This window comes from Hakea prostrata, chromosome 2 (genome assembly GCF_041222555.1).
Source record: "Hakea prostrata isolate BN-2017 chromosome 2, UWA_Hpros_2, whole genome shotgun sequence".
Classification (NCBI taxonomy): Eukaryota; Viridiplantae; Streptophyta; class Magnoliopsida; order Proteales; family Proteaceae; genus Hakea; species Hakea prostrata.
Genome location: NC_142601.1, coordinates 48532127 through 48594531, shown reverse-complemented (window position 1 = coordinate 48594531; position 62405 = coordinate 48532127). Strand labels below are relative to the sequence as shown.

Below are 62405 nucleotides of genomic sequence, written 5' to 3'. Positions count from 1 at the left end.
TCAAGAGAGAAACCAAGATCTTTATGCAACGTTAAAGCATTCATGTTCAATACTATTGAATGAATCCAAATTCTCTCCACCCAAACTCTCCGTTCCCCTATCCTCCAAAACTCAAATAAGGTTTTGACACTGGGCCTATCTGTGTCGAATGTGGATCATCTTCCCAAACAGGGAGCACTCTGTATTTCTCTAACGGCTTTACGACCACAAATTATGTGGAGCCCACAGGTAAAAAAAATCTCATCAACTAAACTCTGTGAATCCCTTGTAATTTGTGGTTAACAACCATCAAAAGAGATGATCCAGACTCGTCCGTATCAACAAGGCTTGCCTGTGTCAAACCTGTGTGAATGTGAGAGGATGGGGGCATGGGTAAGTGAGTCGGGGTCATCTCCACGTAAATTACAGGCCCGTCCCCCCTGACGATCAGGGTGATAGTTTTTTATTTTTTTAATATTTTATTAATTACTTGTGGTTGTAAAGCTGTTGGAGGAGATGATCCACACTGTGGGTAGGCTAGGTGAAGCGGATTTTCACACTATGGCAAAAGCATGGTGAATTCATTTACTAGGCTAGTGTTGCTGATATGGTGGTGGCTGTTATGCCCAACCTTGAATGGATACTGCAGGAATTCTATTAAATCTCAGCCCCCAAAAACAGGGCCGGTTCATTTCAGAGGAAACCCGGTTTTAATATGGTGTGTTAGTCTCTTTTTTTCCAACAAAGCTGCTGATTTCTGAAGGATGCTATGCAAAAACAACTATTTTCTCTACGAAGATTTTTTTTATGGAGAAAAAAAAAAAAAAACTATTTTCTCTACTAGGATTCTCCCCAACAGTGACTTTCTCAACCCACATTTTTATTAGGCTTTCTTTGCTATAATTTATATTAATAATCTATTTATAAATAATCAATTATGATAATAAGTTATGTATACTGAATAATAATCATTCGATTATGTTTAGATATAATGTATTTATATAACAAGAAACAGGTTTGGAATAGTTAGGTACATAATATTCTATATTTTTCTTTTCCTGGGGTTGTTATTAGTTTCTTTTTTATCTTTAGTTTCAGACAAGTTCATTTCTTTTTTCATTTTTTTCTAGTGATTTAGAACTACTTTATTCATACACTATGCATGAAATTTTGGTTGGAAAATTTTAGGAACACTTCAATATAATTGGCAAAAAAACATAAAACCCTAAATCTATGCCAAATTGACAATCACCCCCCCCCCTTCCCATTAGACATGTTAATTAGTTAAAAGGAAATGACTAATGGATCGATGGGAAGATTAGTTGCTGAAATTAGAAGCCTATATGCTTCTCGAGGCCATGTTAGATTTAGTAATGTGAGGTGTCAAAATAACAAGGCTGCTGATTGGTTGTCTAAGAAGCGGCTAATTGGAAGAGATAATCTGGTTTTTTTCAATGATCCCCGCAGGAAATGACAGACATCCTTAGAGAGGATTATCTCAAGAGTTGTGCTTTAGTTTGATTTGTTTTGCTTTTTTTTTTTATCTTTTGACCCGTTTTGTAACCAAAAAAAAAACCAAAAAAGAATAAGGAATTCATGGAAGAAGAAATAAAATAAAATTTAGGAATTTTTTTGGGGTATTGTAAATTCACAAGAGAGTTATAGGAATTATGAAATTATCTAACCATAGCATAACATAATTTGCTAACAGAATATACTATTGTGAAAATTTAAGAAACATTTTAAGGTGTATATCAATTTGATATATTTTGTGAGTGTCTATGTTATTTGCCAATTGTCTTGAAGTGCCTCTAAAATTTTCTTTTTTTTATTTTGAAACACTTTATGCATGATTGAGAATAATAAATAAGCATACAAAATTCACAGGGACAATTAGAATATTTGTAGCTATCATCTCTAGTTATTCTATGCATTTAGTTATATTTTAACGCAATGATTTTCTATCTTTTTTTTAAGAATAAATTCGATATATGGAAGCGATTGAAATGCTATTATAAGAAGAAGGAATTCAAGGAAGAAGATCTTAAGTAAAATTTTATTTCTATTTTCATAACAATATGAACTAATATTAGACTATTTATAATGAGTTGAATGATTATCCAAATACTTCAACTACAAAATTTCATATATTTCAATATACATATTAGGTGATTCATGACATGTTTTTTTTTTATTATGAATTATAATTTTGAAGTATTATTATATTAGAATTAGCTGAATAAAGTTTCACTTTTACAATTGTTGAGTAAAATCGTATCGAATTGCTGTGGTATTAGGTTAATTTGATAAAAGAATTTTTTTTGTGTTTATTGATATTATTATGTTGGTTTTAAATTAGATTTTTTTTTTCTTTTTCTCTACCATAGTAGTGTTCAAGTAACTTATCTCCTATAATTGAGAGCAAATGATAGAATAACTAATTAGTTAAATTAAACAAAATGATAATAAATAAAAAAATAAGTAATACAAAAATTAATTAACATAAAAGAAATATAATAATTAACAAGTAATTATGTATTAATGAAACTGCGGTTGCAATTAATATTGATTATTGTTCTACTATGAAATAAAGTTATAGTTCTATATATTATTTATTATTATAGACAAATCAAATGATTAAACACTCAAGGGAATAGAACGTAGCCATTTCTCTTGAGTACACATGCTTCTATAAGTGTGATAATATAATAATGGCTATGATTTTGATTTGGAGGTGTAAGCTTCTATAGAGATTGGAAATCGAGGAAAATAATATTTTGTTCTAATTTTTTTAACTTTACCATTTGAATCTAACTTAATTAGTAATTCTACACACGTTCATTAATGATACCCATACAAATACAAATAAAAATAAATAATTTATAACAATAAATCATAAACAAGTCTTGATCTATTTAAAATTTTTTGTTTAAATCAATTTATTTTAATAAAAAATAAGTTTCATAAATCAAACAAAAAACATTTATTTCGGGTCATGATTCATACCAAATACATCTATTTATGTTTATATGTTGAATAATCATAAATTTAAACTATATCAAAGAAATCCTTAAAGACCAGGTAAAAATCTGCAAGAGAAATTATTTTATCCAAAAATCTAATCATAAAACCAATTAACTGTTTCAGCTTGCAAATGCTGATTTTGACAATTAATCTGAAAATTAATATGTACTAAATTTTTCTTTCGCTGAGCTCCATCCACATTTGACTTTTCCATGTTCAGGAAGTCCTTGCAACCTCTGAACACAATCATATAAATCAGGCAGTGTATAATAGAGCTGTATCAAACACCTCACACTGGCGTAGTTGCTTCCTTTTCTGGCTGCTGCTTATCCTTGTCATCATCACTTTTTGGACTGTCCTGAAAACCATTCATAAGTTTATCCTCTGAGGGCAAATTTTTCATGGCTTTTCTGCTCCCTTCAATTTTCCATGCATCCCATACACGGGTTTTGGGAGGCGGCGTTCCATCAGCAATTGGTGCAACCAACCCAGGTTTACCATCATCAATGACTGCATCCACCAGTCCATATTCCATTGCCTCCCAAGGGTTCATGAAGTTGTCACGGTCAGTATCCATTTCAACCTGAAAGCAGGGGAAAAGACGACGAGAGACAGGTGGCAAGGGGTGTTGATGGATTAAGTGGAAGAGTAAATACTATATACTCTATGAAAATTGAAGTTCATCAACCATTGATATGGAACAGAAGAAATGTTTTCCACTATTCGAACCTGATCCTCAGGTTTCCCTGTGATTCTTGACAATATTTTGTTCAGTTTAATTTTGTGGTAGGCCATTTCTCTTATTCGTATCCCCATCTCCGTAGCCTGGAATCAATAAATTCACAGGAGTAAAGTTTCAGAAAGCGTGCAATGACAAAAATCAGTTTCTGCTTGGCAGCAAAACAGAAAAAAACTCAAGCAAAACATCCTCCAAAAGAATTTGCATCCTGAACCATAAGATTCTACATTTTGTGAAGCTGTAATTTATCAACCTCCTATTTCTATAACAAATTAGATAATATCCAATTAACCAAAATATGCTGATATCCAATCAATCATCAATCTATTGGAAATAAAAAGCAGTCTTGCTAACTAGAAGTCTCCTCTACATATTAATGTCTTTGCTACCTCCCTCACTGCCTACAAATATTCTCTTTAACCCAATGATTTCTTGCTCTATCAAAGAGTTTTTCTTTAAGAATGCTGAGTACACTGTACACGTATGCAGCAATGTCTTTTTCACTAAAATTTGAAGCCAAAAATGTTGAGGGAAAGCCATTCTTCTTTGCCATTCTCTTGCGTTTAGTCAAGGCAGGTGGAATTAATGTTTGATCCAATCAACTTAAGGTGTGCAGTTGGGATAGTTTCTTGGTGGGACAGGTATTTGATTTAATTGGTGCTCTATGGTATGAAACCCAGGTGGCTCATTTGATTCTTTTTAATTGTTTTCTGCAATATTCAATGTTTACTCAAGTTTCCACATTCAAACAGGCAGCTGCCAAGGATTTCCTCAATAATGGTAATCATGATCCATCCCAACCCCTGGTCCCCAACAATTCCTTTTCTAACCTTCTAAACAACCAAACCTTAGAACTCTCCTAATCTCTGAACTTAATCCTCAAATCCTTTACTCATTCCAGACCAAATTAGCCATCAAAAGAGGCCCAAATACTACCATCCCTCCCTCATCTGACCATTAAAAACCCTAGATTCCCTCATCTGACTCTTTTCACTAGGTTGCTGCCAAACCCTGTTAAAACTAAGCAAGACCTTCACTGATAGACCCCTACATCGACTTGACATAAGCAAACCATCAAACTCAACCCAATTTTGACCAAAATCACCTATTTTGACCTCAAACTACCATCTTCATAGTTAGATCCTGATTGTTAGCATCTAGTTGGTTTCCTACCAATCTAGAAGTACATTATGGATCATAAAGTCAAACCAACTAATTATGAGAGAAGCAAACCTGTGGTTGGTTTTTCCTTCTCAGAGATGAAAAAACTTTAGAAGCTGCAATTATTTCAGTCTGAGGTATCCTATTCCTAAATCTATACCGTAACTTGTTTATATTTCTGATGGCCTGTGAAATTAATTAAATATGATAACATTTACAATCCAGAGTTGTTTTTTTCACATTCTTGTCAAAAGGATTCCACATATAAGCATGACGACCGGCTGAAGGAAGTAGGACATGATATGAGGGTAAAAGCTCTGGGAGCCGACTCTGGCAACATTATGAGTGAAGCAGTACCTCTCTTCAGTTACTTTTTTTTTTTCTTTGTTACTAGTTCTTTTCATTCTTCATTTGTCTGGATTCATTCTAGTACTTCTAACTGCAATTAGTAACTAGAGGACAATTACAAGCCACTAGTTCTCCAGGAACTCACTGCCTAATTCATTGATCAGTAGTCAGTATGTCCCCCCCCCCCCCCACCAAAAAAAATCCTCTCCCTAGCTTCCTCAAAATTCCACAGAAGTTAAGTGCACACTTATCACAACACTGATGGCACCAGCAGATACCTTTTTTTGCAGCTAAATTAATTATGCAACAAAAGTAGTACCACCTACACAGTAAATGTAAAAACAGTACTGGCTAAAAGATGAAAAACTAAGAATTCTTCCCTTCGTATTGTATGTGAAAGAAGATAAAGAAAAGAATTTTTTACATGAGCTGCCTCTGTTTCTATTGGCAGGGTGAACCTCCCCCAAAATCAAAACCTTACAAAGAACCCTCTCCACGTCATTGAACATGCACCTGTGGCCATTAAAATTCAAATTGATCTTTTAACATTATGATATTACCCCTCAAATGAGGTGAAATGACCATGATGCCTACACCAATAGTTTCTATTTTCAAAGCTGTACCACCATCAATATTCAATACCCACCCCTCATCCCAAAATGCAGGGTTCATATCAGTATGTGGTTGCTGATTTGAATCTCCAAGTGACCTTACACCATGATAGAGATGATGCTGCTAATGTAAAAATAATGAGGGAGAGAAAACACGGATAATTCTTCTGTTATTGCGGATATGGAGGGGAAGAAACTAAGTAGAGGAAGTAAAGATGAGAGCCTCTCCATCTCCAACTCATTCAGAATTCATATGATGGGTAATCCTTCTTATTCTCTTAATGCCAGCAAGCCAATTCTAGAAAGAACTCAAGACTTGACTATTTTATTATTACCACAACTCTTATAGGACCAAGTCTCTATATAATAACAGTATTCTCGCTTAATGCTTAGCATACCGACCTTCTATGTCATTCTGATACTAAATCCTCTGCAACCCCTACTAATCATCTAAGCTCACAGAGAGAAAAAATGGAAGAACAAAGACTCATGCAAAAAATTCAAAAAAAGAAAAAAAGAAACTCACTTTTCCCCCAGCAGTACCAAGAGGCTGGTGGATCATCACTCTTGAATTTGGCATGCAATACCTCTTTCCTTTTGTCCCTGAAGCAAGAAGAAATGCACCCATAGATGCTGCAAGACCCAAGCAAACAGTGGAGACATCTGCCTTGCACATCTTCATTGCATCATATATTCCCATTCCTGCAAGAATCAGAAAAGACAACAAATTCATCCAAGAAAAAATGAACATGGTAACAATGTCAACATCTTAATTATCAAGGCACCACCTTGTAACATTGTCAACATCTTGATTATCAAGGCACCACTTTGTAACATTGTCAACATCTTAATTATCAAGGCACAAACTTGGTGATGCCTGAGCATCAACAATCAACAGACTGTAAAGAGGGCTTCAATCACAGGGTATTAAAAAGCCAGTTACAGATTTTACTCCTTTGATGATACTGGATAGACAGAAAGCAAAATTAAACTTCCCTTTCTAGTAGTTAAGATTACTAAACGGAAAAACAGAGTTGATAAAAATGTCCGATTATGGGTAAACCAAAATATAAAGCACAATCTGATCGTATTATCCTGAAAACTCGGATAATGATTCAAACAGCAGGAAGCCTTTCTCTTTCTTTCTTTTCTTCCTGGGAAGCCAATGACCTGCCTCTTCCACAGTTCCTTCCATATATGCATGGCCTCAAGGCTGGGACTCCCATCCTCTTGCGTTTCTCTTTGTGCCCTGCCTCCTCCCGTGCTTGTTCCCCGTGCTCATTCTCGGTCCAGCGTCTCCCCTCCCCGCCTCCGGCCTTCTTCCAATCTGCCATTTTGTTTGCCTTCTGCCATCTCGTGACTCACAAGCCTCGGGGTTAAGCTCAGATTTCTGCTTACCTCGTTGCTCCCAGCCTTGCTTCTTGCCGGCCTTTTTTCTTTCCTTGCGGCTGTTCGTTTTAGGATGCTCTTGAGGTCATGCTTCAGATAATCGCGGATACTGTGAAGGAGCATGATACTGTTTTGGAGGGTGCTTGGTATCATTTGCTCATCTTCTGGTTTTATACTGACTGGTTGAAATGAATTATCCATATAATGACAAACCAATTGCCCAATTGCACCTAATGTTAATATGTAAGTATTAACACTTCCGATATCTTAGCAACTCTATCTAGATCAAACATTGTGTTCAGGGATCTCATTTGGGATGATTATGTTAGGGGTTCAAAGAGATTACGTTAGGCTTTGTTAGAATACAAACTAGGAGCAAAATGGAGAGAAAAAAGGCTTTGGGGAACTAGCGTCAGGTAGCTTATTGAGTCCTTGTTGGACTCTGATTCTTCATTTATGTTTCCCATTAGTACTCTATGATGTATCCAGCCCCAGGCAGCCCCAAAAGAGCCCAGAAGAGAACCAATTCAGCAAGGGGTCAAAACTAGAGGGGACACGAAACTGACCAAGAGGCAAAATTGTCATTTTTCACCCCTTGGTTCATTTGCCCATCAAGTAAAATCGAGTGCAGCATTAGTTGATGTTTGAATCTGCTTAAATTTCCTATTTTAGAGTCCTAATTTAAGTAGTTTGTTTGTTTCCTTTTCGGTTTGAAATTCTACATTGGCAAGAGTCTTGGTGGGTTGTTTAAATTAGGAAAAGATTCATTTCCTTTTAAGGAGTCCTATTTTGGTTGTTAGGAGTTATTTCCTTTTAGAGTCATATTTGGTTTGTTTAAATTAGGAGATATTTGGGTCTACTAGGTTAGGAGGCTACAATGGCCTGTCTTTCATGTTTTGCATATCCAATTTGTGTTGAGTTTGAGAATTGAGAAGTCATGGGATCCTAAGGGAGACCCTATGGCTGGGTATTGAGAACTATTCTTCATCCTTCAAGCTCCATTCACTGATTCAAGCATTCAACACAAAATTTTCTGCAAGTCTTCAATCACAAGTGAGTAGAAACCCCAACCCCATCCTTCTCTACTTTTGTCCACAACCCCCCCCCCCGTTTCAGACCTTCAGAGCAGCCCTAATCTGATGAGGACATCAGTGGGCAGTTCCGAGTTCACCAGTGACGCCGGCATAGAGATCATCCCACGACAGCATCTATGTGGATGGACAACAATTTTGGAGGTTATCGGATTGCAAAGGTCCTATCGTTTGATGAGGAGCACCACTCATAAGTAGTTTGTCATGTCATTTTCCTTAGTCGTAGTGGGTTGATTACTTGGGTAGTAGTTTGCTACTGAATTTTTTTAATTTTACGTTTGAGTCTTTGTGGGCTGGGCCTAGAGTGTATTTTGGCCCAATTTTGAATTAGTTTGGGTTTGGGTAATTTGCTACTTAAGTTGGGGTTATTTTGGGAATCAAGCATGTAGGGTTGGGGGGATTAATTCTATTATTAAATCTTGTATGGGGCTCGTTTTTGGCAGCATGAATAAGTGAAAATATTAAAAGATTTCTCTCTTGCGCAAGTCTCTTTCTTGGCGTGGATTCTTCTCTTTCTCGGGTAAGTTCCTCTTCTCTTCTTTTACTTCCTCTCTTGCTTCCTCTCTTGCGTGAATCAGCTTTCTCTCCTCTTCTTTTCACCTGCATTTTTGCTTTCTTCTCTCCTTTTCTTTTCTTTCTATCGATTCTTTCTATTCTTCTTCTCTCAGTTTTCTTTTCTTTCTTTCTTTTCTTTTTCCTCTCTTTCTTCCTCTTTCCTTGCTGTTCTATCCATCAGAATTTTCTTCCTTCTCTGTCAAACCTTTTTTTATTTCTTCTTTTCTTTCTCTCCTTCTCTATTATCACTTCTAGTACAACAATCTTGTTGTGGTTCTCCATTCTAAACCTACTGTCCATTCTTGGGTTTCATTATTGCTGAGAAATATTTTCTTTCTATTATTTATGTTTCTAGATGTTTTCTAACCCCCTGTTTTGCAGCCAGGACCAGCAGATTACTTTATCAAGTCTCTCTTTGAATATTTTTTTAATTTTATCTTTCTTCCTTTGCAATAGTTTCTTTAAAACTAAACTTCCACAGATTCCTTTGCATTGCTAATTGCTGAATTCATTGTTAGAAACCTTATTTTGAGTAGGACAGTACTATTTCTTTAGATTTCTTGATATTCTTGCATTCAACCACTTTGACGACTAAGGTCAGGAGAGCTACAAGAGGGGTTGTTGTCTCTTCTTCTTCTTCTTCTTCTTCTTCTTCTTCTTCTTCTTTTTTTGGGGGGGGGGGGGGGGGCGTGGTGGTTTGAATTGGAGGTGGGGTTGAAAATGAATTTGTACACATCAGTAACTTAGCTAAACTTCTGTAGAAGAATAAATAGATACAGGAATTGACCATGAACCTAGTGTCGAAGGCTTAGGGTAGTTTTCCCACGCAGCCTTACCTCAATAATTTTGTTGAGAGGCTGTTTCAATAGGAACACATCAGCTCTATTTTTACCTTAGCAGCACCCCAACTGGGGAGCTGCCCCTTGTCAGCCTCCAGAAGGAAAAATTAGATGCTACCCTTTCTCTCTACCGTTGTCAATGTGTAACAAATTCCCAGATAGTGTCGAGATACTTTCCCACTCCTCACCTGCTGACAATGTGGGTCCTATATTGCTGCATACGATTTTCCACATCATGATTGGTACCAAGTGGGAGATCCCCCCCCCCATGTAACCAAATTCTAAGGTTTGAGATTTGCGATAAAACCCTAAAATTGGGTCACTCCAGGATCCCTCTCTAAAAACCAGCAATCTTATGGGATTCTATTGGAAGAACTTAGGGTTTTATTACCCAAACAATGACAAAGATGGGATGGGGAATACTAGGCTAAATAATATCACTCACAGCAGTATTTCTAGGGTTAGGAAAGGTCTAGGTCAGGAATGTAGGGGATATGGGGTTCCTTAGTGATGAGGATTGAGAAATCGGTTAAGTTAATGTTTTATGGTCAAGAGGATATGTAAATCCATCCCTCGAAGATATGAGATAAATTCCTTGAGATGGAAAACTTTGGTATAGGTGTTAGAATGGGCTGAAACTAGGAGGGAATGTAGGCAATAATATAGGAAGACGATTCCCCAGTTTGGAGGGATTTGGATGACTAAATTGAGAGATATTATGGTAATTGTTTTAAGGGTGACAAACGAAAATTAAAGAAAATAATTATACCTTGAAGTCAGTTAGTTAGAATGGGGTCAAATTAGGAACTAAGGTCACTAAGGTTGGGGAGGATAACGCTCCTAAAGTTTGGGATAGACCTAACAGTTAGCTTGGTGTAGATCTGACCTTGAAATTTGGTTCTCAAGAAAAGTCCAAAATTTTAAGAAAATAAAAAGGAAGGGTGGGACGGATGGGGGAAGAAGAGGGAAGGTTAGGCTTGGGAATAATGTTCACTTACTTGGAGATGGTTAAGAGCTGCTGTTATTGCTGAATTCTTGCCGGAATTGAAGAACACTTGCTGATATTGAAATAGTTCTCACAGAACCACCGTGGCATTCCCAAGAAGCCATGGGCCCATGACATGACTTGCCTTCAAGCTTACATTTAATTTCATTCAATTCAACTTGAAGATTGCATGGCTGGAAGGCTTTATTTATAGCCTCAAATAAAGAAATATAAAAGGACTCTAAGATGGAAAACCAACTAGAACTCTAATTGGCTTATCCATAACTAACTCAACTACTCTTGACTAAGACTTTGACTCAAACAAGAAAACTCAATGACTAACTTTAGAGGACTCCAATCCAAATTCTAAGAGTAGAAATAGGAGTCCTAAAAATAAGGAGATTAAAAGGGACTCAACTTGTGGGACCCCAACATCTTAGGAAATCTCACCTAGACTAGGACTTTTCAATAAATGGCAGAATACTAATCAGAAAAATAAAATAAAATTATACCCAATGTCCAGACAACACCCTGGACTCAATGGGACCTAGTCCTAAGACACCAAATTACCAAAATACCCCTGGTATTGGCCAAATTTCTTTAGGATGCTAGTGGGGCTGTCAAACACTGACAAGCCCTTTGGGCCAGTATTGTAGGGTTTTGGAGGGGGTTGGCCTGCTTACATACCCCCCCAAAGTCAAATTAACAATTGCAGCAGATGACTTATGGCTTCTCTAGGCCCAGCTGAATCAATTCACAACATGAAAATTGTGGAAGCAACTATATGGAAACTATGTATATGATGCCGAAGATAGACCGATTTGATATCACCCTTCAATTCGAATTAGCAAAAACAATGTCTCCTTTCATAATATGGATTCCAAACATTCATGATATGTATGTGAATGAGTCGAATTACTTATCCCTCGGTCTATTAGTGAACTATCTCTCCAAGGATTGTGAAAGATGTTCCACTATAAATATTCTTGTTATTGCTTCAACTCCTATTCCCAAAAAAGTGGATCCCGCCCTAATAGCTCCGATTAAATCAAATACATGCATTAGCCGGGCTCTTTCCCCCGGTAGCTAAGGATCCTGCTCCTGGTATTGGCTTCTCTCTTGCAGCACATCTGAAAACAAAAAAAAAAAAGAAAAGAAAAGAGAGAAGAGAGGAAAGAAAGATTACCCAAGAAATTTTCCCAAACTTTTCCCATATCAAGCCATTTAGTTTTGTTAAACCAAATCTTATCCAAACCTTTCCAAGATCCCCAAGAAACCTACTAGAAGGTCACTAAACCCTTCCATACCCAACCGCAGGATTCCCTGGATCATCCCGGGTAAGTTTAGGTATCGAAAGTTCACTCCCATCTTGATTTGTTAAAGCCCTCCTTTTCCCAAACCAACCCATACAGATTACGGTAGCTCTTGACTTGTCCCTAGAGTCTTCCTTAGACCTAAGATTTATCTTCTTTTCCATATCTCCAACCCAAAATGATCCTAGCCATATTAAACAATTTTATCCACATCCCATTAGCAACTTCATTACCCTAGGTTTGGGTATCCAACTGCTAGTTCACAAGAAAGATTCTAGGCTAACCCTAAATTTTACGGAATTATTTGAAAGAATACTTAACCTTAGAATTGGGTTACATCTAATGGTCCTTCTCAATCACTCAACCACCAAAAGAGTCTTGGGATGAGGACAAACTCCCCCCCCCCCCCCCCCCAAAAAAAATCCAAACCCACCCAAAATCACTTATTTATATTTATAATAGTTAAGTAGTGTGGAGCAATAATAGGGTCTCCTTCAAGGAACTTAAAAAGTGAAGCAGCTGTATTTAATCTCGTTGATGAACAGCATAATTAGAAAGAGAAGTCTAAAGTTTATTTTAGAATCCAGAAAAATCAAAACCAGAAGGAAAGAAAAATGATGCAGAAATACCTAAATAATAAGTAATGTTGATTCACAGGCCACCACAATGCTAAAAGCATAATCTTAAGGAACCATGGCTGCACACTGAGAGACAGTAACTTAAAATTCTCCCAATTCCCCATGATTATTCTTATAATATTATATTTTTCTGCTAAAAGATAGATCTAATATTTAGTTATACAAAAAGAAGCACATCAAGTAATAAATTTACAGAAAGACAACAAAGTAAATAGAGTATTGAATCCTTGAACTAGGCCTATGCTTTAGTAAACCATCTGCTATAGTATCAACTTCCTATTCTCATTAAAATCATGATTTGTCAACCTCAAGGAAATGCATAATACGCCCATAGGTTCTTTGATTGTTTACCATGCTCCAACGATTACAGTAATAAAATTATAGAAGGAAATTTATGTTTCTACTTGATCACTGTGAAAGGAATCCTAGAATAACTCAATCTGTTTCAAATTTGGATAGTATAATGCAGCCACATTCTCAAGCATCTATTCAGACTAGCAGACTAAGCCACCAAACATGGTGCAGTCCATCCATAATCAGCGCTACAACTCTCATACTTTCACTGATTAACGGACTGCAGCAGAGGTCATCTAAACAACAGTTATGCTTGCTGCAGGACAGATAAGTGTCCTAGGGAAGTAGGGAGAATTGACAAGGGAACCAAGCAAACTGACAATGCTTTTGAATTGAATCAACAAAAGGAGCACATGCGTTTTTAAAAACCCATAACAAGTGAGAGAAAATCTCCGCAATAATATTAAAGATAGAAAAAACTCTACTTAGCTTTGGGCCAGATGCTGGTTGTTTAAAAAAAAAAAAAACTCTAACGAGAATAAATTTTTATATGTGTAATTTAATCTAATCTAATGCTAACATTGATCATTACCCACAACTCAGCCTCATCCCAACAAAACGGTGTAGGCTATATGGATCTTTTTTTTAACCAATAAGCTGTATTCAAAACCATACTTGTTACTATCTGAAGCTATGCACGTCCTTCCTCACCATTGTTCTTAGAGTCATTTTAGACATACATTTGGGTATTTTAGCTCCTTCAGTCTGAATTAAATCAACTCTCCATACTGGAATATTCAAACACCTCTGTTGCACATGTACACCTCAAAGGACTTCAACAAAACTTATCATGCATTGGAGCTACTAGTAGATTAGTTCTAAGATGTTCATTCCTAATTTTACTTTTTTTTAGATTTAGCACTCATCCATCTCAATATCCCCAGTTCAGCTAAAATCATTTTTTCACTGCCTCAGTACTCAGCTCCATACTAAAATAAGTAAGATATAAAACCAAAACACCTTTTCTACAACTCTAAAAGGAACTTAACTTCTCAAAGTAAAATCCCCTCGTTGAACACCCCATCAACAAATTGGACAAGTTTTGACAACCCACAATTAATAGAAGTGACAGAGTTCCCTGATGCTGAGATGAAATTCTATTACTTGGAGTTTCATTTGAGTAAACTTCCATCAATGTGCTAGAAGTCTTCAACTGAGTTTCTTCTATTGATCCAACCTATAAATCTACAAAGTTTGGTTGCATTTTGCCCTGCATCAGATTTCCGTTGCATTCACATGCATTTATTGGAACCACCAAACAATATAGTCTCCTTATGCAATTTGGTTTGAAGTTTACTATTACAGGAAGCCCAAAGAAGTAAAAGGGGTTACTGAAAATCAAATGAGAAAGGAAATAAAGATGACATATTTCAGAGCAGTCAACACGCTGTCATATTTCAGAGCAGTCAACAGAATCTGTCACTACAGAATTGTGATGCCAACGTATGTTTCTTTCTTCTCCCAATCCCCATCAGAAAGAAAACAGAAAGGGGGAAATATCAATAAATGGGCAGACTTACCAGCAGTTACAGAACCACCAGGTGAATTTATGAACAACTTAATGTCGGTCTTGTCATCTTCAGCATCTAGAAACAGAAGTTGGCTTATAATCAAATCTGCAGTCATGTCATCCACCTGGCAATGGTCAAATTGTTAGATTGAGAACCTCAATTGATCAGGCATACATTTAAACTCGGAGTAGGTGTGGATGGAGGAAGGTAATAACTAAGCGCTTCATTATTCCTCAACTTTCCAACTAAGAATTACGGAAGAAAGCATAAATACCAGAATGGAAAAAGAATTGGTGAAAGAAGCATGAATCTGAAAATCGAACACCCCTCCTTAATTCTAAAATCAAATAGTGTCCATCTAATCAATAAAAAAGTTCCTTTTAAAACTCAAGCCTCGATACAGAAAGAAAACTATAAGTGAAGAGGGAGACGTAAATAATGAGAGAATCAAACCTGAGAGCCTAAAAAGACGATTCTCTGGCGGAGAAGCATGTTGGTCGTATCAAGCTCTTCAAATCTGGGCATCAAAGGACCAGCAGAGTTAGATACATTCCAGTCTGAAGAAAGTGTCTTTCCGTAGCTGTTAGCTGCGGCTTTAATGGATATGGGTTTTCTTCTGAAAGTGGGTGAAGAGGTCGAAGTGAGACGGAATTGACTGAAGATGCCATGTGCAACGCAAGAAGGCCTGGCCGTGGAGGAAGCGAACATCAAAGAACCCTCCATGGTTTCTGTTACCTTCCCTTGGTTAGATAATCTGACTACCCTTCCCTCCTTTTATGGGAACACGAACACGGAGGGAACTAGGAATCATAAGCCGTGCAATCGTCAAACTCTTCAGTGATCCTAAAAATGGATTTTAAGGATCAACGGTCCGAATTTCGCCACGTGTATAGAATAAATCGAAAACTGTCAATTAAAATAGTGGGTTTAATTATAATATAACTTTCTCGTTTTACATCCAAGCGTTCAATACAAATTTACAAAATGAATCCCTTGGCTCTACCCCCTCTAATCTCCTATTTCACAAGCCCTAGTTGGTGATTTGCATTTGTGAGTTTGATTCTCCCATACTCTAGCCACTAGCCAGAGGCTAGAGTATGGCGACTCACTTTCTTCAATAATCAATGGATACCTCATGTCCCAGGTTTGAATCCCACCGGGGGTGGTGGTCTATTGGTCCCAAGCTCACTCCCAAATGGTTTGGTAAACCTTATGTCCCAGGTTCGAATCCCCTTTGCTTCTCTATTTCTTGCATTGGAAAGTTGTGTGCTCTTTGGCCTGGTCATGAGTGCTACCGACTTCTGTCGACTATACTAGGCCTCCGGTGGGGCTCCGCTGACGGGGCGATAAAAAGTCAGAACATTGCGTAGCGACGGGGGCACTAGGTCGCCGCTACTGCATCCCCTTTTTTTTTCTACAAAAAAAAAATGGATACGGTTTTAACTCATTTATGCTAATTTATGTTGAATCGCTAGTCTGTATCGAATCATCACAGCCCATAAGAACATCGGCCATTGATTGGTTCCATTACCCAAGCCCCTCAACCTCTGCCTAACTGAAACCAACAACCTTCGTGAAATGCAAGTTTGCAGATATTAAATTGAATGAAGAAGGAAATTATCATTTGAGAGATTGACATTTTACCCAAAAACACTAATGAGTTGATTAGGGTTTCTTAACAACCTATAAAAAATGTTTGTATTCATAAAAAATTTGGGTCTCATCTGAGCTAAAACATGACTATGTTGTTATTGCCATGTTGTAGGTGGTGAAGATGATTGTTAAAATGAAGGATTCCACCATGTTGTACCCTACAACAAAGGATACACCAAAATGGAAGAGCATATTGATCTTTAACTTGGGCTAGGTAGCTCGTAGGACAAGTGGCCCTTAAGTACACTTCAACCGGGCAAATTGTTCTCACAACTTTTTTGAATCTGCAATCCTCAAGGATGCATTAAGTAAAGTTTTTGTGACATTCTATCCATTGACTGGAGAGGTTGAAGAAGGATAACGAGATTGGGAGGTTCATGGGTGATTGTAATAATTAGTGTCCTATTTGTTGCGCCCAAAACCAAATATTTTCTCTATGATCTCAAAGACTTCGCCATTGTTTGGCAACGCTCTTTTGGAGTTGTTTCTGGTTCTCAAGGCTATTTCTGGCACATAATCAATGAATTTTTCTTTGGTAAAGTGTGCTTAAAATGGTGTGTTGATTCACTAAAATAGGCAAAATCGGATGTTTTGGCACACTTTAGGTTGTGCCCGAGAAGCTCCAAATTGAAGCTTTTTGGGCACAAACACACTATGGGGCAAAAATGGGGTGCACAGTTGAACTAAAATGCTGGCCAACACAGTATTTGAGGATATCGATGTAAATGCACTTCATAACCACAGATGCCTTCAAAACAACGAACCACTCTCGTTGAGCACTTCACTCTCTCTCTCTCTCTCTCTCTCTCTCTCAACAGAAGCCCTAAAAACGAACCAAAAAAAAAAAAAAAACTCTCTCATTTCAGTGATGAAGATGAAGCATAAGCTCTACCTTCTTTAAGGCATCGTTCGTCTGTTTCAGATGTAGAGCAACATAAGAAAAATAAAGTTCAGCTTGAAGAAGAAGAAGAATCTGAGAGCAGTGAAAGCGAAGATGAGGAGGCGCAAGAGGATGCGAAGCCGATTGGATAAGTAATCAAGACTACAGATAAAGTCAAAGGACAGTTGTTACACCCCACATAGCCGGATCCGGTCAATACCCGAATACCCGTGGGGGTGATATACCGCAAGACCTAGGTTCAATGACAATTCCATACAATAGATGATATAGCATAATTAAAAGGACAAAAATAAATCAAGTTAAAGTATCAAATCCAAAGTCTGAAATATCGATTACAATCATCCATTATTTCAAATCAAAAGTTATAACATCAGAGTTTTGAAACGAAAAGATGATATTTTTCTTCGCACCATAACTATCTAACAATTTCCCTAATGGGAGCTAAAACCATAAGAGCAATCTAGACACTGGCATGAAGTTCCATGCGAGTCTACATCTTCTTCAGTCACTCCTTCAAGAAAGTCTGCCGGCGACAAATCCTCAATTTGGAAGGAGTCCTCATAACCTACAGTATATTATAATAGAAACAGACATAAAAAGAATGAGTTCAAAGATTTTGAGTCAAGTCACATCAATCCGTAGCTGGGGTATAAGTTATCACTCTCTCACATCACCGTTTGGCATGAGAACTAGTACATGTCAAAGATTACTCTAGGCCCAATGCACAATCATACCGTCTCGTACTACGTATGGTCCAGATACTTCTCCTGTGGCACCAACTAACTCGGTTCAGTATCCTTTTCTACTAGAGTCATCATATCCTATGGCTGGTTGGTGTCATAGGATACGATGATTCTTAACTCTATTGGTCTTCACATATAATGGACAAGATGCTCACCATGTCCTCTCATGAGTTGGTTACAAGTCTTGAGAGCCCATGAACCCTTACCTATTATATGCAACTCTACCATCTCATGATGATAGTAAGCCTGCTTGATTCTCACAGGACCCATCCACTGACATCACGGGTTAACCGGTTTCAGTACTCCTACCCGAAGGGTAGTAATCCTCATGATGTTACCTAGCCAAGCACTTCTAGACACCTAGCATTCATGTACTTAGGTTTAGATGCATACTCATGTAAGTTCACTGGGTAATGGGCGAACTCACAACCCTAGTTGGTAAATAGATATAAGAGAATCTAAGTCTCAAAACCAAATCCCACATACATTTTCATATCATCATTCAAGAATATTGAAAAATATAAGCAAATATACTTTCTTACCTTTCATTCACGCAATGTTACACACATAATCACAAGATAATAAGTATTAAAGTAAGGCAAGATATCAATAATGGAAATTAATTAACATAATTAAACATGCAAGGTAAGGTTAAGTATATTCCTTACCTTTCAATTCGATTCCTTTCTCCAAAGTCCCAAATCTGACTCTCACAAGTCGGTGATTAAAATCAAAATAAACCTAATCATGTAAAAGAATTAATAAATACAAATTAGAAGTCAATTGGGTTTCAAAAGGTATCCCAAAATCATCCCACAAAAATCCAATCTGACAACTAGGTTCAAACCCGCTGTTCTCAACCTAGTTTATGCGAAAAGTCATTATTTTTCCACCGATTCGAGGTCGAATTGAAATAAAACTATGGGAAAGTCTTAATTGGCAGTAATAAGGTTTTAAGGGTACATTCAATTTGACCCAATTTGTTCTAAATAAAAAAGATTCAAATTTGGCTCTCTAGATTGCCTGCGGGCGTCTTAGAGAGTTAAAACACAAAATACTTTGCAATGATTTGCAACAACAATTCACATATTAGAAGGAAGCATTAACACAACTATTCAAGAGCATTCAATAAACTTAATATGCTTCAACTACCGAAATCCCACATTCAAAGTGGAGAAAACCCTACAAAACTATGTTTAAAGAAGAGGGTTTAAGGATTATCACCTCTTTCGATGTTCTCTCGACGATCCAGGTCACAAAACACCTTTGGTTTGATGGAATATATTCTTCTCCTTGGTTTATCCTCTTCCTCAATTCTTAGCCCCACTATAACATTAAAAAAATACGTTTAGAGGTGAGTTAAAACATAAAATAGGGTTTTAAAACCCTAAATCCCGATTCTGTCTTGTAATTGGGAAGGGACCGGCGGTTGGGTCTCCCAACTAGCCACCCAACCGGTCCATGTTTGGACCCCATCCGAAATCCAATTTTGGTGTTTTTCGTCTTGAATGGAAAGGACTTCCAATTATCTACATTTGTGTATGTTTACCTCATCAATTGGACTCTCCATCACCGGTCTACGGACGTGTCAAAATTGTCTTTTAACACTGTCGTGATTGACATTCTCTCTCCTCTTAAACTCCTGGAGAGATGTCGAGTCATCACTAGAGTCATCCACAATCATTGGGTCCACTTTCGAACTTTCGGACTCGACTCAAATGGCCCACAGTTGTCTCCGAGGGATTTCACAACAATGAACTCACTATGCCGCTTTCGAGTATGATGGGAATATAGATTCTAGTTGTTTAGTTGATTAATCTCTGTTTTCTTCCTCATTTTTCATCTCCGAATTTTTCTTCCCCTTTTTGGTTGTTTATTTAATTTGTTAGGGTTTTGTGTATACATTTTCGTCCTGCAATTTATGATTATCTGTTTGCGTTATCATTCATCTCTTTAATACTTGGTTTTGAAAATTAGTTGTAATTTCCGTTGTAGTGTGACTTTTCCATTTGGAAATTGACTCGTAGTTAGTAAAAATAGATTCATTTAATGGCACTGTATACTTAAAATAGATTCATTTAATGGCACTGTATACTTTCTTCATATATCTTCTATCTAGCATTATTATTATTATTATTTTTTATTTTGTGGTTGATCAAAATAAATACATATTTTTTTTTTTTAAATCGAAAATTCCTGATCTGGTGCTTTCACGCCATCGCTATAATATGAACATTATCTTTGTCTTCTGCTCTTTCTTTTTTTCGTTTTTATATATTATTACCGAAAAATGAATAAATATATGTTGATGTGTCTATTTGCTTATATTTTAGTTTCCGGATTCAAGATTGTTATTGATATGTATTGTTGATGCGTTGCAGTCTGTGATATTAACCATTAAAGTTTATCTCATCCATTATTCTTCAATGACACTAGTAGTATATAAATCTATTGCTTACATTTATCACTAATAGAGATATTAAACAAAAATTACATTTGATCTTCAAAGATATGCAGTTTGTTGATTGTTGGTGTTTTACCTAAATGTTTATGTTGTTGACCTGGGTAATGCCATTCAAATAACATATGAAGTTGAACAGAGTTCTACTGCAGCTAATCGTTTTATGGGTTGCATTATCAAAATTTTTCTATTTTGATATGGAGTTAAATAGTCAATTTAGACTCTTTTTGGTATCAATTATCATTCTCAATTATGCCTATTTAAAATAAATAAGTACAAGAATTCATTAAAATAAGCTTATTTTGGCTTGTTTATTCCCTTTATATTGATTTTGCCACCTGGGTTTGTGTTACCATCAAGGACACCATGGCTAGTATTGATTATGAATTCATTTATACTCTAGTTGGGACCATGAGTATAATGGGTTGGAAAGGTATTTGGTCTTTATTGAGTGAAAACTTTTAGATGATGTTGTTTGGTAGGCCTACGAGGTTAATGGAAGAATTTATCTCTTCTGGCTTTCCATCAAGGGTTTTTTAACTTGAGCCAAATACAGATAAAGCTAAACAAAAGGCCCTCTTTGATCATTACTTGTATGTTCCCTTGAGTAATGTATGAAATAAATAATATGAACCTATAAATAGAGAACAAAATATTATGCTTCTATAGTTTTTTATCTGTTAATTACAAATCTTTTAGTAGTTTTGAATGCCACAAGATAGAGAGAGACCAAAAAAAAAAAAAAAAAAAAAGTTAACTATTGTTATGTATAGTGATTGATTTATCAATTGTTTAGAATTTGGACTCCACTTGGATAGTGATTGATTTATAATTTGTTCCTGAAAGTTATATTCAAGTTTAATGTATAGTGATTGATTTAACAATTGGTTCATGTTCAATCTCAAGATAGTGATAAATTTTTTGAAAAATTTGAAAACCCAAATTGTATATTGAATGAAGACTCATCAAAAGATTATGTACCTCTCCTTGGCAGCAGCAATACTCAAAACGAAGCAAGATAAATAGAACAGTTAAAGAAGACAATTGCGAGTGCATTTGCAACAAAAGAGAGATTGCCTCCAATCACTTAAAACATTATGTTATTTGGGGCTGTAATGATATTGCTAACATTTTGACAATTCTTTTGGTATTGTAAACAATTTAGGTATTAAGTTTAAATTGTTCTATTTAAGTTGTTTTCAAGATGGTTTTTATTATTAAAAAAAAAAAAAGTGCTCACTTTTTGCACTTAGCCAAACAATATTTTGTGCCTATTTTGCCATTAACACGTGCCCATTATAGTATTATCAAACAAGTATCAATCGGGTGAAATGAGAAAATGAACACAAAATCACAAAATCACTAGAAACTGATTCTTGCCAAGTTGGGCAAGAAACACCAAGAATCATTGCCAAACAACCATTCATACTTTCATTAGACTTGGGGCTTCAAGCATGAGAGAATTGTCGAAAGAGGAACTCATCGAATCCATTGATTATTGAAAAAAGTGAGTCCCTCCGACTAGAGTATGGGAGAATGTCGATGAGGAATTCAATTCGAAAATGCGACTAGACCCAAAAGAAAAAAGAGTCAGGATTTCATTTTGAAAATTTGTAGAATATCTAACTTTTGAATGTGAAACGAGATTTACAACTAAACCTGTCATTTTAATTGATACCGTCCTATTGTATTTTATAAATGTGGCGAAATCTAAGATGTTCTCTGCCGACTGCAGACACTGCAGCAGATAATAGGTTGTCAATGGAGGGTTTGTAGAATGATTGAGAACCTCATTTTTCAGTGGAGAGGTTGTAGGTTCAACCCTTGCTGGTAGCATATATAATATCTACATTTTACATCCCCAATTTCTGTATATATAAAAAGTGTTTTTGTAACAAAAAAAAAAAAAAAAAAAAAAAAAAAAAAAAAGTTGAGTGGGACCCAGGTTCCTGGGTGACCCCGGCTGGTCGATAACCTTGCTGGTCCTGAGTAACTAGTCCGGGATAAGAAAATATGAGACCTGGTCAATTATAGGTCGCACCTGATTGACCCGAACCCGATCGTCCTTAATATAGACGAGGTGAGCCTGGACCGGCCTGATGTCTCCGGTTCTTAGGTCAATCACTCACTCGAACCGGCTCTTTATTTTAGGCCCTTTCACCAAAAAAAAAATTGACCCATTTATTTTAGGCCCTATTACTTTCAGTCGATCTTCACGACGAACGCAGGTCATTTAGAGCAGGAGCAGATGTTACGGACCTATCGGAAATTCCCGGTGAATGCCTTTTGAATTTCAGGTGCTTTTGATTCTTCCTTGCTCCTCAGTTTTCTTAAATATTCAGGACTGTCGATATTTACTCGTTTTATATTAAATAGAAAATTGGAAACCCTTCGTTGGTTTACTTGCAGATGTGAGATGTAAGCGAGCTCATCAATGATGGCGTTCAATATATATGTATAAAGAAAAAACTGAAAATCTTAATTGTCTTTTATTTTTAATTTCTTTGGGTCCGACGAGTGAACTTTCAGCTGGAGAATTACCTTGTGACAGTAGGAAGTAGTATTGGATGTGCTAGTTTCTTATTGGAGTTTTTTTTCTTCTTTTTCATATTAACTATAAGATGCGCCTGTTGGGTGATTTTGGTTGTTTAAGAGACAGTTGGCTTTCAACCTTAATCTGAGGAATGATCATGGTGGTCTTTCTCTGTTATACATAATTTCAAACATTGCTTTTACGAAATTCTTTGTGATTACCTTTATCACATGGGTACCCTGACAGTTATGCAGTGCTTATGATTTTTATGCTATTTAGGATTTTTTTTCATGTAAGTTATTCTTCTGATGCAGGTATTTCATAACCTGGATACAGATTTATTTTTTAGACTCTCGGAGAATCTTTACTTAACATGAAAATTTTGGCTTCCTTGCTTTCAACGTTTTCCATTATTTGCCCTAAGAGTGATAGCTCAATTAATTAGACAGAGTTCCACATGGATAACTTTTCTGAACAACCACTTCCTCCTGGTGTTCCGTTTCCTCCAAGTGCTGCATCAAATTCAGCTTCTTTGGCTCCATCGGTCCTGCCTTATCCTCAGCCTGTTGATTACACTGTGAGACATCATCATTTTCAGTATCCAGGCAACAATCTGTACCCTATCCCCCAATGTAATTCATCCTTTCCTGCTCCTAGTCAGAATCTAAATCCGCATCCTACTACATCGCATCAACTTCATTTTCCGCCTTTTGTCTCGCATTCATCAGAACCTAGACCTAATAACTGCCAGACCAACAGCATCATGAAACCTGGCACACCAGTATGCCAAAATCTGGAACAGCCAGCTGCTGGTTCAATGACGTCATCTTTTGCTGTTCATAGTGTGATGCACTATCACTTTGATAGTAAAGGCTCTCAGTTTGTACCAGAAAACTCTCAACATGCAAACTTTGAGGCTTCAAATCATGTAACTTGTTCAGAAAAAGTTGGGTCCTTGGAACCTTCTAGGATATGTGAGGATGATACATCGAGTTCAGTCCAGCTCAGTGTGTCCATGGATCAGCAACCACAAATACAAAATGTGACGGGTGAGGAATTTGCCCAGCAGAACAAGAAGCAGAAAATTGTAGAAACACCACTGGAAGGCAAATCTATTTCAGATGATGATCGTAATGGAAATGGTGAGGCCAAGCGTGGGTCTGCTTATTCATTGGTTGATCAAGGATCTGACCGTTGCCCTCGCCCGCAGAAAGAGTCAGACCTTTCTCAAGGAGTTCATGATTCTTCTGTCAGCCATTCAGGGTTTTCAGGAAATAGTGATGATATTGAAACTGCTGCTCAGGATGCTGTGCTGCGTGAGCAAGTAAGCCTTTTGGAATATGGATATGTAGTTCTCTCTGCACTTAAATGTGTTTTTTTCTTTTTGTATGACATAGTTAAACTTTTGTCCTGTAACCATCAGGAAATTGCTACCCAACAAGTTATACAGAGTCAAAGGTCAGTTTTGGTCACTCATTGAAGCAACAAAAATTCATCTTGTATGCTAAAAGGGTGACATTCACGTCAGACACTTCTATTCTTTTGTTTGTGTGTGTGTGTGTGGGATACCAGACAATCAAGAGGATCTGCTGGAACTGAGGAGGATACTAAAGACATACTTTCTGGGCGCTGTGACACAAATGCTTTGAAGGTAAATTGGCATTGTATATTTTCATGGACAAATCTTCCCATGTTTTCTGTTGTTCTTGAAGGCATTACTTTGTCAGGAGTTTAACTCCTCAGATGTTTCTTATGCTATATATTTATTTTATTTTAGGAGGTTCTGCTGAAGATGGCCACAAATCATCGTGCAGAAATGGCTTCAAAACGTGTGAAACCTGGGATTCCTGAGAAAGGTTGATATGTTAGGCTTTTAATTCATCAGTTCTGGATCTTGAATTGCTATCTATTTATTCTGATCCATATTTCAAGATCTATGTTCCTGTATATGTTCAACTATCATCATCCTTGCCATCCTTTTTGTTGGCATTTTTTTTGTAGAGCTAAGAAATAATTTATTGATTAGAGCATGATTTTACTGTATTTGTGCTTAATTTCTTGATCTGGCATTCAGAAAACTTCCATTACAAAACTCATCATCTATCTACAAATGCCTGTGGACTCATACCAACAAGATTATTCTGTTTGAATGGGCATGACCAAAGTTGAAATATTGAAACTCTAGTTTTTGCGAACATGAATCTAGTTACCAATACACTACTCTTCGTGTTGTAGTCTTGTAGATGAGTTTTCTCAAAATGCACTTGCAAATGGATGTGGCACATGAAATGTACTGTCTCTTGTGTATTCCCCAATCTCTCTCTGAGCCCAGCGAATGATAAAATTAAGTTACTAAATATCAGAGGAGCATTTACATGATTAGGGTAAGAGGACCTTGGGTAATTATGTGTTGATAACATCTTGACAGAGAGCAGGACTGCAAAATCCAGCAAGGGTACAAATGTTTGATCTCCCTCACTAAAGCATGGTTGGGGTCTGAACACCAGGCAGTAGATCCTTCCTAGTCGGTCTTCATAAAAGATAGCTATCAATTTGGAACAACTTAACCTGTAGGGACTGAACTCAAGTCTGGTTGTACCATAGTTATTATTTGTCAAGGAAGCAAGGGTTCCGATGTTTGGTCTCCCTCACAAAAACATTGTGTCGGAAATTCCTGACAGTAAATGCTCTCTCTAGTTGCTCTTCAATTAAGATATCTATCAGTTTAGCACAACAGACAACAAAGGAACCAGTGGGGCTGAACTCATGTATGAGTGTTCCATAGTTGGCAGTCGTATCCAACTTGGGACCTTAGATGGAATTCTCATTCATACTTGTATTCCACCCCTTCTAATCTAATAAATCTGAGGTCACCACCGTGTTACTCCTTGAGATGGAGTATCAAGTTCAGGAAAAAAGTTTACAGTATCTTGTTCAGATCTTAGCCCAATTCACTATTCTCAGGGAGCAAGCAAGATATGAGCCCAATTCATGTTCTCAAGGGGCGAGGTTGCCTTTGAGTTTGAGTCCTTGATTGGTGATTCTGGTCAAACCTTATTTTGTGTGCATGGATGCTGAGTTTATATGAGAATTTGAGGAAAGCTTGGTCTAATATTAATATTAAATATGACTTAGCATATTTTAAGTTTTCAAATTGGGGGTGGGGGACATGCACACACACAATTAAGTGATTTGAATTTGCACAGTTGCACCCTTGGCAATAATGGCCGGACTATTGTTGTAAACATGTAATGCATATTCTACACATAGTTTGCGAACTTCAAATGATATGACAGTGAGACATAATTGACAAATTTATTAGTCCATAATGGTCAAGTATAAAAAATAAATTGAAAGACTTGGAAGTTTCTTCTACTAACTGCTCACGAAGACAGTTTACCAACTGCAGGCACATCTTGAACGATAAGTAAACCACTATTACTACATATGTTATACTTCTAGTTCCATAGTCATACACACCATTCTAACCAAGTACCAAGTACAGCAGACAATAAATAATACATAAACATAAGTCATAGTAAGTTAGAAACCCTAGTCTTCCATGTCCTGAGACTCCCAACACTCAAGTCTCAAGCCCCAACAAGTGACTGTGTACTCATATTTTAGCACAAAAAAAAAAAAGAAAGAAAAAAAAAAAGCAGTAGTAGTGAATATGAATAAAATGTGGCCAAATGGTGAAGAAAATAACTTCTCCCTTTCTACAGGCCAAAACAGCAACTTTGGAGCCGAAACTGTTGTAATTTCATACTCATGGTTCAAGTTTTGGCCCTTTTGTAATGGCATATAACAAAAATTCGAGATCTCACACAAATTTTGAATACTCTTGAGCCAAAATATGACATTTCTGTGTTTCATGTGAGATCTTGTCCTGAGCAACTGAAAACTGTGATTTTGAACCTGAGGTTGCATCACTTTAAAGGTGGTGTTGGTGTTCTAGAAGTTGCTAGTTTTACATATTAGCTTCCGCTGGACATCTTTTACTATTATACTGGATAAACTTAAATATATTGCAATAGGATATTGAGACTCATTGATCTTGAAGTTTCTAGTGTTATATATGTTTTAGCGGTAGTACTAACACTTAACTTCTTGTCAGGCAATGTAGAAATTGGTAATGGCTATGGTGTACCTGGTGGAGGAGCTTATTATGGTGGCCCAAGACCTTCAATCCCCATGTCTGGTATGACCTTAGTGTCTATAATTGCTCTGCGAAGGGTTCCCTGAAATTGATGTGTAGGAAAAACATGAATTTTTTATTCGTTTTTTGGAGGTGAGAGTAAAAATGATAAGAAATAAATGGTTTTAGGCATTACTACACCTCATTTCAGAGACATTGTGCCCAATTACTTTTCAATCTTCTTCTATTCCTTAATTAGGCAACAATTTTATGTATTTTAATGGTTCAGGAGTTTCTGGGTCTGAAGTTCATGAAGAAGGCCAGAAGAATCCTGAGATGGAAGAGAGCAAAGGGGAACCAAAGGCTGTGACAGGAGCATTGCCAGAATACCTGAAGCAGCGGTTGAGAGCTAGGGGTATTCTTAAAGATAACACTGATGGGTGTTCTGCATCAGCTAGAAATGCAAGTGTTCCTTTCTTCCCCACAACCTTTTTTCATTGGCACAGAGAAGTGTTTATTTTTATGGTGGTGGTGGTGGTGGTGGTGGCGGTTGGGGGGGGGGGGGGGGGTGGGGAATGCAATGTTACAAACTTACAACAGTGTAATTAACATGTAACAATGCCTTATGTCAGCTCAATGGGGTTTGCCACATGAATCCTTGATTTCCAATCAGTTCTATGTCAAGTCATACACTGAAGTGAGGCCTAACTACCTAAACTAATCATGTCTTTCATCACCTCTTCTCCTATGGTTAATTTAACCCTGCTCTTTTAGTTCCTTCCATGTGAACCAAGTCACTCGTTAGTGGATCATCCCAACTTCTGTTGGACATGGCTATGTCACCTAAAATGACTAACTTTTACTCTTATCATGAATCAGAGTGGTGTAGCCTCAATTGAATGAGGTCCAATCTGCCAAGAGCTTGATCAGAAATAACTCCAGGCTCAAACAGTGAAGGGTTAGTAGGGTCTCTAGGAGGGGCTTTGGTGTTTGAGCTTGATGACTTTTGTGGCTAGAGATGGAGAGGATAAGGTGCATAAGCTTAATGATCTTGGTGGGAAGGTTTAGTTAGGTTTCAGAAGGATTAGTTTGGGTTTCAGGTCACTTCAGGAGATTTTTTGAATTTAGGGGAGAAATTGAGATGTCTCTGAGTGGGGTTTGGGGTGTGTGAGAGGGTTCAGAATCCAATGAAATTGGTTGAACCTCGGTAGTAATGGTTAGGTAATCTCTCCAAATTAGGTTGAACTTGGATGTGTAGGGTCCTCCTCATTAATCGGGAGGATAATGTTGTCTATTGACAACATGTGCAACATGATCTTCATGTTGAATGGAAAGAGGAGAATTCTATTTTGAATTCTATAGTTGCAAACTTTGACATGAATGTCAAAGTGCCTTAAATGCACCAAATTGTGGTGAGAAAGAAAATGTGAACTTTTCTTTCTCAACCTCTTTGCCCCCTCTATAAATAGAGGGGTGGATTAGCTTGTTTGCATAGGAGAGAAGGCAAGGGAGAAGGCAAGTGAGGTGAGAGATCTCACAAGTGAACTCATCAAGTGCAGAGTTTTGAGATTGAGTGCAGTGTATTTGTGTTGGAGTAGTGGGTTTGAAACTCTTGTAGGGTTGAGAGTGTGAGTTGAGAGAGGGTGTACAGGGGTATCCAGTTTTGGATACAGGGTTGGGTTTGGTTATAAATCCAAGCACTGTGCAAGAGTTGTATTTCTACTTTTTCATAGTGAAAGGTCCCAAAATTGGATACCCCTGTACACCCTCTCTCAACTCACACTCTCAACCGGTCAACCCTACGAGAGTTTCAAACCCACTACTCTAATACAGATATAATGCACTCAATCTCATAACTCTGCACTTGATGAGTTCACTTGTGAGATCTCTCACCTCACTTGCCTTCTCTCTATGCAAACAAGCTAATCACACCCCTTTATTTATTGAGGGGAAAAGAGGTTGAAAAAGAAAACGTTCACGTTTTCTTTCTCACCTCAATTTGGTGCATTTAAGGCACTTTGACATTCATGTCAAAGTTTGCAACAATATAATTCAAAGTAGAATTCTCCTCTTTCCATTCAACATGAAGATCATGTTGCACATGTTGTCAATAGACAACATTATCCTCCTCATTAATGAACAAACTCCCCCGCCGACTCATAAGGAGGAATAGATCATGCCTGCCATGTTCCTGTAGTAGTCATGTTTGCCTTTTAGTAGAGCCTTTGTCATCATATCTGCTCCATTTCTGTCAGTATGGATTTTCTGAAGCTGCAACTGCTTCCATTCCAGTACATCTCGTATCCAATGATACCTTGCATGGATGTGTTTGGATTTATAATGGAAACTCGGATTTTTACTTATATGAATTGCACTTTGGCTGTCGCAGTGAACGGCATACTTTTGTTGTTTCAAACCGAGTTCTTGAGTGAATTGCTTCATCCACAACATCTCTTTAGTCTTTACATGCTTCAACAAGAGTGATGTACTTTGTTTCGGTAGATGACAAAGCCACATATTTATGTAGCTTAGATTGCCATGATAATGCTCCCCCTACAAAAGTAATTAGATGTCCTGATGTGGATTTTTTTAAGTCAATGTCTCCAGCCAAATCAGCATCTGTATATGCTTGTAACATAGGTGGTTGGCCTCCAAAACACAGAGAAATGTTAGTAGTACCTTTAAGATATCTCATTATCCACTTCACTGCTTCCCAATGTTCATTTCCAGGATTGGATTGAAATCTACTAACAACTCCTACTGCATGTGCAATATCAGGTCTAGTACAGACCATGGCATACATCAGGCTTCCTACTGCTGAAGAGTAGGGAATGTGCTTCATTTCATCCCTTTTTTCTTCAGTTGAGGGACTTTGTTCACTACTCAACTTGAAATGACTACCAAAGGGGGTACTTACAGATTTTGCTTTGCTCATATTAAATCTTTCAAGTACCTTCTTCCCATACCTTTCTTATGATAGCCATAACTTTCTAGCTGCTCGGTCACGATAAATCTTTACTCCTAAGATTTGTTATGCAGCTCCCAAATCTTTTATGGCAAATGACTTGCTTAATTGTTTCTTCAACCTGTCAATTTTATTGACATCCTGATCAACAATCAACATGTCATCAACATAGAGCAAAAGAATAATGAAATCTTCTTTAGAAAATTTCTTAGCAAACACATAATGGTCTGATGCTGTTCTGTTATACCCATGATTCATCATGAATTAATCAAACTTCTTGTACTATTGCCTTGGTGCTTGTTTCAAGCCATACAAGCTCTTTCTTAACCTACAGACCATGTGTTCCTTATCTTTGACTTCAAAACCTTTTGGCTGCTCCATGTAAATTTCTTCCTCCAAATCTCCATGGAGAAAGGCCGTCTTTACATCTAGTTGATGGATTTCCAAATCCACACTAGTAGCTAAACTTAACACCAGCCGTATAGAAGACATTTTTACTACTAGGTGAAAAAATTTCGTTGAAGTCAATACCTTTCTTTTGCCTAAATCCCTTGACGACCAATCTTGCCTTGTACCTTGGTTGTGAGCTTTTCTCTTGGGCTTTTAGCTTAAACACCCATTTGTTCTCGAGTGATTTCTTACTTTCAGGTAACTTTTTCAGGTCATATGTTTGGTTCTTATGCAGAGAATCCATCTCTTCTTGCATAACTTTCAACCACTTATCTTTATGCTTGCTGTCATTTGCTTCTTCAAAGCATTCTGGTTCACCTGCATTTGTTAGCATAACAAATTGATTAGGTGAATACTTGGTAGATTGATGTCGTGGCCTGGTGGATCTTCTTAACTCAAGCTCAACTAATGGTTCGTGAGCCGGTTGCTCCATTTGTTCACCATTGGTGGGAGTGTTGTTGTTGTCACTATCATCATCGCCTTCTTGAACATCTCCCCCTTCACCTTGCATTGATGGTGAAGTGTTTGGATCAAGGTCAATAAGATAGTCATTATATGGTTGAGGCTTCGCGATCTTATCAAAGTCTTGGATCATTTGGTCTTTTAGAAAGACCACATCTCTACTTCTGATCACCTTCCTGTCAATTGGATCCCATAACCTATAACCAAACTTGTCAGTAGCATAACCCAAGAAAATACATTGTTTTGCTTTCTCATCAAGTTTGGTTTGTTTGTCTTTTGTGACATGCATGAATGCTCTGCAACCGAACACCTTCAAGTAGTTTTAGGATACCTCCTTTCCACTCCAGACTCGCTGAGGAACATCTCCATTCAGAGTGGCCGATGAAGATAAGTTGATTAGATGAACAACTGTGCGCATTGCTTCTCCCCATAACATCGTGCCAACTTTTCATGTGAAAGCATACATCTTATTCTTTCAATAATGGTGCGATTCATCCTTTCAGCTACACCATTATGTTGTGGGGGTCTTTGGAACAGTTTATTCATGACGAATTCCATGCTTCTTACAATATTCTTCAAATGCTCCACTGTACTCACCTCCATTATCAGTACGGACACATTTAAGAGTTTTACCTGTTTCTCTTTCAACAGAGGCATGAAAAGTTTTAAATACATAAAAAACTTGATCCTTAGTTTTTAACGCATATGCCCACACTTTTCTAGATGCATCATCTATGAAAGTTACAAAATACAAAGCTCCCCACATACATCCGAATGCACTAATTCCAAAATTTTTCTTTTTCTTTGGGAATAAGTTCTATTAAAGGTAACACAATGTTGTTTTCCCTTTAAACAATGAACACATTGTTTTAGGTGCGTACCTTTAATGTTTGGCAAAAGATTCCCTTTTGTGAGAATTTGCATACCTTTCTCACTTAGGTGGCCAAGTCTTTGATGCCACAATTCTGCAGTAGACTCTTCCTCTGCTGCAATAACCTCTGCTTTGCATATTTGCTCTTGTGTTTTGTACAAAGTGCAACATTTGCTACCTCTTGCCATCACTAGAGATCCTTTGGTAAGTTTCCATTGACCATTGCCAAAATGGTTATGGTATCCCTCTTCATCTAGCTTTCTTGCAAAGATTAGATTTAAACGGAGATCTGGCACATACCTTACTTCCTTGAGAACCAATTGGCATCCGACATTTGTTTTGATGCACACATTACCTTTTCCCACGATTTTTGAAATGCCACTATTGCCCATCTTTACTGTACCAAAATCACTTGTTTCAAAAGTAGTAAAGAATTCTTTATAAGGGGTAACATGGAAGGATGCACCTGAATCAATGATCCAATCTAAGTCATGTCATATAGAAGTGAGGCAAAACTCGTCACTAGTTGAAGGCGATGATAATATCTCCATCTGAGTTAATGGCAGTGGTTTCTTGGTCTTCTTTGTCCTCACTTTGGTTATCCATACGTGCCTTAAGCTTTCTGCAATCTTTTTTCATATGCCCTACCTTTTTACAATGGTAGCATGTGATCCTGCTTCTTGACTTGGATCTTCCATGTGATTTCTCACGAAGATAAGGTGGTCTAGTTTTACTTCTCCCCCGCTTCTTAGTGAGATGAGATTGATGACTTTTCTTATTGTCTCTTCATTCAGTAGGCTTCCAACGACCATATCCATTGTGAGCTTTCCTTTAGGAGTCGAGTTACTGAGGGATACAACTAAGGTCTCTCAACTTTCTGGCAACGAACTTAACAATAACAATGCCTGCAACTCATCATCAAGTGTCATTTTCATAGAATTGAGTTGGTTAACAATACTTTGTACCTCATTTAAGTGTGCTGCCATAGAACTCCCTTCCTTGTATTTGAGATTTACAAGTCTCCTAATAAGGAATGCCTTGTTGCAAGCGGATTTTCTCTCCTACAGACCTTCTTGCTTTTGCCAGAGTGAATGCGCCGAACACTTTGTGGAAACGTGATGATAAACAAAATCATCTAACCATTAGCGAATGAAGCCAACGGCTTTTCGTTAGGACTTTTCATTCCGCTTCAAACATTTGCTCTAGTTTTGACGATGCACCTTCTATGGGAGTATACAAGTCTTTACAATATAGCTAATCTTCCATCTTGGATTTCCATGTCATCCAGTTGCTCCCGTTCAAACTGATCATCCGTCCTACGGCGCTTGCCTCCATCAACATCTTTTACGAATAGTCACGCGAACCAGGCTCTGATACCACTTGTTGGGAAAAATACCGATAGATGGTTCACTCTTTTCCCTCACAGGATGGTCGAATGAAAGCCATGTAAGTTCTTGGATTTAGGGTTTTGAGTTAGAGTTTCAAATCAAGAACTGTAAGATCTGGGTTTTGGCTGGTCAGAGAAGGGTGAGGTATATTAATCATATATTTGTTTTTGGGGGGGGGGGGGGGAGAGGGGCTATGGAGGCTTAATTCTATGAACTTCGGTTGAACTTTGATGGAGGATTTCGGGTATGGTGGAGCTTGGTTATGAAGTGATGGGGTGTAGGCTGCTAAATACCTGAATTTGGGGGGGGGGGGCTTAGCTTCTGTGCAGGAGTCTTGAAGGCTGTCTTCTCAGAGGCAGAAGGATTTGGCTTGACCTCACCAAAAACCCCAGGATTGCTTGGCTATTGGAACTTCTCCTACCGAAATTGACATAAACTGCCGATATCAGTGACAAACATACAGAGAAAGCACTCTTGCTTGGGGAAAGTAATCTATATATATATATATATATATATATATATATTTTTTTTTTGGTGTGGGGAAAGGAATCTGTTAATCAACTGTAGTCTGTAGCTTCCATCGAGTTGGGGTTTATCTTCAATAAAACCATTGAAGTCTTTGTCGAACTAGGAGTTGGAAAGAGAATTAAACTAGGGCAGCATCTAGCTTGCTTCTAATTGACTGAGCAATCCTACAAACTGACCTTAAATAAAAGACAAACAATAATGTAAATGACCTTGCTGCCCTTGACTTCAAGCTGGGCAGAGATTTAGTAAACTGTCACTGCTGAATGAAAATTACATGAATGTTACAAAAAAAGAAAAAAATAAAAATAAAGGAAAAGCAGAAAGCTACCGATTTATTGTTGTCCTGCTAGGCAGCAAGCCTAGGGGCTTCTCTTGGCCTCGACCTTCGACTTGTTGTGGGACTTGGATCTTGCATCACAGAGCTATTTACTACCCAGTTTTAACTTCTAACTTCTAAGATGGCCATTCTTTGCTTTGTCTTTCCTAGTTTCCTAGACGTCCATCTCAACATTCTTATCTCAATCACCTATAGTATGTCTATATAACACATCTTTACTACCCATCATGTTGCAGCATATATAATTTTTGGTTGAAAGATTACCCTAAGAACTTTTTTGAGCTTCAACAGAATATTTTGGTCACTCAACACATTGGACACACATGTCCACTTCATCCACTCTATTTTAATCCTGTGGGCAGCATAGTCCTCCACATTCTTTATTTATGATATCATACACACCATATATTCCATGGTACTTCCATTCTTTGAACTTTTCAAATCCAAGGTTGATCTTCATTGCTCCAACTTGGTGATGGTCTTTTCTTTGTCTCATCCACCAAAGCAGTATCATTCACAAAGAGCATACACCATGGAATCTCATCTCCTATGCCTGTGGAAGTAAATGTCTGTAATAAGCGCATGCAGATGAGGGCCTGAGGTTGACCTTAAGTAACCAATTGTAATTATTATTCCTGCCTTGTTCCCTTTGGTGTCCACATACTTAACAGAACACTTTTCTCTATTGTATGCCTGATTAATTCTCTAGGGACTCAGTCGTTGGCTTTTCGAAGGTCAAGTACCATATATTATTGAATTTCTTGCTAATTTCTAGCCACTAAGAAACTTTTGTGAATCCTCACAAGTGTCAAAAAGTCTTTTTGGAGCTCTGGCTCGTTTTCTTATCCATATCCTCTGGGGTTAGCTATCTGATGGGGCTACTATTAAAATTTGTCATTGGAAATTTTGCCTCTTGCTTTTCAAATCCTCAAGTAAGGCTACCAGTTCAGTCTCCACTAAAAAGATACTACAGATCAAGGTTCAGCTTGGCCAGTTGCTAAAGAGCCCTCCTTTTTTATATATAAATAAATTCAGGGAGAGAAGAAAGCATTTCACACCTAAGTAATGCTCTTAGAGTGTTCATGTCACCATGTCAATGTGGTTATCCAGCATTCACTGACAAAGCATCTGCTTGTCTATTTTGAACCGTCTGACTGAACGACTGACTTCTCCAGAATGGCTTTAGAAAGAAAGCACTTGCTAGTGGTGGGGCTCATTTTACAGATTAGAATAATGTCAAACAGATTTCTTCTCTAATCGCTTGAGTTAAACCTGTTGTGTGACTTGTGCCATGGATGCTCATTGTACCAGATTATAATTTTTCTGTTTTGAAAATAAGGGATTTATTTGGTGTTAACCTATGTGGTTCCTGTGTTTATTCCTTTGATGTTCCCTTTTAAGCTTTCTTCATTGATGGTGTCCTTTTTTCCCATCTCAAAGTAGTTCTATTATTTTAGTGTTAAGAAATAACAAATATCAAGTTTTGTATTTCAGAAGTGGGAGACTCATTCAGCAGAGACTGTAGCAGTTGTAAGATTGCCTCCTGGATGGGTTAGTCCGGACTTTAATGCTAATCTTCTTTTTTTATTATCATACTGCTAGTGAATGTGCGATGGGCTTGTTTTGCTTCATTAATTTGTTATATCATGTAAATATAGTTCTTGCTGGCATTAGCTTTTAATTTTTTATTAGATTGATGAACCTGTCATACTCAACATCTCAATCTAGGTTTCAGTCTTAAAACTTGGATGAATTCACTGGCCCCATTTAGTTACATGTTGGCAACTATGCTTAATGAGTGTTCAAGGTTTTGAGTGAAGAAGTTCCTAAAAGCTTTTGAGAAACTACCATAAGTGCAGCCAAAAAACATGTGGAAAATGGAAATGGATGACGGGTTGAATGTTGTGGTTTTATAGTTTCTGGGAAATCTATCCTATTTCTTTGGTGAAGGATTTTAAAAAGTGAAATTTAATTATTTCTTAATTTGGTTAATTTTTTTTTTGGTTGAAATTAGAGAAAGTTTGACATAGTAATCATAATATACTTCCAACCATGAAAGTGTGGATTGCTCATGAACTTCTGTTTCCCCTTTTCCTGAATAACTATCTATAAGATGGCTGACTGCCATTTCTTTTCCATTTTTTGTGTAGATGGAGGCAAAAGATCCTGGCAGTGGTTCTGTTTATTATTATAATGAAAGTACAGGGAAAAGTCAATGGGAGATCCCAATTGAGTCTGCGGCTGTTTCACAAAGCTCAACACCCTTACCGCTGCCACAAGACTGGGAAGAGGTATTGGATGGGACAACAGGTATGTCACGGGCAGCACCTTTTTTCCCCCCAACTTCTCAAGGTAGATTGTATATGGACAGAACAGCAACAAGAAAGGAGAGATAGTTGGACTTGCACCTCATAGTTCTAGTAGGAATCCAACTGTAACCTTTGAGAATTTAGATCCTGATGAAGTTGTTTCTGCCTATACCTCCTACCTCTTTAGAAGTTAGATTCATAATCACTCTTGATGGTATTGGGATCAACCAAGAACTTCATTTTTTTATAATTTTTGTCAAGTTTGAATTGACAGTTGGGTTCATCAATGTCCATTTGTCCTGTGATTCTTTCTGTCACAAATGTAAAGTACATCTAATTCTTTTGCCACAATATGCAATGTTTGAAAATGTTTGACTATTGTACAAAAATTATTTCAAACAGTGGTTTGGCACAAATTATGATTGAGGTGATTGATTATTTCTGTTTGTCAAGTATATTAATAAGTTGGTATGGCTAACTGAGGGTTAGATCTTGGTTCAGCAGGCTTGGGCGATCCTACAGAGGGTATAATGGGTGGTTTTGAGGGAATCCTAGTGGGGTTAGGACTGAAACGTGCGGAAGAAGAAGAAGACTTGCGGCTGCTTTGGGAGGGCTAGGATGGGGCTTAAACTGAGGGGAAGGGCTGAGGATGTTGGGCAAGGGGTTGGGGATGGGGATGGTTTGAACATACTTGTGAATGGATTGCTTGGCTGGAGTTGCAGGAGAATGCTTGAAGAAGGTGCTGAAATCTCAGAATTGAAGAAAACAAGAGCTTCTAACCCAGCCGCAGGTCACCCTCCTAGGTATCCCATGACTTCCCAAGTTGAAATTCACTCAACCAATCAATTCATTAATCTGAAAATGCCAATAACTTACACTACAAGGTTATTGATAGCCAGAAACAAAGGACTTGGACTTAAATAAGGAAAAGTGGTTGCTAAGCAACCCAAACTTACTAGACTAGCACCTAAAAATTAGGATTCCTTATTAGGAAATGACTCTTTCCTAATTTACAACTCAAAAGACTCTTAATAAAAGGAAACAACAACTTACTGAAATCACTAAGACTCCAATTTAGAAAATAAAATCAAAATTAAAAGTCAGAAATAATTCTGAACTAACCCTACTAAATAGACTCAGTTCTAGGGGATAAAATGACCATCTTGCCCCTTGGTCAGGTTCGCCCCCCCCCATTTGTTTGGGCCCTATTTTGTATAGGTTGCCTCCTTCTAGGCTCTTATGGGGCTGCCTGGGGGCTGGATACATCAGTGAAACACGCACTCATCATTTTGAAATCAAAGATGTTTTATTAGCCTTTCTTCTCTATGGAGAACCCTTGTATTTGATCAAGGCAGGTTGGTGCCCAATCCAATAGATCCATCTTACAGTGTGAAACCCGGGTGTTATTTTGTTGTCTTTGTTGTTCTCTCATTTTTGCTATATCATTCCCTCATTTCTCCATCTAGCAATAAGCCCATCTAGTTCTTAATCTTCTATTTCGGTTACTACCTTTACCTTGAAGTACAAATTTGTCCTTATTGTTCTAATGTTACCCTAGAGTTATCATTGTGATAGCTATCTAGATTTCATCTTTGCTTCACATTTGAAATATGTCTCATTCTTAAGTCTATGAAATCTCAATTTCCTTCTTGTGAAAAGATCCTATTTGGTTGCTGTTTTGATCAAGCAAATACAATACTACACTTTTTTGTATCAAAGCTATGACAGGGAGTGAGAATTTTGGACCATCCGGTCCAACTGATCCTATGGCAGTAACCAAAAGCAAGTGGAAGGGAGGCTCTCAGAATGGAGGCTAGAATTGTTGCCTCTAGTCAGGCCCCACATCCTCCACTTGGCATAAGGATCCAAGCTAGCTCACTCTGTAGCTAATTTTCCCACCTAGAGAAATATAGGAAGAGAGCCCTAAAGGATTCTCGTTGTGCAACCAACCTTTGAAAAGCACTTGTGGAGTTATTTCACTAGAGAACAACCTATGTTCAATAGGCATGCTGGTGACTCTCAAAAGGTTAAGCTTGAACCCAAGGAATACTCGGGTAAGCATGATCCTCAAGTGTTTTATGATTGGTTGGCTGCGATGGATGATTATTTTGATTGGTATGAACTATTAGAGGCACAAAAGATGAAGCTAGCACATACCAAGCTAGTTGGAGTTGCATGTGAATGGTAGACAACTCGTGAATATGAGTTAGGGGAACATGGTAGAGCTCCTACTACGTGGGAGGAGATGAAGGAAGATTTGAGAGACAAGTATTTGTCATCTACTTTTCAATTGCAACTACAAGACAAGTTAAGTTGTCTTCGTCAAGGGAACTTGTCAGTTGCAAAATATATGGAGCAATTTAACTCCCTTTCTTCTCGTACAGGAATTAGAGAGAAAGAGATCAAAATCTTGTTACCTTTTAGATTGGGCTTACGGCTTGAAATCAATCGGGCCATTGGCATTGTGGACTTGGAGAATATTCAAGATTGCTTCGAGAAGGCCTACGTGCTAAAGAATTATTGGCATCTAATAGCAAGAGGTTTGGATACTAAGCTGGGGAGGTTAGACGGAATTTTCCATCACCAAAACCTACTACAACAACCCCTACTCAACCCACATTTCCTACTCGATAAGATAAGGGCAAGGCTCTTATAACTAGTGGCAGCCAAACACAATGTTTTCATTGTCAAGAGGTTGGACATTATGTTAAATATTGTTCACACTCTCAAAAGATTAATGTTGTTGTTGAAGTTGAAAAGACAACAAAGGAATAAGATCCTGATCTATTCGCATACCCGCTTGATGATGGTGACCATGACGGAGCTGCATATGATGATGATACCAACGGCGGTGATGCTTATGACATTCATATAGTAAGCTGCATCTTGGTGGCTGAAACCAAAGGAGACGATTGAAGGCGCAATTGTATCTTCTACAACCGTATGAAGTTAGGAGATAATACCGCTTTAGTGATAGTTGACAGTGGGAGCTGAGTCAACATTACTTCAAACACCTTTGTGAAGGAATTTCAACTTGAAGGTGGAAAAACACCCTCAACCATATTGGGTGTCCTTGTTAAATGCGAATACTTTAGAGGTAAATCAACGTTGTTTTGTACCACTAAAGCTCCACAGGTATGAGGAAGAGGTATGGTGCATATAATCCATATGCATCTTACTGATGTTCTATTTGGTTGACGATGGATGTATGTTAATGATGTTATGGTTGTGGGAAAGAAAAACCAATGTGTATTAAGTTTAAAGGACTTCACATTGTCCTTCATCCAGTCAATGTCCCAGTTGAAATGCATCAATGGAGGTCCTTGAGGACCAACCAAAAGGGCACCAATGAAGCATAGAAGGTGCTGTCTATTCTGCCAAAGAAATTGTTGGCTGTTCCTCACAAGGAGTTCATCCACACTGGCCATGATACATGGCTGGTATTGGCTCTTGTTACAAGGGAAGTTACCCCTCAACCTGAAGTGGCATTCCCTCCAGCCATCAAAGAGTAACTTTCTAATTTTTCTAATGTGGTTCCTGATGAGCTACCTCCTATGTGTGATATTCAACACACCATTGATTTGGTACCCCGTTCGGTGTTACCAACTTATCGGCTTATTGCCTCAGCCTAACAAAGCACAATGAACTCAAACGACAAGTGGATGAGTTACTACACAAAGGATTCATTCAAGAGAGCTCTATGTGTTGTACTAGCATTGCTCAATCCAAAGAAGGATGGCTCATTGCGTATGTGTGTGGACAATAGAGCAATCAAGAAGATTACAGTCAATTACATGTTTCCTATACCGCAGCTTGATGATACATTAGACATGCTATCTGGGGCTAAGATCTTTTCTAAATTGGACCTCAAAAGCAGCTATTATCATATTTGTGTTTAGCCTAGAGACGAATGGAAGACTACCATCAAGACCAAGGATAGACTATTCAAATGGAAAGTCATACCTTTTGGTTTGACGAATGCACCAGCACATTCATGAGTGTTATGACACAGGTACTTCATCATTTTATTGGTCGTATACTTTGATGATATATTGATCTATAGCAAGCATTTGGATGATCACATTGATCACCTACGTCAAGTCTTGAGAGTGCTTCGCACTGTAAAGCTATATGTCAATCTCTAGAAATGCTCCTTTATGCTGCCAAGGGTTGTGTTCCTTGGTTTTCTAATCTCATCACAGGGGGGTTGAAGCTGATCTAGAGAAGATGAAAAGCATAACCGATTGGCCTACCCCAAAAACAATCATTGAAGTATGTAGTTTCCATGGACTTGCATTGTCTTACGTGAGATTCATTCGGAACTTTAGTGGAGTCATGGCATCTATTAGTGAATGTTTGAAGCAAGGAAAAGGCGAGTTCAAATTGATAGTAGTAGCAACCAAAGCCTTTCGTCTTATCAAGTAAAAGATGATAGAGGCTCCAATACTTCACCTACCAGATTTTGATCGTATATTTGAGGTAGCAACTGATGCCTCACATTTAGTCTGGGAGGTGTATTGATGCAAGGAGAGCATCCTATTGCTTTCAACTTTCTATGGTGAGAAGTTCAATGATGCCAAATGACGCTACTCAACATATGATTTGGAGCTTTATGATGTCGTCCAAGTGTTATGCCATTGGAGACATTGTCTCATCGGGCAAGGAGTTCATTCTCTATACAGATTATAAGGCCCTCAAGCATCTCCACTCACAGAAGTCGATTAGCAACAGGCACGCCAAATGGGTTGCTTATCTACAAGAGTTTGTTTTTGCAATAAAGTACAAGGTTGGAAAGGAGAATACAACGGCTGATGCATTGAGCCAAAAAGTATTTACTCTTAACACATTCTTAGCACATGCAATTAGCATTAATCGGGATACGTGATGAGTATGCATCTAACGAAGATTTCAGTGTGCCGTATAAGGATTTTCAGCAAGGCAGGCATCATAAGTACTCACTACACTATGGGTATTTGTTTTTGGGAACTTAGTTTTGCATTCCAAATTCTTCTCTATGACATCACATCATATGGGAGTTGCATGGCGGAGGTTTGGGAGGTCATTTCAGCAAGGAGAAGACCATCATACATGTTACTAATCGGTATTATTGACCTCATATTCCAAAAGATGTTGATCACCAAATCAAAGAGATGTTGAGTTTGTCAGCTAGCCAAAGGAACCAAGCAAAATGTAGTCTGTACTCACCATTACCAGTTCCTCATGCACCTTGGATTGGTTTTAGTATGGATTTCATACTTGGGCTACCCTTAACAAAAAAGCGATGCGACTCCATCATGGTTGTAGTTGATCAATTCTCAAAGATGGCTCACTTTATACCATATTGCAAGACCTTCGATGCATCTCATATTTCAATGATGTTCTTTAAGAAGGTTGTACATTTACATGGGCTACCAAATAGCATTGTCTCGGACTATGACGTCAAGTTCATGAGCTACTTCTGGAAGACATTATGGCTAAAAACTAACACAAAGTTATAATTTTCAACCACATTCCATCCACAAGCTGACGGACAGATGGAGGTGGTGAATCGAAGCTTGGGAAATTTATTGAGGTGCTTAATTTGTGATTATGAGAAGACTTCCATACTTGACATAGCTGAGTTTGCTTACAATTGCTCAGTTAATCGTACAATAGGTTGTACGTCATTTGAGATTCTAGTTGGAGTTCAACCCGACGATCTATAGATCTCATCCCATTACCACCATAAGCACGCATGAGTATTGGGGCTGATGAGTTTTTGCGCCATATCACAGAGGTACATGCTAATGGTCGTCGAGAATAGCTCTTAACAATGATTTCTACAAGGCTACAGGTGATCGTCATCAACAATATGTGGAGTTTCAACCGGGAGACATTGTGATGCTTCGTGTCAATCCAAAAAGGTTCCAACATGGACTTAACAACAAACTCATCCAAAGAAGATGGGTCCCTACAAGGTTCTGAAACGTATTGAACCAAATGCTTACGTGCTCGAGTTACTAAAAGAAATGAACATAAGCAATGTCTTCAATGTGGCTGACTTGCATCTTTATGTAGGACGTCACTCTGATGATGGAGACACTGAACAAATGTTAAGGTTGCTCAAACTTAAGCTACCAATCGATGACATCATTGAGGAGGTTTTGGATGACTCTTACAAAACCACTCGTCGTGGCATTGGATACCATGCTTTCCTCGTCAAATGGAAGAATTGTTTACAACATGATATTACTTGGATTCATGTTGACGATTTCAGGAAACTCAATCCCGATTTATATGAGTATTACATGTCCACCAGGGAGAGTTGATGCAAAATTGAAGACATATATAATAAAGAAAAGCCCAATGGGTTGGGCCCATCAAAGGCCTAAGGATATGACCCAAATGTGTCTATGGCTTTCATGGGCTAGGATTGTTTTAGTTGATTAAAGTCAACACACATGTTATGACTTTCATGGGCTAGACTTAAGCCCAATTCTAGTCCTTGAGATTTTCATCAAAGTCAATAAAAAGGGCTATAGTTTGAAAATAAGGAACTTTTGACAAGAGGGGTTTTCCTTTGTCAAGAGTTAGGTAGTGGTTGGATGTTGCACTCAATGTTTATGTCTCTTTAGAAAGGCTATATAAAGGGACTTATGTAAGAGGGTGGAACATACACTTGTCATTTTGAAATCAAAGTTGCTTTATTAGCCTTTCTTCTCCATGGAAAACCCTTGCGTTTGATCAAGGTAGGTTGTTGTCCGATCCAATCGATCCACCTTATGTTTGTGAAGCTTGGGTGTTATTTTGTTGTCTTTGTTCTCTCATTTCTGCAATATCATTCCTTCATTTCTCCATCTAGCAATAAGCCCATCTAGTTCTTAATCTTCTATTTTGGTTACTACTCTTACCTTAAAGTACAAATCTGTCCCTATTGTTCTGATGTTATCCTAAAGTTATCATTGTGATAGCTATCTAGATTTCATCTTTGCTTCACACCTAAAATATGTCTAATTCTTAAGTCTGTGAAATCTGAATTTCCTCCCTGTGAGAAGATCCTATTTGGTTACTGTTTTGATTGAGCAAATGCAATACGACATTACTAACTGAAAATGTACTAACATTTGGTGTATAGAGACTAGAGAGCATATCTGGATAAACTGAAAGAACAACAATATCAACAACAAGGCTTATGCCAACTAAATGGAGATGGCTCACGTCAGAATAAACTATTTTGTCAAATCATGTGCACAAGTGGTTGAAACTCTAAATTTTCATCAAATATGGCTTTGGACTGAAAATTAGGTTAATTCATAAAACCTTTTTTTTTTTTTTTTTTTTTTTTTTTTTGGGGGGGGGGGGTGGGAAGAATCCAATCACTGGGCTAATAATCAATTGGTATTGCTTGCATTAAGTTGTATATGTTGTGAAAAGCAGTTCAGTGGTGGCGCATTTTAGCTGCATGAGCGTTTAGAATTGGTGAATCTCCAATGAATTACTTTTGTCAGTTCCCCTTGCAATTTCAAAACCTGGTGGTTGGATTCACTTAAAAACATTTCGCTCACATTTCAAAGGGATGTCTTGTGACTGTGACCTATTGGATCTTTGATGCTCGTTTTTCATTGATGCTTCAAGATATCTACTAAGGTTTTTTCTTCTCCCATATAACTGAATCTTCCAGGATAAAAAATCTATCTGTCTGAAGTGATTTTGGTTCCACTTGAAATGAAAATGTCAAGGACTCGCTTTGTTGGCCATCTTGGCATCTAAGTGCCTTGATGACTGGTGACTTTTGGGTGGATGTTTTGGTTGCCTTTGTGTCCATGCTCCCTTCAATATCTGGGTTCAACTAGATGTTGCTTCGCCTTACAACTATGATTTCAATGCTTATTCCATTATCTGTCCAAATGGAGCTAATTCCTTTGTATATGAGCTATTAGTTCTTTGATGTCATAATGTTTATCACTGCTTGAGATTTGAAACTTGAAGGTTTCTTCTCCTGTAATGTTGAATTGTATTTTGTGAGAGCGGGCTCCCACTCTGTTCTTTCTTTTTGGTAGCTCTATTATTTGCTGTCTTTATTTTCCTCCTAAAAATATTGATTTGTTTCCCACAGGTCAAGCATACTACTACAACAAAAAGACACAGATTTCACAGTGGGAGCGGCCAGGTTCCTCAGAGCTGGTCTCTTCACAACAGACAGATAAGATGCATTATAGCAATGGGGACAATCAGCCGTCCATGACAAAGAAATGCGCAGGATGTCACGGATGGGGACTTGGGCTTGTCCAGCCATGGGGTTATTGCAACCACTGTACAAGGTTCTTCCGAGTTGATGCTTCTCATTTATTACAGCTATGGATTTGATGGACATAAATTGAAATATTGTTGTTGTACTTTTTTGGGGGTAGCTGGGTGGGGATTAAATCTCACTGTTACACTCTACCATATGCTAGAATTATGAAGTTGCTTGTAGAGCAATTGATGCAACTCCCAAATTGAGGGCAAAAATTACAGGATCACTTCAATTGAACCAGCAGTAAATTCAGGCTTTAAACACCCTCCGATTAGGTCTTCCAGGGCAAATCAGAGGTGGACAGCAGCTGATTAGGGTTAGATGCACCCTTGCAGCAAGGGTTTCTAGAGGTCTAGGGGAACTTAGGGTTGGTGAGGAAGAAGAATAGGGTTCAGCCAGTAGGTCTAGGGTTAGGGTTTTGATAAAATGAGGTGTGAGTTCTGTTGTTTAATGTTCAGATGTGATTCCTAAACTAGGTTTGTGAAATTAAGCTTTTGTAAATTCTAGGGTTTTAGGGTTTGAATGAAACAGATGAAGTTTGGTTTTCATTTGGTTTTCCAGAGTTTTGGGAGAAAGGAAAAGACTGAGATGGGAGATCGAAGGTAGAGAAGAGGAAGGAGAATTTGGTTCCCAAAGGGAGTAAGCGTTGAGTCAAGAGTTTAGGAGATCTAGGGGTTTAGAGTTGGGAAAATTCTGGGTTTTAACAATCTGGAAAATTCCTAGGCTGCCGCAAGGAGAAAAGAAGAAGAAGAAACAGAAGAGAGAGGGGCTGAAGATTGCTAGGGAATGAGGAGAATGGGGTAGGAGAGGGGCTTACGATAGGGGTTGGTGCTGGGGTTGAAGAAATCAGGCTTTGGGGATGGGGGAGAGTGGCTGTGTATGGGGGGAGGGAGAAGGGAGGGAGTGGGGCTCTTTATATTTGTAGGAGAAGACAGGTGCTTAAATGACATTCAAATCTGCAGAATTTGTAAAAACAAAGCAACCCCAAGTTTTCCCTCCTAGGGAAAACCCATGACTCCACTCATTATCCTTCAGTTCAAATTTTATTGATCATCAACTGATTTGTCTACAAGGGAATGGCTCTTTTTGTAGCCTCTACAATGAAAGATTTCCTACTAGGACTCAAAAAGACAGGGAATTCTAATTGGAATAGAACTCATACTCACACTAGGACTCAACTAGAAAGCAAATTAAAGAAAGAATGTGTTGTAAAGGACTCCAAATGAATAAGAATTGTAGAATTAAGTAAAAACTCCTAACTTAAGAAGGAATCTAATTTGAATTAGGGTTCCACTTGACACTCCTCCTTGGATTGGGACTCTAAACAAGGATTCAAATAACAAAGTAAAAGTAGATTTGGACTCCTAAAATTGTGCTGTGTCTAACCGGACCTGGCGGGTGGCAAAATGACCAAATTGCACCCCATGTGGTTCTGCCTTCCTGTAGGCCACAAGGTTTTGGGCAGCTGTCCTTTCCTTACTTTTTGGCTCTGGGGGCTTCTCTTGAGAGTGGGGGCGGGGGGTCATGGTTACATGAGCAATAATGCAGGGGTAACCTTGTTCTATTTCACCTGGATTGCATGTTTTGCGTATGTGTTGAACTTTGTGTTTGGGTATAGGGAATAGGGATGCCTGTAGTAGAGAAAAACCACTGGGACAGAGGGTCAAAATTTTTGATGAAACACCTTTTGATTTAGACTTCATCCGGAGGGGTTGGTTAGCCAAAATTGACGATTTCTTAACTTTCCAGTGACTCAGTCACATGCATTGGGTTATTTTATCTCGTTGTCCTTTAATATCCATCAGTATCCTATGCGGACTGGCAATGAAAGAAAATTTTCTAGAATGGAATAGGTTAAATAAATGAATGCAGTACATTGTCACAAACCACAGGAAAAGCGAGGGGGAGGGTGAATCAAAGAGATTCAAAAAATCCCAGCATCAGCAAGGTCAAGCATAACCTGATTTAGTTCCTCTAACCAATCCTGTTTCTTACTCTTAAAGAGTATTATGAGTTTAGTTCCTTGGGAGAGAGTCTTACACTAAAAAAGGGAGTACCCAATGCTTTAGGTTCCTGCCAATGTATGCTGCCTTACATGCCTGCTTTCACAGAGAAGCTGATTTCAGTCTAAAAAATGTGACCACTTGGTCACAATGGAGCAACCTTACCATGCCAAGGCCCACCCCCTTAATTATGGGGTTTAGGTTACCACCAGTATGGCTACAACTGAGGCAAAATGTGAGTCCAAATAAAGGGTTTGGCATTAGTCAAAAGTCCAAAACATAGGGTTTCAGAGCCTATAAATCCAAACACAAAGAAGAAAATCCACGCAGGCAAGGTGAAGGGAGACATACTTAATAAGTATATTAATTTTCTTCAATTGAAATTGAGTTACCATCGGAAGATTCTAAAAACTTAGTTAGAACTATTTAACCAGAGGCATTTATTTACCATTAAACCAGCAAAGGACTCTACTGACTGAAACAATAACAAAAAGAATTAGTCATACGGTGTTCTCCTTCAGCTGGTAGCTGATGCGAACTTGAATTATTTATGGTTAGAACTTCTGACCAGCTTCTACTGGGCAAAGTGGAAAGCTGGAGAATCTGGAGAGAGAAACACCTCCATTGGTTTGTGTTAAGTACCTGAATGCAGTAGCTTAACAATGGTGGAATGACACAAGGAAATAATAGTAATAATAAACTTTAATCGAATGCTGAACCAAAAACAGAGCACACTACCAGCAGTAGGTGTACCTACGGCTACCCGAGAGCAATAGCCCTCACCCTTACTTCCCCAATAACTCAAAAAGCATAAAACTAACCTACTCTTCCTTCCAAATATTAATAGTAATTACTTGCCTACAATATCCCTCAATAGAATCATCCAAAATCTAATTCTATAAAGGCAATCTGAATCTTTGAATCTCACAACCGTTTCCTTCCCATCTTGTCTAGATCTTGTGGATCCCCTTGCCATGCTTACGTGTATAGACTCGTGAAACAAGGGGCTTATCAGTTTGCAGCTACCACCTCAGATACAGTCCAATGAATCCCCTTCTCCAATCAAATGACCCCTTTTGTCTTAATGTGCATCTGTGGTCTTCCCTGAGGCTCCTGCTGCATGATTTTAGGGCCTGTTTGGTTACATGAATCAATTCATGAATGCGAGATTTATGCCCGTTTGGTTGTGAAAATCCCTAGATTCATGAAATCTAGAGATTCATCTTTTTACACTAAAAACATGAATTTGTAAATTTATGAGTATGGGGTGAAATCCAGTAGTGGATTTCACCCCTACTATAAAAGCGCTAGACATTTGCGCATTCACAAAAATCACATCAACCAAACAGTTAATTTTATGAATTATGACTCCATAGATTTGAAATCTCTAGATATTTGAAATCTACAGACTCATGTAACCAAAGTACCAAATAGGCCCTTACTAAACCTCATGACCAGATTTGGTAGACAACGACCTATTTGAGCTCCTTGTGAAACTTGATCAGATTGATCCACCCTCTTTGAGTCTTTGGTTCCTATTTTATATCAGTGTTGCGGTTTATGAAATTGATTGTTTATTGTGAATCTTTATAAGGGGCACAAATTTCATAGTCCGGATTGATGCTAAGGCGGCACAGGCAAACAATCAATTGAACCCAACCTTAGAAAATTTTTAGGCATGTAACAAGGATTGTTGGTTGGAGAAATCTCCCAGGGATGTCTCTTGAGTCTCTTGACCTAGGGCTGGCTGAACTGGTGGTGCAGCATGCAGGCAATACATCAAATTCCCTTCCAAAGTTTAACTTTAGACTTGAGGCTTAGAGAAAAGAAGGGGGAGGAAATGGACTCTGTTTTGTAATAGACTTGTAATATCAATCTAACTACAAAATGTAAGCTCCCATGAGTGCTCAATAATTTCTGATAGTACAAAAAGTGGACTTGGACTTGAAGTAGAACTGGCTATTTAAATGAGAAATTCCACTGGTAATCAACACCCTCTATCTTCTTCTTCTTCTTCTTTTTTTTCTTTCCCGTTGTTGGTGTGGTCATATCAGCACCCCTATCAATAGATTTGCCATAACTCCCCCAGTAAAGATTGGAACTTGAAGATCTTGGTCTCATTGGATAGGTAACTGCATAGCCTATTGAACAACTTCATTGTGACACAAAATAAAGCAGTTTGACCTAGGGGTGTCAATAAAACCCTGTTGACCCGGGCCGGCTCAAACCTGCCCTGAGCCCGTCCCGATCTCAGCCCCGTCTGATTCAGCCCGAAGGATGGGCTAGGGTTGCAAAATAGTTGACCCTGCTATGGTTGGGTTGGGATTGGTTTCAGCCCTTGGCCCAACCTGACACTAGGTGAGTTCATTTAATTTAAAACTTTTATAATAGCTTTAAACTTTGAACATTTGATTCTTTGACAAGTAACAATCTTGTCAATTTAAGTAATATTCAGTATGCCTTTTGGGTATCCATTGGTTTTTGGTAAACAATCTAAAGAATCCTTCTACCATAAATGTCTCACAAATCTCACAATCCCTAATCATGTTGCTCTTCTTGTCTCTTGATCTTTTCGAATCCATCATACCATCCTTCCATCCATTGCTCAAGCTCAAGAGTAGACTCCATTAATCTTGGTTCAGGTATATACTAGAAACTTGTTGTACTCTCTCTCTGGTTATCTCATTCTTGTGGTCCTGTGGAAGAAAGTACGCTGCTGTGTTTGGGTCACATCTGGTTTGAGAAATTGGGGCTTGTAACAATTTAACCGATTTGTCAAACCACTTCTCCACGGTTTTGGTAATTGATTGAGTTTTGTAATTGATTTATTGTTAAATATTTGTTTTTGCTGATTGGTTTCTAAGCGTAAGAATATTTAACCCCTTGAAACTTGGAAGTTAGTTAACCACTTCTATTCACCTGTAGTTTTTAATAAAACCAGTTCTCCTCTCTCATTCATGGAATCTGTTAAAAAAAAATGGAATGGAAGTGTTGAGATTTATTGAATTTTCCAAAAAATAAACACTTTCCCTAGATACATACAGATTTAATTCATTGGACTTTCAATGGAAAAATGACAATAGAAAATGGAAATTAATCTTCTTTATGATCGAGATTATATTTTCTATGACCTCAAGCATTAACTTTACCATCTCAAAAAGCTCCAAATTTGTTGGAAAAACCATGAACGCAAGAAAACTAAAACTTAAAGAAGGTTTCAATGCAGTTGATCAAGTGTTTGGCAATATTGTTTATCCAACTGAAAAACAAAAGTTTTGTGTCAGGTTAGTTTATCTGTATAAAAATTCCTGATGAGATATTTTGCAAATAAAAATTCTGGACAGGGTCAATGTCAAATAGGGCCGACCTGACCCTATTAGGGTTAAGGGTTTTAAAACCCTGACAGGGTTGGGTTGGGCTTGGGCTTTAATTTTAGTCTTTAGGGTAGGGTTAGGGTTCAATATTGGCCTGACCCAACCCGGCCCATTGACTCTCCCTAGTTTGACCATCCAAAAAAGAGGTGAACCTGGTGTTGAAGGCTTCCACACAAGCAGAGTCTAGGGTGGCAGTTTTCCTATGCAGCCTTACCCCAGAAATTTTTTTGGTGAGACTTGAGAGGGTATTCAATGCCTTGACCATTCAAAGTGTCTATTAGAAAAAACAGTAGTAGTTATAAAACGTTTCCTATGACTTGATGCTTTCAAACAACAAAGATGGATCCAGTGATTTTCAAACGACAAGAAATTTTCTCTAGGATGTTTCTACATCAACTGTTACGGATCATAAGCTCCTTATCATGTGCGTGCGGCATGCCTACATGGGTGTGGGTGTGTTTTTTGTTTGGATGAATGGACGTACGGCATTCATCATCAATTTGAGAGGGGGGGGGGGAAAACTAATACGTAGATTTTGAAATGCTGCAATTGAGCTTCTAGTTTACCATCTTACCTACATTTACCCAACTATGTATTTTTATCAATTAATCTACTTATTGAACAAAGTTTCTGACAAGTATAGTTTCGGAGGCCACTCCCACATTAGCATGGTGGGAGATCTCGCGCGAGATCTTGCCACTAAGAAAAAGCGAGATCTCGACCGAGATGGCGAGATCTACCAAAAAATGGGTGTAATCTCGGTGGGCCATCTCGGTGGGTTTTAGGGCCCCGGTTGGGCTGAAACTTGGTATTTTACCTATTTATGGCCTTTTTAAACACATTGGTGGCCTTAGATTTGTGAGAAAATAACCTTAACTATGTCTTCTAAGTCAACCCTATGTGAAAACCGAAATTCTGTGAAATGCAATGTTAGACAACATGTAATGTAAATATATCAAGTAATTCAAGTTATCAACTATCAAGTATCAAATACCTTAACAATTTGACATTACACATCAAGTATTCAAGTGATCAAACTATCAAAGAACTTAAATAGTTATATCATAAATGTCTTCAAAATTTTACGACCATAAGAAGTTTTAGACTTTTAGTAAGTCATAAATCATAATCCATAAGTTCACAAATCACAATCACAACTCACAAGAGACAAGAGTAACAAGATTAGTAGATTACAACTTACAACTTACAAGACTATAAGAGTATCACTCAGCATTCTGCATCAATTGATTCTGAACGGTGGCCACATATGACTCCCAAGTCAACCCATCACTGTAGTATGTCACATATCGGTTTATATGGAATGGATGTCTCCATGTCAGAATACTGGAGGAATAGCACTCTGGGATAACCGTCAATCGTGGGTGGGTGAAAGAGCCATTGTTGTTGTTGTTGTTGTTCATATTGTTGTTGAGTATGTGGGTAGGGGTTTCTAAACCACTCAATTAACAACCCACCTTCACTCCCATTTGTGTACTCTCCAGGTGCAAGGTCTTGAGGAATAGCATGATCTCCATAAGAAGAATACCCATTGTAATCTGACCTGGTGTTGTGATCCCCATGTTGGTACATCGATGACAGGCTAGTGTCCAAACTCTGCTGTTGTGAATCACTGTGACCATGATCTAGGCTCATGCTTCCCATGTTCAATTCAAGATCATGCATGCTTGCATCATCATTCGTTTGCCCCTGGTTTGATCTACTCTTCCTACTCCTAGCATAAGTCCGAGAGATAGGGGAACTGTGGCTCGCATGTGTCGGATGACTCAGACCTGGTGGAGGTGACTCCTTTTGTTGACACGGACTTCCACCAGCAACACCACCAGCCTGATTGCCTCCATGACTCGATGGCTGGTTGCCACTTGGCCCTCTGGTATCATCGGCATCATCTGAACTCCCAGTACTAGTTGTCACCTCAGTTGTTTCAAGTCGACCAGGTGGCTCCACAAATGGTACAATTGGTCCTTCTGATGTTGCTACAGCAGCCTGACCCTCATCAAAAGACACATGCTCAGCCACAACATTTGGGCCCATAGCAGCAACAATGGTAGGATATGGCTGCCCTTTTGGCCCATCGCACTAGGCCATCTCGATCCCTAACCCACTGATATATGACATCATCTTCCTCATCTTCTCGGGGGGCTTGTGGAATATATTAGTCAACTCAATCGGTTCACGATTGTCGTTATCTATATCATCTTGTATGTGCCCTACTCTCAGTCTCATGTTGTAATGCACATACACTAAGTCCTCGAGCCTTTTACTCCCCAATCTGTTACGTACCTTACTTTGGATGGGCGAGAAGGTGCTCCAGTTCCTCTCGCAACTAGAGGATGAGCAAGTCTGTGAGAGTACTTTAATTGCTATGTCCTTGAGATTTGGCCCACTAGTTCCATATAGCACCCACCAGTCAGCTGCATAACCAAAAATAAGAATGCATTAGGCAAGTAAATCTTTATATTTATATAACTTATCAGTTATCATTTATAGAGTTATAGACTTAATGGCTTATAGTAATGGACTATTTACCAGGATCATTTTTTTGCCTAGTTGCAACTGCAAAAGGCTTTCCAAAACTCCTAGAGGCATCCCTGAACTCCCTGATCTGTACACCAAATCTTCAATTATTGTATTATGTATATGTTTAATGCACTAATGCAAAAAGTTGAAGAAACAATTGAATAAGTTCTCACCTCTCCATTAATTGTCCCTTGCATGATGGGATTTGACACAAGTTTCTCCACCACGTTTTGCACTACATTCATCAACTTTACATCAAGCCCCAGATCATTCTTGTAATGGTACTTTGGGTTGATGTAGTAAGCTTGCATTGTGGAAATAAAAAATTTGGTTGTTTATAAATTATAAGTTATAACTTATAACAAATTAAGAATGTAAATTAAAGTATACAACAAAAACTTAAAGACTTAAAAGTGACTCACCAGCCAAGTGCAAAGGATGCATCAAGTGCATCTCCCATCTTTTATCGATGATCCTCTCGTGGGATTTGAAGGAACTAGGGGCAGCAACTCTAACCAACTCTTTCATTTGCTCGAGGGCAGCATATATGTGGGGCATTGTGGGCTTCTTCTCCAAATCCACCATCCTTAAAACAAACACAATAGGCTTTATAATGCCCAATGTCCTATTCAGCTGCCTCCAAAAGGAATCATCAGCAATGGTTTGTTGGGCTAGTACTGCATCAGGATGGCTAGATCCACGCCAATTAAACCACTCCTCACTTGCAAACATGTGTCGTAGACCCACCACTTTCTTTTGGAAGCTTTTCAGAGCTACATAGTTGGTGGCGAATCTAGTCAATCTAGGTTTGACTAGATCACCCTTGCAATGGTTCCTCATCATCTTCAGCATGTAACCATGGTTATAAATAAAATTACTTACCCTTTTAGCCCTCTCAACCACAATATTGATTGACTTTCTTTTCCCCAAGTCCTTCAACATAAGATCAATCGAATATGCTGCACATGGTGTCCAAAAGAGGTGGATCTTGCTGCTCTTCTTCTTCATCAACATTTCACTAGCTTTTTTGAAGTTAGCAACGTTATCTGTGACAATTTGGACAACATTCTTTGGCCCTACCTCGAGGACCACCTCCCTAAGAAGCTTGTAAAGGTAGTCAGCATCTTTGATTTTATCTGAGGCATCCACTAACTTAAGGAAGGATGTCTTTCCATTGCAGCTTGCCATGAAATTAATGATGGACTGTCTAGTAGGACCAGTCCATCCATCAGCCATCACAGTAACACCATATGTACTCCATTTTTCCTTTAATGAACCAATGTATTTTTCCACCTCTTGCTTTACATTTGGTAAATATTTATTCATTACTTCCCAAGGTGTTGGGCCTTTAACCCCTACACCTGCCCTAGCAACTACATTGATCATCCCTTGATAGTATGGTGTTTTGGCTACATTGGCTGCAATGTTGTTGTAGAGCATGAATTTGCTGATTGCCAACCTAGCTTCCTCCTCCCTATTGCCTTCTCTACCTCCAACAAACATATATGGAATGCTTCTTTGATAGATGTCTTGATGCTTAAAGAGGGAGGGGTCTTGGTCAAATGTGGCATCATAATGTCTAGTCTTCCTGCTCCTTTCGGTCCTCTTAGTTCCCTGAAAACTATGTCTAGGTGGCATGGATGCCCCTGACCCTGAACCACTTGCTCCCCTTGTCTATTCATATTGCCTCACATTCTCAACATGTAAGGACTGTCTACTAGCTTCCATTGCAGCCTTCATCTGTCTCCACTTGGCCCGTGACTCAACACCCATAACCCTCCTCCTCTCTTCATCGTCGCTTGACTCCTCATCAACATCAAGAAAAGGTCTAGACAACACTGTATCCTCAAATTCCCTTTGCTTTTGTGCCATCTCGTCCTTTTTTTGTTTCCCTCCCTTTAAAGTTGCTGCAATTGTTTTTTGCACTTCATAAGGAACCTTGGGACACTTGGAAACATCTTTGTAGCCACCAGCCAAATGTTGCTTTAATCTGGTTAAACCACTAGAATTCAAAGTCTTGAAGCAATACTTGCATTGGGATTTTTTTTGTTGGCAGTCAGTGGATCCCCATGTTGCCAAGCAATGTCCTAAGTCCCACTACCAGTGCTGCCACTCCCATTAATTGCCATTTAAGATACAAATGTACAACACTAAAAGTTTGAAATACATACATGAATGTTCCCAAATAATTATTAGAATAATTTTTAGATACATAAAAACATGTAAAAACAATTTATAAAACAACAAAACACACACTTTGTTCTAAGATAACATATATACAATGCTCAAACTAACATGTTTGTATTTTTAAAATAAACTATATAATATGAGCATCATTTAAAAAAAAAAAAACATATAAATTTTTAATAACATATTATTTTTTATATTTATTTTATGTAAAAACAATTTATAAAACAACAAAACACACACTTTGTTCTAAGATAACATATTTACAATGCTCAAACAGACATGTTTGTATTTTTAAAATAAACTACATAATATAAGCATCATTAAAAAAAAAAAAAGATAATTTTTTATAAAATATTATTTTTCATAATTTTTTTATTTAATTATTTAAATAAAAAATAAAATTAAATACAGCAAGCATGTAATCAAAATATGAATACATGGGATTGTAGTCCTCTAAATGTAGATTAACATATGTGATAATCACATTCATATCATGAGTATTTATTTATAATTTACAATTTTAATTTTTTAGATAATATATTTTTAAATACGAAAATTAAAAAAAAAAATAATAATAAAAAAAATAACAGAAAATTAAATTTTTTTCCATGAAAGTGTAGATCAAAGCTTGATCATCAACATATATTTATACCACACTTATACACCCATTGTAGAACCTTCTATTTGAAAAAAATTCAAATTTTGGAGAAAATCTTACCTTTGTTGAAGATCACTTGAAATAGGCTTGAATCACTTGAAATCTGCTTGAATCTATTGTTGTAGATGTGTTGATGATGTTTTGAAGTGAAATCCCCAACAAATTCCGGCCAAAAATTGACTTTTCCGGCCAAAATTCCATTTCCAGTGAGAGAGGGGCAAGAGAGAGCTCAAGAGAGGCGAGATATGCCTCTCTCGAGCTAGACAGGGGCTTTTTAAAGCCCCTAAACAAGTGAAAAAACCACCGTCAGCAAGATCTCGAGTCGAGATCTCCCAACTCTCGCCTCCCATCTCGTCACGCTATCTCACGATAGCGAGATATCTCGCGAGATCTCCCACCATGCACATTAGGGCTTTTTTTTCCTGCCACATGAGTTGATGAGTTGGTCATTTGACAATGTGATAGATGGGTATTCACCTAGGCAGGTGACATCAAATTTTGTGGGCCAAGTCACCCACATTGTGTTTTCACAAATACAGATGAATTTCTCGTAAACAAAGTTAAAGAATCATATTGAGAAGCGAGCAAATCAGATTGACCTTGAGTAAGTGATGTTTTAAGTTTTAACATGTCCACAAAGTTTGAGCCCCTGGACATCCCAATGTTGTGGAAAATATGTTTATATGGAATTTGTCTTCATTTGTTTGTTGGAGAGATAAAATTCTTAATGACGTGTACTATCCATTTTGAAAAGCCACAAGTGGTATTATTTTCCAGAGTGTTACATTTTTTTCTTATGCATTTCTGTTGTTGTAACTGCAGGGTTCTGAATCTTCCTTACCAGCAGCACGTGACCCCCAATGTGTCTTATCAACAGCAGAATACTGCAAATACCAGGGAAAATTCACGCAACATGGCACCCAAGCATAGGTACCTAACCATTCTGTCAAGTGAAATTCTTGTGAGGATTGTGGTTTCACTTTAACAAATTTCCCCCCCTTTTTTTGTGTGTCTAGTGACATTTTTTTAGAGGCTTAGGGGGTTTTAAGGCAATTATTATATATATGTATCTTTGTAAATGTGCATTAATTTTGGTTGGAGACTAAACTGTATTGACTTTCATGACAGACAGACAAGATAATTGCTGAATATACACTTTAAAAACATAAAAAGGGTGGAAAACCCTGCAGGCAGACTAAATCCAAATCAAATGATTGAAAAGTGTAGGCCATGCCAACTGCTTTAGGTACTGCAGTGACATGAAATAAAGAGCTTCCTCAACTAAACCTGGGAGGGCTCCTTCAAAGTTATATAAGCTTGAATGGACATTGTTCCTTACAGCTGCTAGTGGAAAATAATCCAGAGGCCTGAAATTGGTCACTGACTTTAGACAAAATAACACCTTCAAAATGTAATCCTGCTCTTATGCTCACTAAAACACACTGGATGGATTATTACAGGTTCACTATTATGTGGAATATATACAGGGTTACTTGAACTGGTCTATTTATTGTGGGGGCAGTGTCCCCCACCATGCTGGAGCTGAGTTATCCATTTTCTTCCCCACCGAGTACTGGACCACTGGTTACCATTTTTTAGGAGGGGAGGTAAATAAGGTGACCTTAACAATGGATACTTCTTCATTGTTCGTACACTTTCTGAATTTAGGCAGAGATGATTTATCCAATCCTTCTAATCCTCTGTCCCTTCACAGAACTTATGCTGGTTAGAGTAGGAAATAGTGTCTTTCATATTTCCCGTTCTGCTGTTTCATATTGTGTTTGTATTTTGTAAACTTGTAATGTCTAAACAGGCCCTTAATGGCAAACGTGTAATACTGCACAACGTATTATTACGAGTAAAAGTGAGGCCTCAGTCAACTGATGATAAGCCAGTCTCCTATTCTCAAATCCACAGTTAGCTTCAACAAAATGAGCTTGATCAGCTCAATAGCTGATTTTGCCAATTGGGTGGGGCTTCTGATTCTGGTTTTTGACCCTTTAAGGTTGCATCAATTATGTTGTATAGCTAGTAGATGTGAAAGTAAAACTTGGACTGGATGTCAAACAGAAACTCGAAAGAATGGGTTTTTCTCATAAAATGGACTCCTGGAGAGTTCTAAATTAATTTGCAAGCACTATTTTGAGCAGTCATCTGACTTCCCTTGAATTGAGTAGCACAGAGGAAATATTCACTCATGTGTGGCCTTTAGTCTAGTGGCATTTCTGAATCTGATACCTGATTTTCTGAGATCGCATCAGTTATGCAATTATAGCTAGGCTTTGGCTCCTTTCTCACTGGCAGATGTGAAAATAAATGGACTGTTATGGACTGAAAATCAAAGGTAAATTCAAAAGCTTGGGTTTTTCTAGATAGGGACTCCAGGAGAGATCTACATTAATTTTCAAGCACTATTTTGAGCAGTCAATCTACTTCCCTTAAATTGATCACATGGAGGAAATGTCTACTGACCTCTGCATAGTTATAGTTGCATTGCTGTGACCACAGCATTAGAGGGCCTTCTCAAGTGCCTTGGCTATATGGAGGCCATAAGGGTCTAGATTTATTTTTCTATATAAAGCATTTTAATCAGCTCAAATAGCATGTGGAAACTTATATAATTCAACTTAAATGTTAAATAAATACTAAAGAATCATGAAAAGCAGTCCATATAGTCATTACAATGAACTGAAAGAAGTCAACAATGCATCTGTAAAACATTAAAATGAAGTAAACAATCAAGAAATTGCATAATCACATGGCCAAAATTGTACAGAATAAGTTAGAAACGTAATCAAGGAATCTCAGGTTATGTAATCATATAACCACTACATGGAAGGACATATTCTAATAGTTGCACAATTTGATTTGAATAATAAGATCTTATACCAATATACTACAGAATTACAGCCATTGGCCACACCACCAGCAGTCAACTACTGCAACAAACATTGAGCAGGAACAAGAACAGTAGATAGAATTTAAGTCGAGAGTTTCGTTTGAGAAAAGGAGAATCTCTGTTTCAATTTTATTTGTCTGTATGGTTCTGTGTGATGCACTGTACACATGTAACATACATTTGTTTATGAAACTATTTCTAAAATTAGAATAAAAGGTTACATATTTTTCATTTTGTTTTGTTTTAAATGATTTGGTGCATTGCAGAGTATAAAAAGCATCTCCTCGAATCCAATTATCATATAGTATATAGAATAAAACAGAAAATCAATAAAATAATTACAAAGTGCCTTTATGATATAGTGTTTGCTTGCTTTGACCCTTGAAAGGGCCTCAATGTGATGGGGACTAGTGGAACCTGCCTTCTTAATATTATTGCTCTCTCATTGAAGAGCAGCAACTTTTGCGGTGCTTTACTTCCACATGGATAACTAAACCATTGAAAACCATAAGGCTTCATTGACATTCTGCTTCCCTAGATATTCTCTTTTTATCCATGAAGGTACATTTTTAAATGGAGGACTTTTTGGGTGAATAAAAATTTTTAAATAGAGGAGTTGAGGAGTTGATTGATTGTGTGATGGATTCCAGGTCTACGTCAAAACCGCCAAATGGAAAAGGCAACAAAAGAGACTTCAAGAAACGTACATTCGCTGATGATGATGAATTGGATCCAATGGATCCAAGCTCTTATTCTGATGCTCCTCGTGGTGGCTGGTAATGTGTTGCATTTCCCATTCAAGCATGCAAGCCATCATGAATGAACCTTCATTTCCCCTTGTTTTGATAATTACAGTATGCATCTAATATTTCAGTTTGCTCGACTCCAGAGTAGTAACCAACTGATTGCTATTGATTTTGCAGGGTTGTTGGTCTGAAAGGAGTGCAACCACGGGCAGCAGATACCACTGCCACGGTATGTGATTCATATTTCTATGGTAGAATAGCTTTTCCCTGCTATACTGTCATAGCTCAACTATTTTATGTTCTTGATTTGCTGCCAGAAAAACATTTGTTACTTGATTTCTTACTATTTATCCATGTTCACTTAGGTGTTTTAAGCATACATAATAGTTTTGAAGCTGCTTCAGTAGGCTAACCATGTTCTTTTATTTGACAAACATACACAAAGCTTGATGTATGGAAATCAATGAAAATAGTCTATTAGTACTGGTAAAAAAGAGAGCTTTGAAGCTGCTACAATATTAAAATACCAGAGGGGGAATACCAGCTTTGAAATCTGTTTGGTGCACTTATAGAACCAATTATGTCTTCTAATGAGGAGTCAATCTGACATTGCAGAAAAACATTTGTTACTTGATAGAGAGAGAGAGAGAGAGATTATTTGAACTGAATTAGAAACAGTGATATGCCATCCGGAAATCTAGCAGAAATATCCCTCTTGTATAAGTAGCACTGAACCTATTGGTTGTCTCTCTGTTCCTCTGGGTTGGGATAACAAACAAACAATTTTTTTTTTTGGGGGGGGGGGGGGGGGGTTGTGTGTGTGTGTCAGAGAGGGAGAGAGTGTTCATTGGAAGCTTAGATCTGCTGATGATTTGCTTGCAAAACAAGCAGTTGGACCAAGAAGAATAGTTTGACAAATTTGTTCTTCTTTGGCCTTCTTTTGGCAGGCCTTTTTTCATCATCGCTAAATCAATTGTTTGTGAAAATACAAAAAAAAATAAAAATAAAAAAAATGATGAGCTGCAACTTCTGCATAAAAGTAGATTCTACTTATTCCCATGTCTGATCAACTGACTCTTGTATTTGTTACAATTAGAAAAAGGGGGGGGGGGGGGGAAATCTTGATTGCTGGGACTCAATGCATCCTCACTCACTTCTCAGTCCTTCATTATTGAACCTTGATCAGATCAGTCGACCATGTTTTGTTTGTCTCCTACATCATGAGTTTTCATTCTGGTACATGCACAGACACCCACAAGAACACATGCAATGCAAAATGTTGTGATGCTGGTTAAATGTTACCCAGAAATGGGCTTTATCTGGCTGGCCTAAATTGTGCCCCTGGCATGCGTTAAACACACACATTCGTGCTGAGACACATCCTGACATGCAAGAAGAATGTGTCCTAATTTTGTGTTACAAATTTATAGCACTATTGCATTATTGTGAAACGTGATGTAGTATGATGTGATATATCTTTTGGTGCAAATTCCAGGGCCCTCTCTTTCAGCAGCGTCCATACCCTTCACCTGGTGCTGTCCTCCGAAAAAATGCTGAAATTGCCGCACAGTCGAAGAAACCAAACTCTCATTTTGCACCCATATCGAAGAAGGGAGATGGAAGTGATGGACTTGGTGATGCCGACTGAGTTCTTCCTGTATTATGTCAGTCAATGAAATGTTCCATTTAAAATTGAACTTTCAGTGCCATTGATATAACTCGAGTGAGCGCCAAATTGTGAATTCATTGACTTTTGTGTCTTCTCTTTGGCAATGCAGAATGCAGTATGGTCAACTGTACCATGTTTGGTGATCCTTGATGAGTAACATTTTTAGTGATCTATGATAGCATGAATTGAGCTGGAGTATAACCAAACAAACACTATCAGGATTAGCGATCTCAGAGAACATTAAATGTACGTTTCTGGTCGTGATAAAGAGTTTGGTGAAATGAGCCTCTACTCTGTTGGATCTTTGGCATCTGTGTCAAAGCGATGATAGCTCTTTTTAAGTGTTATGTCCCAGAGACTTGTATTTATGTGGCCTGCTGCTGCTGCTGCTGCGACGATGTGCAATTTTGAATGTCTTTAAGATCAATCGGATATCAAGTATCAGGTTGGTTGCAAGCATCAGTTTAAGATCAATCGGATATCAATTAGTTGGTTTCACATTTAATGTAAAAAATCCTAAGAGTACAGTTGCATCTCCGAATGATTTAATGTGAAAGAGACTTTGTTGAAGAGCTTTATGCATATATTCTGTAACTTTGTAAAGTGAATTCCCTCTAATGTTAAAGAGAATCTTGTAGAGCCAAAGGATGAACTCAGGCTTCTTGTTTATACCTTGAAAACAATTGAGAGAATTTTAATTTTAGTGTATACTTTTTCCGTTTGGTTCTTTTGGGTGATATTTTCCCCTTTTCATGTGCAATCATACTATTTGGTTACAAAGCATATTCAGAACTTCTTGAGGTTCATCTTTCTCAGGTCAGAACGTTTATGGGTAGAAAACATGGATACGGTTCCATACCCTGGTTGCAATTTATATTAAGAACTCCTTGAGGACTATTTTTCCCAGGAGAGCAGGTTCTCTCAAGAGATACCTCTTTAACTAACACTCCTTTGCCTCAAACCATGAAATTTTGCTAGTAGATATAAAAAGGATATCCAATAGTACTCAATGTAGGGTTTCCTATTGGTTATCATATTTCTTGATTAGCTAGTTGTTGGAGACAGTTTAAGTGAAGGATCAGTGCCCTTCCCGTTTTCTATTACTTACTTTTCTGCTTTCTATTTAGAATGTCGAGTACGGTCTTGGAAGGAAGCCTAGAAAATGGCAAATTTATTTATTTATATCTCCTTTGTCATCGTCACTATCCTTATCTTCTTAGGTTTTTTCTATCATTCTGGTTGCTTCTGAATTAATTCCTCTATGTGGTTTGCTATGGTAGTGATAAGATTCATTTCTTTGGATGTCATTGTTGTTTATTACTGATGCAAACATCGGGATGACGAGACCCAACAATCGACTAAGGGACCCAAGAGTGTTCTATGAATAGATTAGGATGTGAGACCTCAACCCATTGCTTATAATGAAACAAGAACCTTGATACATGATTGTTATGGTCATTACGGTTCAAGTCACTGAACCGGAGTAGACCACTTGGACCATATCAAGGGCTCAAATCTGGTATAAGGTGGTTCATATGATGCTTATCAAATATGACACTTCTCGGAAGAGATGTCAGCTGAGAAGCTGAGATGAAGGCATAGTAGTGACGCACAATTGTCACCGTGCGGCTTCTCGGCAAAAGTAGCGCTGATAAGAGATTCGGAGTATCATTATTTAGATGTCAATCACCGCATTTAATTCCGTATTAAATGCACTGAGAATCATTAAATACTCATTGTTGGTAAAGAAGTTTCTCATTCCTCCAAAGCTGGCCTT

At 37.9% G+C, this 62405-nt stretch overlaps 2 protein-coding genes across 2 annotated transcripts; one reads left to right on the top strand and one right to left on the bottom strand.

Annotated features, from left to right (window-relative positions):
- Positions 1-2953: 2953 nt before the first annotated feature.
- On the bottom strand, positions 2954-15327 carry CLPP3 (CLP protease proteolytic subunit 3). Its single transcript, XM_089144825.1, has 5 exons — positions 14991-15327; positions 14547-14661; positions 6389-6564; positions 3733-3828; positions 2954-3586 (listed from the first exon to the last, which is right to left on the bottom strand). The coding sequence occupies exons 1-5, from the start codon at positions 15258-15260 to the stop codon at positions 3293-3295; spliced, it is 951 nt and encodes a 316-aa protein (XP_089000951.1). The 5' UTR covers positions 15261-15327; the 3' UTR covers positions 2954-3292.
- Positions 15328-22486: 7159 nt separating this feature from the next.
- LOC149024599 (WW domain-containing protein) lies at positions 22487-61821 on the top strand. The gene is made up of 15 exons (XM_089144824.1): positions 22487-22592; positions 23143-24152; positions 24252-24286; positions 24401-24479; positions 24606-24684; positions 26946-27029; positions 27256-27428; positions 35462-35518; positions 36118-36277; positions 44372-44576; positions 56137-56244; positions 58864-58989; positions 59137-59188; positions 60455-60623; positions 60738-61821. Exons 2-14 carry the CDS (start codon positions 23286-23288, stop codon positions 60605-60607), a joined length of 2178 nt encoding a protein of 725 aa, XP_089000950.1. The 5' UTR covers positions 22487-22592; positions 23143-23285; the 3' UTR covers positions 60608-60623; positions 60738-61821.
- The last annotated feature ends 584 nt before the right edge of the window (positions 61822-62405 follow it).

Coding starts and splice junctions, on each gene's coding strand:
- CLPP3 (XM_089144825.1), bottom strand. CDS start 15,260: ATGGAGGGTTCTTTGATGTTCGCTTCCTCCACGGCCAGGCCTTCTTGC. Junction 14,662..14,990: donor TCGTCTTTTTAGGCTCTCAG/GTTTGATTCTCT, acceptor GACCATTGCCAG/GTGGATGACATGACTGCAGA. Junction 3,587..3,732: donor CAGGGAAACCTGAGGATCAG/GTTCGAATAGTG, acceptor CCCTGCTTTCAG/GTTGAAATGGATACTGACCG.
- LOC149024599 (XM_089144824.1), top strand. CDS start 23,286: ATGGATAACTTTTCTGAACAACCACTTCCTCCTGGTGTTCCGTTTCCT. Junction 56,245..58,863: donor AACATGGCACCCAAGCATAG/GTACCTAACCAT, acceptor GATGGATTCCAG/GTCTACGTCAAAACCGCCAA. Junction 58,990..59,136: donor GATGCTCCTCGTGGTGGCTG/GTAATGTGTTGC, acceptor TTGATTTTGCAG/GGTTGTTGGTCTGAAAGGAG.